Source organism: Lissotriton helveticus, chromosome 2_1, assembly GCF_964261635.1.
Source record: "Lissotriton helveticus chromosome 2_1, aLisHel1.1, whole genome shotgun sequence".
Taxonomy (NCBI): Eukaryota; Metazoa; Chordata; class Amphibia; order Caudata; family Salamandridae; genus Lissotriton; species Lissotriton helveticus.
Genome location: NC_136059.1, coordinates 2,068,410,796 through 2,068,482,884, shown reverse-complemented (window position 1 = coordinate 2,068,482,884; position 72,089 = coordinate 2,068,410,796).

Here is a 72,089-nt window from a genome sequence, read left to right as displayed (position 1 = left end):
ATGTCTCATGATGATGCTGAGTTGCTTGTTGATGGCCTTCCCAATCACTTTGGCTGGATAGGGCATCAGGGAGATGGATCAAAAGTTGCTCAGTTGATTCGGGTCAGCTGTGAGCTTCTTGAGGAGGGCGTTGATTTCTGCAAGTTTCCATTCACTTGAGAAAGTTGCGGAGGTGATGCAGGCATTGATGATGTGAGTGAGGTTGGTGCTGATTGCTGATGTTCCAAGGTTGTAGATGTGGTGGGGGCACGGGTCCGTTGAGGCCACTGGGTGCGTTGTCCTCATGATTGCAGCTGTGTTGTTTCTTTAGAGGGTTGTTCATTTGGTGAAGTGTCCATCTTGGTTGGTAGTGGGCAGGTTACTTTAGTTCTCTGGGGTTAGGTTGGTGTGCAAAGCTGCTGTATATGTTAGCGATTTTGCTGTGGCAGAAGTTGGATACGTTGCTGCAGAGTTGTTGGGAGGCAGCAATGTTTTTGAGAGTGGCTGAGGGCGTGTTGAAATCCAGGCTGATCCAGAATATCTATATGCAGCTGTTGGAGATTCCTTTGATGCAGTGCACTGCTGTTTTTTTCTTGGTGTCACTAATTTGCTGGTGATAGCAGCTAAGTGCAACCTTGCAGGTAGTTTTGTCAGTAATGTTGCGACTGCCTTTCCATTTCCTTTCTAGCTATTTGGAGTATTGTTTGTTCTCTCGGAGCACCTGCTAACCTGCCTGTTTGATCTACTATGCTTGTTGGGTTTGATGGGTGCCAGGGAGTCCCTACAGTTGTTGATCCAGTTGTTGAAGTTGTTGATGTCCTTGCTAAGGTTGTATGTGGGGCAAGATTGATCCTTGCTGAGGACGCTAAGACAGTCTCCTGCTGTGATATTGCCCAGGCTGCAGTTAGGAATGCTAAACCTGGTGGTGTGTTGACTTGAGGGGTGTTGATTTGGAGGTGGATGATGGGGTGGGCAGTCCATGTGAGTGGTGCGTTGGAGTTGTATTTGATGCTGTCACTTGAGGTGAAGGTAGGGTCCAGTGTGTGTCCTGTGGAGTGTGTTGATTCTGAAATAAGCTGGGTGAGTCCGATGTTGCTCAGGGTTTCTAGAAGAGCATTGGAACAGTGGTCGTTTCAGTCTTCCAGGTGAAAGTTGGGGTCTCTGAGGAGAATTTTGGCTCTGGATTCAATGGTGAGCTGAGCATCAAAGTCGGTGATGAGGTTGGTAAAGGTGGTTCCTGGTCCGGGTAGTGAGTACACATGTGTTCTATTCATTGTGAAATTTTGGAGGTTTGCAGTAATGTCATGCTTCATTAAAGTAGAAAGGCTTATTAAATTCAAATCTATCTCTGTGTGAACTCTTAATCGCTTCAAAATTTGACAGAAAAAAGATGTGTGCAAAATGCACAAAGAAACAGATGTCCAATTACTTCTGTGCCCAGTCACAATACGGCTGAATCGTTCCACATCTGGAGATGAAAGCCACATGAGCTTTCCACTGCAAATATATTCAATCCTTGCACAGCAGTGATTGCAGCTGCAGTGCGAATATTAAATGACCCTGCGGGTTTGGTGATGGTGGTGTCATCCAGATTGACTAGGAGGCAAATCAGAATAGCACACTTATCAATCATACAATAACGGTAATCACAAAGGACTGCTTTGGAAAAGAATTAGCAGGAACTACAGAAAACCAATAATTTGTTACCTCCAGAGGCCAGGTGTGATGGCTTAAAAATTCAGCGATGTTAAGGTGAGTTTATGGATTTAGTAGCTCATCAGAGAATCTTGAAGTTTAGTTTATGCCATATTTGTTTTAGCTTTTTCCCAAATGTTGACGAAAGACAAAGTACCCTTTATGAGAACATACCATGAATCGTCGTTAGCCCATATGCTACATTTGTGTCCAGCGTTTGTTGACATCTTTGGACCTATCCTCAAGGTTAAATTATACATTTTCAACTCTAATTTTACAATGAAAAATGTGGTCTATGGCAGATGGCATGCACATTTCTTAATGTTAGAGTCCTTAGTAAGTGCTGTGGTACATTGTCTAAATATCGGCATATTATTTTTAAACGTTTGACTCAAGTAAACTTAATTAGTTTTAGGAAACTGAAATTAACTGTATTTGTATATTTTAGAATTTAACTGCACAATGAAGTTTGTTAGCCACCAATAAAGTCTTTCAGGTTTCGTATTCAGAGCATAACGCCTTCTGCTATGACGTTTTGGTTTTAGCATTTTTTTTTTGTAATAGTATCTTGATTGCTTTTAAAGACAATACTTAGATGCATTTCTAAAAACAGAAAAGAGGAATTGAATTGAACTAAGTTGTGGCCAATGCAAGCAAGGGGAGAGCACCAATAGTTTCTGGGTGGCAGGCAAGAGATATATCAAGTTACACAAGTGAAGTTTTATTACCAATAGGCTAAAGTAGGCCAGTAACTGGAAAACAACATGTGTGCATAATTCTTTTCTTCTTACATATTTTTTTATAGGTATACAAAAGGCATAACAAGCAAAGATCGCAAAAAACGGAACACAGCAGTGAGCTACAATAACATAAGTTGTTAGCTCCGTCCCAGGCCATGATATAAACACTGAAACATTACAGATTTAAATGTCCTCGCAGGATTCACTTCCACAGGCCGCATAACATGCCAGTCAGAGCATCACAGAAACATGGCGTCAGAGATAGAATTCAAATCTACATAACTAGGGGCCTATTATGATGGAGGTCGGAAAGACTATGGAAGGCTTTCCAACCCCCATTGTTGGTTTCAATTCCTCATGGCAGATTATGTATCAGCCGGTCGAAATTTAAACCAGCTTCCGATGGGCTCACGGAGCCCGTTGACCAGTCGGAACCGGCTCGTAATCCCAAAGGCCAGGCCTTTTCGCTCATGGGATTACCATGCATGGTTTCCACGCTGGCCTGTTCCACATTGAAACCATGTCTGAAAGTGTGTCTGGGGCCCCCAGCAGGGCCCCATTGTGTGAGCAGCCTCCGGTTGGGGGCACTTATGGTGCCCCCTATTCATCCCCGCACCCCGTGGCAGGCACCTTAAGAGATGAACAACTCTTCCCATTTCCCTATTGGAGCATGTATTACGATCGGTTTACCTCCATAATGCATGCTCCCATAGGGAAATGTAGACATTATAATCGGTCCCTTAGTCAGGAAACTGCATGTAGCAATTAAACGTATAGACAATATAAATGCCAAATAAACAAATCTGTGCAAGTATTGGCCCCCTTTAACTCTTGTGCAGGCGAACAATTCCAATAACACATTCTACAGCTCTCTGTTGTGTTCCATGTGTTATACTCGGCAAACAAATTGACGTAAATATAGACAAAGACCACACTGGTTGGACAATCAGCTGTAGTGACCTTCAATTGGCACAACTTATCCATCCTTCAATTCCCAAGGCATAGCACAGTGAATGTATGTAATATTTAGATGTGTGGCACTAGAACAGGACCTACTGTTAAAGTTCTCTATATCATTACATGAGTTCAAGTGACCAGATCTGGGGTTTTCTGGTTAGGAGTTCACCTGACACCCAAGTCTTCAAAACAGATGTGACATGTTCTCCACATCGACTTGACAACTTGATGACTTTAGATGGTAAAATAAGTCGTGACACTGCAATATTTCCTGACTCACAGTGTAAAGAAACTATATTTATTTCTAAGGGATTGAAGAGTGTTCTATAAAAAAGGAATAAGACTATGCTGCACTCTAGGACATCTAAGAGTAGGTAGCTAGGCACAAAAATTGAAAGAAAAAATAGGCATGCCTAGAGTCAGAATAGTCCAAGAAGAAAAGACCAGAGATCTTCATTTACATGCCCATGCAGGGATATAAATATTAAAACATAGGAGAGAATATATACAGGCCTTAACATACGCTGGTATATGTGAATATTTACTTGAATGGCAGCAAAAGGTGCAAAAGGTATCAGGATGCAGTGGTGTTCTTAAAAGTCTACAAGTGAACAAACAGGTACAGAAACATTTTCACACCATGAAGTGATTACAAGAAGTTATCATGGTTTTAAGGGATAGCAACAGATAATGTTCACCATGGATGTTTTCAGTACTTGAAAATTAGGTGGTGGCTTCGCTAGAAGAGTGGAAAGCACTTAGGAAGCATAGGAGGGTAATTCAGGTTGAGGCGAAGGTCACTTGTGCAGCACAATGAGTAACATGCAATTGCCAGTCTTGAAATACTATTGAAAGTGGTTCTTAACCTAAGAAGACTTTGAGCAGCTTTTTCAAGCACCTCGAATCGACATATTACTCTATACATATAAAGGGCAAAAATTGAGAAATGCCTGCGTTCTTAAAACCCAGCTCAGTCTGTACCAACAATGGCGAACATTTTGATACTTATGAAAAAGGTAAATATATCATTATTATGTACTGTCTTTAACATATCTTACTTCCACTGAAGACCTCACCTCCCACTATAACACAAAAATGGCACAATGTCTCCACACTTTTGCCCCACTAAAACTCAGGAAATTAGGAATTATCCCATCCTGGTTCTAAAATGACCTTAATAGGAGAGACAGCAACTTAGGCTGGCTGCCCCGTTTCGCCCTCCTCCGAGCTGAACACCAAAATACAAAAAATATATCTACAGAGAGAAATCCTTCTTCTTCTGAGCCCAACTTGACCACTCCAGAAACAGATCTAAAGAACTTTTCAACATCACCAAACAGCAAACCTCCTCTTTCCCACAACATTCCATTCTGCTAAGCTCTGTGAAGAGTTCGGCAAATTCTTCTCAGAAAAAATTAACAAACATCAAACTCTCTCTGGTTCCCATCATCATCTCTTTCCAAAGATGGCCATTTTACCAAAGATGAGGCTCCCACTGCTACACTGCCAATTAATGCTGATCCCCCCAAACATACCCCCACAGTGAGGCAGAATACCAACCACAATCTCATACAACTGAAAAACAATGCAACCTGGACCCAGTTTGAAAATATCACTGAAGATGAATCATTAAAATAATACTTGCAAGAATGGAGCTGACATGTCACCTCTCTGACCTTCCCTCTTCTCTTGTTAAACATCTCAGACATGTACCCTTCCCAACGTGGGCTAATATCATTACCTCCTTATTACCAGTGGCTCTATCCCAGTGTTAGAAATGGGATTTCTGGTTGGCTAGGGCATGCGCCTAAGCCAGGCAGAAACCACCACTCTAGTCAGGGCACAGAAGTTACACACTGAAGATAGCCCATGCTCACCTCCTTGGTAGCTTGGCAGAGCAGTCAGGCTTATCCCAGGGGCAATATGTAAAGCATTTGCGCAACATAATCACACATCGGTGACACACTAGGCACACAACAAAAGTAACTCCACACAAGGTTACATAAAAATAGCCTTTTCTATTATCCATAAAACACATTAGAATATATCACATACATACACTGCGCCACAAGGCACTTGTCATATATTTGCATTAATCACCAGGCCAATTGGGCCACTGTCAGAAACATTTAGCATCACCAGTAAATACTGGCAGGATTATACTTAGCACAACACCTTATGCCATAGCATTTTAAATCCACCAACCTGTGAAAAGGAAATCACCTAGTAATATGAGAACACATTAGGCCAACATCACATAAGGGAATCATATCCTAAATATTATCATGACCAAGTTGGGTACAGTATCCCTGCACTCCCTTGGTTGCTTGCCATCTCGACGGGCAAGACATCACCTCAGCAAAACCGCCGCGGCTGGGGCCCTCCTCGGACCTCTGTCTGCCTCTCTTGAGGTCCTGCAAATCACTGCATCTTCTGTTGGATCCCTCACGCTCTGCCAACAAACAGGGCTCTCTGATTCCTGGATGAAGGCCCCGCCACAACCAGGCAACCTCCGCCTGACTTCCGTGTTGTCAAATGAGGTAGTGCTGCTGCCCGCAGGGTTCCTCAAGCCTGCTCATGGCACTGCAGCTTCTCGGGGCACAACGCGCAGGGAGAGTTTCAGATTTTCCCACTGAAAAAACAGGAGTTCCGTCTGCTCTACCGAGCACTCCTGTTGTACTTGCATTGTTAAAACAACTCCCCCTTTTAAAAATGGGCAGCGGAGCCAAGTCTCCATTGGTGTTGGACACACAAAGGCAGAGTGCCCACCACGCTGGGTAGAAGGTGCACTGACAAGTGCACCAGCCGCCTCCCTCTCCTCTTTTAGAAACACGCCACTCACCACATGCTTTTGCTAATCAGCGATGGCAAGCCACTAAGCCCTGGTGGATCTTTAGAAGGCAGGGACCAGGCTGACCAGCACACCGGGGCTCTTCAGCAGGGCAGCAGCTTCACTCCCATGAAGTGGGAGCCCTAGATGGTGGTTCCTCCTTGGGCCCAGCAGTTCCACACTTTCAAGAAGGTCCAACTTTTCACATGGGGTCAGAGCCGCAATATTTATATACCAAGTCTTTGTTCTGCTCTGGTACACGCCCCTGGACCCAGTCCGAACCAGTTCTGTGGGGCACTTGTCAGGTGCACAACACTCCCCATTGTAAGTGTAGGGCCTGGCCCAAGATACACCACAGGGGGGTGGAGACGACATTGTGGAAGGCAGGTACAGTCCTATTTAGATACATGTGCTACTCCTCCCACCACTTCGAATGCAGATCAGGCCTATTCAGTCTAGCGCTGACTCACCCAGACTCCGTGGAGCCACTGCACCTCCCCAGCCCATGTCACTCCAAGGCCAGGCAGTCAATACAGAACAGGCAGGCACAAAGATACATAGCACAGAGAAATGCCAACATCTAAAAGCGGCATTTCTAAAATAGTGATAATAAATCTGCAAACAGCATTGTGCAGCATTTATTATTAATATTCCAAACATACCAAACTTGACAACACTGCTCCTCTCATATCAGGAATTACCCCAATGCATTCCTATGAGAGGGCAGCCTCACAGCAGTGAGAAACAAAAATGGCTGTTTGTCACTACTAGGTAATGAACGGGTAGAAAGCGCCTTCAAGGGATCTATTTGGAATACTCTGTTCTATTGCGTTTGATATATATTTTTAACTGCAATAATTATTGATAAACTCGCTAGAGAGATATTATTCAAATCTCTTTTATCTAAGAAATATTGTTGTTCCTTCTGAGGACATAAGAACCAATGAACCAATCACAAAACGATAAATATTCAAAACACAGGTATATAAAGAAAAAAAGTTTTATCTTTTGAAATGTATCAAGGGTACTACACAGTTATACAAACAATGTAACAAGAGGAACATAAATACAATTGTATAATCCTTCAATGTCACTATTGTAAACACTTCTTCTCATTGTACATTATTTTCCAGAGGAGAATAAATGGAGAAACTGTGAAAACGGCTAATAAATGCTGTAGACATTTACAGAAAGAAATAAAAAGACAACATCTTATGCAAACAAAATTATAATGTAAAGATTTCCTATTAAGTAAATAAATAGATAGATTAGGTGTTATTCAAGGTGGTTTATTTACTTCATCTGAGACAATAGTATTTTCTATTAATTGATGGAGCACAATACGATAGAAGTTCACAAATTCCAGCAAAAGATCTTTATCCTAAAATGAGTGTTCCCTGGATTATTTTGTAAGGATTCAATTCTGGTTTTATCTCTCCTGATTTTCTAAATAGTTTGCAAGCAATTTTCTCATTTTATTTTGACCTCCATAACAAAGTGCACTACTCTGCATTTGTGGTTATTCTGTTAAAGGTAAGCTTGGCATCTATATGATTTTGTAGGGAATACTCAGTTGTTTTTTTGTTGTTGTTTTTTTGGTTAAACACTTTTATTAAGCAGCAGAAATCACGTTTACAAACACGGGCCTACAACCACACGGGCTGGCCGCTAACAATCAAGGCATGGTACAGTACAAAAATCAGTGGTCAAAACCCTGCGGTCAGGCAAGAACAGGATACAGAATGCCGCACACAGTGTTAAACAGGATAAAAAACTTTTCGTATTTTAGAAAAACTAAAAGAAACGAACAGAAAAACAAGGCGAATAGCATAACTGTCCGAGTCAGCTCTTGAGGGGGAAGCTCACTGACGAGAAATACAACAGAGCAATCGATAGGGCAAGTCAGGGTGGGGGGACAGAGGGGAGGTCAAACAAGCCATATGATTAAAGAACGGACATATGGAAATGCCAGTTCAGGGGGACAGAGGGACATCAGGCGTCCCTACCAGGGGAGGAGTACAGATGTTCCCGCGATAGGCGTTCCACTGACACCAAATCTTCGTCCATGCCCTCGGTCTGCCCCTAGCCATGTACACCGTTTTTTCCCTGAACATAGACCAGTCCATATTTTCTTCCCAAACGGACACGGAGGGGGGTCTTTGCGAGCCCCAAAGCTGCGCTATATCTCGTTTTGCAACCATATACCCCAGGGTCGCCCATCTCGTCTGGGCCACTGTGTAATCGTTGGGCTCCCACACGTTCAACAAACACCTTCGGGCCTCAGGCGCCAGGGCAATCCCAGTAACATCAGCCATCACCGCAAGCACTCTAGTCCAATAGTCAGCCACCTCCGAACATTGCCAAATAATATGGAGAAACGTAGCACTCATCCCGCACCCACGCTTACAGAGCCCATCCGGGGAGAAACCCATCGCAACCAAACGAGGACCGGTAACATACACCCGGTGCAATATCTTAAGCTGGACGAGACGGAGATGGGCGGGAATGGCGACCTCTTTCGGGGAAGACAGAGCCGATTGCCAGTCTTCGTCGTCCAATTCCAGCCCGTCCCCGGCCCACACCGCTCTAAGCCGGTCGAGCAGATCCGCTCGATTGTTGATCAACTTCTTGTAGACCAAAGAGATAGTGCTATCAGGGAGATGGCCGTCAAGTATACGGTCCTCCAGGGGGGAGGATTCAGGAACGGCGGTACCAGACACCAGAACCGAAGTCAGGGCATGACGGACCTGCAAATATCTGAAAAACTCTCTGTCACTCAATTCATATTCATTCCGAAGGGCCTCGAAGGACTTCACTTCTCCTTTCACCCACAGGTCACCCACTCTGCAGATACCAATCATGTCCCAGCGTTCAAACCCCTTCGTCGTCCAAAGACATCCCAAACGCTCAGACGCATAAAGCGGAGTAGCCAACGTAACTCGATAATTCCAGCCCATGCTCACATTCGCAGCCCGCCACACACTAACAGCAATCCTAGTCGGTCCAGTAAGGTGACGCCCAGCTGCCCTCGAATAAAGCACTCTATTGAAATCTCCACCCGGCAGTTGGAATTTGTCCATTTCAAAAGCCGGATTTGGGCCGGGTGAGTATACCGAATGGTTGATGGCGGACAACTGGGAGGCCCAATAATATCTTCTGATGTCAGGAAGTGCCATGCCCCCATCATACCAGGGGATGGTGAGCTTCGCAAGGGCAATGCGTGGACGCCCGTCCCAAATCAGCTGTCTCTGCAAACCCTCTATCTCCCGGAAGTAAGTAGCAGGGACGTCGTCAAAAGAGTTCTGGAGTGCATAAAGAAATCGCGGTAAGGACATCATCTTAAAAAGAGCGGCCCTGCCCAGCGGCGACAAAGGTAGTTTACGCCACCGGGCCACGTCCAGCCTCAATCTACGAAGTGGGGGAAGGAGATTGCGCTCGAAACGGAGCGAAGAGTCCAGTGTAACAAAAATCCCCAAGTATTTAAAGCCCGAGCAAGCGACTTGGATGGGAAATCTACGCGGCAGCGGAGGCAAGCCGCCAGAAATAACATATACACAGGACTTAGCCCAGTTTATAATCAAGCCAGAGTTCTTGCCGAACGAGGTAAGGACGTCGAAGAGGACATTTAAAGATTTACGCGGGGAGGTAATATAAAGAAGAATGTCATCGGCATAAAGCGAAACACGATCCTCAAAGTCGGGGGACCACCGTATGCCCTTGATAGACGGCTCCCATCGGAGCCACGCAGCTAGCGGCTCCAATGCCAGAGCAAAAAGTAGCGGAGACAAGGGGCATCCCTGTCTGGTCCCCCTACCAAGGGAGAAGGGCACCGACACTCGACCGTTAACAACGACCTGCGCCAGGGGGTTGGTATACAACAGTTTCACCCATCCAATGAATTCCGGGCCGAAACCAAACTTCACCAGAGCAGCCCAAAGGTAGGGCCATTCTATCGTGTCGAAGGCCATCGAGGCGTCCAGGGAAGCCAAAATGGCCGGTTCCGTCAGAGACCCCGCCCTAGCGAGGACTCCATGAAGGCGCCGCAAGTTAAGGGCTGTGTTCCGGTGCGGGATAAATCCGGATTGGTCCGGATGAATCAGGTCACCAATAACCGCTAGGAGACGAGTGGCAAGAACCTTGGCAAGAACCTTAGGTTCAGCGTTCAACAAGGAAATGGGTCTATACGACGAACAAAGATCTCGGGGTTTACCGTCCTTAGGAATAACTACTATTGTAGCCAGGCGCTGGTCATAGGGAAGGGTACCTAAATCACGGGATTCTCGAAACATCGCTCGAAGATAGGGCGCAATCATATCGGGCCGCAGTTTGTATAACTCAATCGGCAGGCCGTTCGGGCCCATAGCCTTGCCCGAACGGAGAGATCGAATTGCCGCCGCTATTTCGTCCGTAGAGAACGGGGCCTCCATAGATACCCGCTCCACTTCGGAAAGGCAAGGCAAATCAATGTCACGCAACAAGAAGTGAGAGTCCTCCTCGTCCCTGTCAGACACCGGGGAGTAAACCGTACGGAAATAATCCGCAAAACATTCCAAAATTTCAACCGGGTCAGTCACACTCACACCATCCGGAGTCTGAATCACAGGCACAACACGATTCGCTCTTTCCTTCTTGTCCAACCAAGCGAGCAATTTACCCGCCTTATCCCTAACATCATAAAGTCGGCCCTGTTGCTCCCTGTACATCATCTTGGCAGCGTCCGTGACCAGGGATTTATAGTCAAATTGTTTCAGACCAAGGGCATGGAGTTTGCTACGAGTAACACCCGACTCCAGGTCAGCTTCCAACCCAAGTATGTCAGTCTCCAGATCCACCACCTCCCGATTCCGCGTCTCCTGGGTTGCAGCGATAAGAGACAGGGCCTGCCCACGAATCACTGTCTTAAAGGCCTCCCATAGGGACACTGCAGAGGAGACTGACCCTTCGTTATCCAGAAAGTAGTGGTCTAAGGACTGAATCAGTCGATCACGGGTCCCAGGGGAGCTCAAATACCAGAGATTAATAGGTGCCACCCGCCCCACTGCTTCTATGCCCATTTCAAAACAGAGCCAGAGGGGAGAGTGGTCAGAGATGCCCCGAGCGAGATGTCTGATCTCCCGGACCGCAGAAGACTGCGCGGCCGGCATGAGGAAATAATCAAGTCGGGACAAACTCCCATGAGCCCCGGAGTGGAAAGTATATTGGAGCTGGGTGGGATGCAGAAGTCTCCAACAGTCCACCAGACCAAAGGTATCCAGGAAGCCACCCAGCCAGGCTTGTGCCACAGGAGTATCCCTGGGGGGATGACGATCAAGCAAACCTGAAAGAACAGAGTTAAAATCACCAGCCATGAAAAGAGCACCATCAGGGAGTCCCAAAAGCACTCGGCCAATGTCAGAAAAGGTGGAGGTCTGCAGGCCAGGGGGAACATACACGGTAAACAGGGAAAGTGTCCTGCCCTCATACCGTCCCACGAGGGCGGCATAGCGCCCCCTATCATCCAGGAGTATCTCATCTATCTCAAGGGGAAGGGAAGACCGGACAAGGATGCCCACCCCTCTGGAACCCGTAGTGAACCCCGAGTGCGCAACAAGACGATAGCCCCACCTGTTCATCGCATGACAAGTATTACCCACAAGGTGTGTCTCTTGCAAGAACACAACATCAGGAGACAGTCGTCGCAGATATCTCAACACCATCCCCCGTTTTATACGATCCCCCAAACCATTGACATTCCACGAAACAAACCTCAACCCCCTACCCCCCATCCAAAGATGTGACGCAGGAGCCACCCCACAGAGAGCAAGACATTGAAGAGAAAATCGCAAACAGTACATCGCCTTGGAAAAAACAAAACACAACCACAAACACCCCATCCACCCACCCCCCAACACCCAACGTAACACCCCCCACCCTGCACCCCTGCAATAGACTAAAAAGCCACCCCAACATGCAGTGTGCCTGTCGCCCAAACAACCCCATTCTACAGAAAGACCCCGGAGGAGGAAAGGGCCCTGTCCCACCCGCCACCCCGAGGGAGGAAAAAGGGGGGGGGGAAGACACACACGACATAATTACGGAATCAAGGCAGAAAGTGTCTTGTGACGGAGGCAGGGGCCGCGATACCGCTTTCAGCTCTCCACGCCACCCTCGGCACCACCCGGGTGCTCGGTGGGATCAGTTAAGTTAGTCCGGTCCGGCAAGGAGTCTAGCCAGTCACTTACAACTTCAGGTCGATCAAAAAAGAATGTTCGCTCATTGTACTCAACTCGCAGCCTGGTGGGAAAAAGCATGGCGTACTTCAGTCCCAGTTCTCGGAGACGCTTCTTGACTCCACGGAAGCCCATTCGCTGTCTCTGCACAAGCTGAGAAAAGTCCGGGTAGAAATTCACAGTGGCGTTTTCGAAGGCCACCGGGCCCTTCACTCTCGAGGCCTGCAGGATAGCGTCTCTGTCCCTATAGTGAAAAAGCTTAGCAACGATGGGCCTCGGCGGAGCGCCCGGCTTCGCCTTTCCACCCGGAACACGATGGGCACGTTCCACCGCAAAGAATTTACTCAACCCAGATGGAGAAAGATAGTTCTGAACCAGGTCCTCAACAAGGAGATCAACGGAGTGAGCATCAGGATTTTCCGGAACGCCAATCACACGCACGTTACAGCGTCGTGACCTGTTCTCAAAATCCTCCAGACGATGGGACATAAAATCATTCGCCGTCCTGAGGTTGCCATACTCCGTTTGAAGCTCCGAGACGTCGGTCGTGAGACTAGCCGTCTTGAGGTCCAATGACTGCACCCTCTCGTTGGTTTTGGACAAATCGGCCCGAATCAAGTTCACATCAAAGGCCACAGTGTCAATTTTATGGGCCAAAGCTTCGTACTGTTGGCCGATAGTTTCCTTCATGTTAGAGATGGCGCCCATGACGTCCTGTAGGGATAACTCCGCTGAAGCAGCCATCGGGTCCCCCGTCGCACTCGGGCTATGTATGATGGCACCGGGGACACTTTAGACTGGGTATACCGGTCCATGATGTTAGACTGGACCGGGCCCCCACGAATGGGTGTCTTGGTCTTCCGTCTCTCTTGGTCCCCTCTGCCAGACATAGTGGGGAACGAGCCCCCGAGGGACCCTCGCGACCTGGTGAAAATGGCCGCTGGAAGACAGGGCGCCACCGTCAGATATGCACCAGCGGGGGCAAATCAGGGAAGGAGACTGCAGAGACAGGACCAAATCGAGCAAAAAGCCTCCTTAAACTCCTTCGTCGCTGGGACAGCCACCAGCCAGACACATCCATAGAGAGACGCAGTCAAAGTCGGAATCGAAACCGAAAGTTAAGAGGGGGACTCCAAAGTCGAATCCCACTGCCGTTGTTGTTCAACTCAGACACGGCATCAGAGCCTCACCAAGTCCCGGGCGTGCAACCAAGGCGGATCTCAAAAGTCCAATTCGATGTATCTTTGGTGCCCCTGGTCCAAATCGAAATCCGGAAACAGTATTGAAGTCAGCCCAGATTCCTCTTCAATAATCCCTTTAAGAATCCAGGATATTTTCAGGATATTACGCCGGGAGTGGCGGGGGTCCGGAGAGCTCTGTGCTCACGCGGCCATCACGGATGCCCGCTAAGCTCCTCCTGAGTACTCAGTTTTTGAGTGATTTTAAATTATATCAAGCAATTGGTTTGAATGAGCTTCCATAGATGTTTTCTTCAGGAAACAACATTTATTATAAAGCTCCTTGCTGCAGCTTTAAAAGAATCCCAAACCATTTCAAAAGAAGAATGAGGTGTTCTGTTAATCATAAAAACAGCAAAAGCTTCAAATTAGGATGTGAAGTTGGTTTCTAAAAGTAGTGAATTAATAAAACACCATCTACCTGTGTGTGATGCATTGTCATATGATAATATGGAACCTATATCAGATTGAAGGTCTTGTTGGGCCAATAATTTACTTAGAGAAATATCATCTTTGCAAAATTGTGAATGGTGAGAGGCAAATAGGAAGTTATATCCCAGAGATCCAGGTAATATAATCTCAAATTATCAACTAATGACTTACGTTTGAGGGCTGATTTACATTGCAAATGCATTTTAGTATGGGCAAACTTGACTGCTGAATTTCCTTTCCTATATAGAATATGATTTTGATTATAGTCACCATCAAATATAATATAATAGTCATCACATAAAATCCATTTATCGGAAAATGTAGTCCAAAAAGTATTCTCAACCGAAACAGGACCATATACTTTAAAAATATATTATCAACTATAAGTTTAACAACAACTCATTGACCTTCAGGGTCAGACTCTTGGCTAAACACTGTAACATGTAACGTTTTATGGCAAAGAATCAGTACTACATTCTTCTTCCCCAAAGCAGGAGAAGTAAGCACATTGTCTACCCAACATCTTTTTAATTTAGCAAAATCTATGTCATGAAGATGAGATTCTTGTAATAAGGCTACATCGGTTTAGAGTTTTACTAAATAGGATAACACCCCCAGTCAGCTAAATAAGATAACACCCTCAGTTGTTTAAATGGGTTACTTAACCCTTTGATGTTCCAAGTATATACTCAGAATGAAATACAGTAACTATAGTATGCACAATAAATACATCTACAGAAATAAAGTTAGCTAAGAAATGAGACCAATATTGGAGAGAATATGAATTTAGTTTAAAGAGGAGAGAGAGGGAGAGAGGGATCATAGGACAGGAGACAGAAAAGAAGAAAGAACAATATACAAACCTAGCATGAAATATCACTGAAGGGCAAGTAATAAAAATTAACATACAGACAGTACAAGTCACACAAATGACAACTAAATAACACACCTACAAAACACAAAACAAAAGGGAGAGTGGTAACACTGGAAGACAAGAGCAACAACATCTAAACTCCACAGGATATCAGGCCAGCCATGACTTGGATGAAAACATCACACGACGCACAACCTTGCGGAAACAAGAGGCAAAGACATAAACCATTACCATGAAAAAGAAACATTACAGAATTAAACTGTATTATAATGAGAAAGACACATCATAATTAATTAGTCATAGGAGAAATCAAAATTGAATTAACGAGGATAGTCAAGAACAAAAAATAACATTCAAGTGATATTCGAAGTGTCCATACCTTCTCCTCTATGCAATTGAAGAAATCTTTTAGGTGCAGCAGGCTCCTTATAAGTAGTTGTTTTATCCTTATACGTCACCTTAAACTGGCAGGGATAATTTAGGCCAAATCTAGCGAGCATTGCTCTCAGTTGAGGGTGCATATCCAAGGAAAGTTTCAGAGGATCTGCAGTAACGTGAGCTACATCCTGAGAGAAAAAACAGTATGTGACCAGGCCAAATAATTAGCTTTTCCGTTTTAACAGCAGACATAACCTATAAGAGGTCCATGTATTGCAAGGAAAATAGAATAACACCTCAAGAGTTTTCTAGAAACTCTAGGGCCAAGCCTGTGTGACATTTGTATGTTGAGAAGAGTAGTTGTAGAGATATGTGCAAATTATTCCTGTGATTTTGATTTTCTTTTTCTTTTAATTTTAATATTGATTTAAGCAGGTATAAAAAACATAGGTTTAATCAAACAAATAGGGTACAGTTTGTCTTATCCCACACCATAGGGAAATAAATAATTTTACATTAACAAGCAACAAAGGTACAACATTTCCCCTTTTCAAACAAACCTTCCAATCAATACATCACTTAATTTACCTATGGTAAAAAAACACAGGTCAGATGCAACTCATCTTGCCCCTACACCTGCCGATAATATTTTTAAATAATTGTATAGAAAAGATAAGATCTTTCTCCCTTTTCAAGTATACAACTATAGAATATTTCATTTAATTAACCCAGGAGTAAAATACACCATGTTGTATTCTCACATATTATTTCATAAAATATTAAAAACATCCTAATTCATATCACAAGGTTAACTAATTACCTAGTAAAGGAGGACAAGGAACAGTCAACAAAAATCTATTAATATCCCTAAAAATCCCTATTAGATCATTCATTAGACTATAATCAATCATTATTATCCTACAGGTGTTGGACGCCCTCCTACTGACATTAAACCATGGGACCTACACTATCTTCTTTTCCCCAACAGATATTTTCTGAAATGTGTACACCGCCCCAATAAACAAGGCATAGAGCTCTTACTTTGCTTTAACCTGCTGCACTTTTTATACCTATTACTTTTAAGATGGAGCTTCTTTCGACTTCCATTTTTGAAGAAGCAATGATTTGCCACTAGAGTCTAAATAAAATAAAGCTGCTTCAGATGAATCATCAGGCTCGCAAGACTGCATATACCAAAGGAGACCCCCATTGGCTCTGTTAATAATGTGGTTTGGAGCATAGCCCCCAACCACTGAAAGACTTTGCTCCAAAACATAAATAATATTGGGCAAGTAAAGCCTATATGGAGCCCATCTCCCTTATCTGCCTCACATCTAAAACATAATCCCGATAAGGTTGGAAATATCATCTGGAGTTTAGCTGGTGTATAATATAGTAGCCATTTCAAAACAAACACCATCCTCTTCTGATTAACACCCCTGATGGCCTTATGGCCCAATTGGTTATAAGCATTCCAAGTTGAAGGTTCCATCTTACAGCCTGTGGTGGATGCAGTTTTCACTATTGCATCTGGCCCTACCTTGGTATATAATCGTTTCAGCAAATTATCCTACCATTTACCATTTCCCACTCGTCCTGAGACATAAAATTCAAAACCTAATGCCGAAGTTGAAACATCAGCCTGGAGTTTATTGCTATAAATGAAATGCTGTATTTGGGAATATAATATAAACAGCCCATCAGAGATTCTAGGATTAAACTCCTTAAATTGTCTCCATGGAATCATGGTCCCTGCTACCAGAAAATTCCTGAGCCTGTGCAACTCATCAATTTTCTACTTCTGAAGGCAGCCTCGTCCTAACTGCAGACCTAGCGACTCACACTCTTTCAATAGGATATCCAGATGAAATTGAGGAAAGTGATAGACTTCCTTAAGCTTATTAAATCTCGAGACTAACACCAAGGGAAATTTGTATCTGAAGCGTTTTGGAATATTGGGAATTTTAATGAAGTGGAAACACTTGATATCTGCTTCTCTTAACATAAAATTGAAATAAAAATTCTTCGTGGGATTTCGAGAAGTTGCTGCCCAGACAAACCAATCTATAAATGCAGCTTGAAAATATTTCTTAAAATGCGGAGTTGCTAAACCACCATCCTCAATTGATAGCTGTAGAGTTTCTAGCTTTGCCAGAGGCTTTTTACCTAACCAAATAAAATGCAGCATCATTTGATCTATCTCGATCAGGAATTTCTGGGGAATTTCTATGATACCATTGGAAAAATTTAAAATCATCATTTTAATTAAAGCAATACGCACAATGATAGTGATGGATAGAGTTGCCATTGTGATAGCAATGACTGAGCTCTTGACAGTCTAGGTATATGATAAAGTTGATAGAGATCCATGAAATCGTGAGAGATAAAAACACCTAAATATCTAATAGGATGTAAAGTTGAACCTGCAGTTGCATTTTGCTAGGTAGTACCAAGATGGGGATGTTAAATCGTACAATTTCTGATTTCGACTGATTAACTCTGTATCCCTCCAGTTCGGACAAGGCTTGAATCCTATCAAAAGTTTTCTTAATATTGTATCCCTCAGCATTCAGATAGAGAATCATGTCATCTGCAAACAATTTAAGTTTTGGATCGCTGAGAGCAGGAGGTTGAATTTGCGGGTCTTGATGAAGAGAAAGAGCTAGCGGTTCACTGAATAGCGCAAAAAGAACCAGGGAAATCTGACACCCCTGGAGGGTCCCCCGGCTGATTGTAATGCTTCCTGTTGAATGTGAATTTACCATAACCTTAGCTTGGGCTTGATTGTACAGATTTACGAAGTACCAATTTCGAAGGAAAGCCAAATCTATCCATGATAGAAAAGAGAATCTCCCACTGCATTAAATCAAAAGCTTTTTCAGCGTCTCTCATAATAATAGATGCCTCGATGTTATTATTAGAGAAAACATCTATGGCTTGAAGGAGAAAGTTGGTATTCGCTGGGATGGTTTTCCTGGGAGTAATACAGAGTGGTCTACATGGACTACTTATTGTTCCAGCGGTGTTAGACAAGTGCAATTATTCTGGCCTCGATCTTGTAATCGCATTTAAGAGGTTAATGGGGAGATAATCGTCTGGCTGAACCACAGGCTTGCCTTTTTTTAAAAAGCTAATGATTACCAACTCTGAAAGGCTAGATGGAATTTTGAAACCTTCCAAAATCTCATTAAATAAGATAACGAGAACGGGAGCTAGTCGAAGGCCAAGATCTTATACATGTCAGCTGGTAAATCATAATTTCTACATTCTTTCCCATTTGGGAAGTTCTTAATCCTCCTTGAATCTCTTTGAGAGTGAGAGGAACACCTACACTCTGCTGCTGTTTTTGACTAAGAATTGGCAGGTCAATGCCATCCAGTAATTTCTTAATTGCTTCTGTCCTAGTCACCTATAGGGGCGTATTTAAATAAGTGCAGTAGGAACAAAATGCTTTTTCTATCTCCTCTGGCTGATATACTAGATGGCCACTAGTTTTCTCATAAATACATTTAATTATAGACTTGTTTTGCCTCCTTTTAGCTTAGATTTACAATTGTCTCGACAGAATAGTGATCTTTCAGGGCTTGTCTAGTTTCACTTAGTCTTAGTCTTAGCCCAGCAGAGCCCAGCAGAACCTCCCTAAGAAAGGCCTGAGTGGCCTGATTAAGCTCTACCTGTAGCTCTTCCCTTTTAAGTTTGTGTACTTGGCCATTATAGAAATTACCTCATCCCATATAAAGGCCTGACAGGCTTCCCAAATCACAAGAGAAGAAGCCAACCCAATAATCCTCTCAAAGAATTCTTCCAGTTTTAAGTTCATGCTTGCCACCCAGCCTTTATTCTTAAGCAGTGATTTGTCCAGAGACCTCCTCGGTCTTTCTAGCTGTTTGAATTTAAAATTCAGTTCAATGAATGGGACTGAGTGGTTCCTTCTGGGTTATTGAATTGAGACCAAAAAAAAGTCAATCCTCAATGTCGTATTATATCTTTTGGGAAATCAGCTAAATTCCTGATTGTGAGGGTTATCTGACCCCCAAGAACCAAATAATGCTAGGTCTTTGACTGTTTTGGCTAAAAACTCTGGGGGAGATTTACAAAAAAGATGTGCAAAGCATCACAGCCCTACCGTGAGGCTGCGCTGCGCAACAGGGAGGGAACAGGAGAGAGCCATATTTTTAAAGATTGGCTCTCTCCTCCCCTTTCCCTTGTGCAGCTGCGGATGTCAACTGCCGTATGCCATGCACGCACCTTAGCACCGTAGGCTAGGGTGTGTGCATGAGTGTAGCATAGGTTTTGTACAGGAATGGTACACTTCCAGTACAAAATTCTATGCTAGGCACGATGGTAAGCATTTCCCACTTTGCATACATGCTGTACAGTGCAGCACACATGCAAAGTCAGAAAAGGAAGGAGAAATTAAAGCTTTTCTCATTACTTGCACCTAGTTTAAAAGGGCGCAGTTTTCTCACGCTAAACTCAATCTACTGTTTTCAGTAAATTGGGTTTAGCGTGAGAAGCCTTGGGTGGTTGCATGGGAATGGCCATGCACCACCCTTGGCACGCCCCTGGCGCAAAGTAATGCGAAGTTGCACAATGTGGTGCTTCGCATTACTTTCCCAATATTTCCACTGCTTTAGCGCTGGAAAAGTAAATAGGAAAAAAAAATTGTGCCATTTTGCGTCACTTTTGTGATGCAAACATGGCGCAAAATCTCGGTAAATCTTCCCCTCAATGCCTTAGGTTTTTTCTGAGACTTATTAATGTGGAATGAGTCCAGTCTAGCATCCTGTAGGATAATAAAATCTCTTCAAACACGAGTAAACAAGAGCAGACCCTTAATGTTTCATATAGCACTTTTAATGCTGCTACATCATCTTGAATCAGGCCATAGAAAGTACTCGGTAAACAGAGATGCTGAGTTCCTAATATCATTTTAGGAATAATCCATTTGGCCTTTGCATCTCTACAAACCTCTAAAATGTCTCGTTCAAATGTTTGTGCTACCAAAATTGCCCCAGCAGAAGCGTAAATAGCTTGGGAGATTGGCTTTTATGGCAGTTTACATTAGACTTAGAGACACATTTCTTGTAAAAGAATAATCTGCACGAGGACTGCTATGAGCCATTCTATAGTAGATTTAAATTTGACCTGATTCTTAGTGCCTTTGATATTACATGAAGCTTATTTTAAAAGCGCTAAACCCCATCATAGCACAAAAAAACCTAAATATTATGTATACGGTAACCTCTTGACCCTTGGAAGTTGGGTCTCTCATTTTGTACCTCCTGTCCACTGTATAATATCTTGTGAATACCAACCTTGGCAGCAGGATAAAAAGACCCGGCTATATACTTTATGCCTGCTCTTTCATCCCTGCCCACCTCTTGTGCCCCCCTTCCTCCCTCTTCCCCTCCCGCCCCTCCTACTCATGAGGCCACACCCATCCTAGGCCTCCCGCCCAGAGCAAGCAACCCCTCCTCCCCCTCCTGACCACCACAAAACCTACCTGAGTGCTTTGACGTGGCACTCTTTACTCTCCACTGGGAAAGACACACGATAGATGGTTGCTATCTGACCGCCCCTTTTTTCAATAAGCACACCACAACAGAGTTGATATACAAGCCTATACCGGTATAAGTGGAGCAAGTTTGATAGAACTAGAACAATGCAATGCACAGAAAAAAAACTCTTAATGTTATCTACATATTACTGTTTAGATTTCTTAGAGAACCCACCACCTGAGAGGTCCCAAACTGAAAAGGTCCCATGTACCCAACCCTTATTTAGTGCTCACATAGTAAGAAGGAACCTCATAAAATAGCAAGAAATCTGCTATGGCATGAAATTTTAAATAGCCAAATATCCTAGGAACTGCCATTTCTTGACCCGGTTTCTCCTGGGTTTTGTTTAAAAAAATACATAAGAGTTCTTGCCCCTTCTACAGAGTCAAAAATATGGGCATGCCCTTAATAAAAACCATGCGTTTTTAAAGCTGGAAAAGCCAGCCGGAGCTCCATGTCATTTTAAAGCAATACATTATTTGCAACAATGAGTAGCTAAGACAGAAATGTTGGAAAAATGTGAAACAAAAAATTATCAGATGTAGTAAATGATGTCTGTCTTATTGCACTAGAAAAGATTCTTTCTTTTATACAGAAGTCTCCAAAGTTAGCTAGAAATGTTCTGGGGTATTTAGAATTGGCAGGGTGATTTGCAGGATCTCTATGGGCCGCAGTGATGGTTAAATCTTGTAAGTAGAAATCAGCCCTGAAAAAAGCACCACAGCAGGTTGACCAGCCTCTGTATCCTTTGGAATACCTATGAATCTTAGGTGTGCCCACCTGGATCTATTCTCGACATCATCCAGCTTAAATTGCAGTTCTTCTAGATTGGATTGTACTTTTAGGATGGTTTCCACATGATTATTGCTTACGTCTTCCAAAATAGCTATTCTGCTCCACCTGTGTCATACAGGAGGTGAGTGGTTTGTAGACTGTCCAAAATGTGGCTCAACTGTTTGTTATTTTTCTTGCTAGCATCTTCCTCCAAAAGCGTCATCTCATGAATTTCAATTAAGATGAGATTCCAGGTTTTTTCCAAGATGATGAATACACTAGAGAGGGTACTGCATCATGGAAGTTCGAAGAAAAGTGAGAGGTTGCATCCACCTGAATGGAGCTTTCATTTGGTGAAAGAGTGACCTCTGCAATATCAGTACTATGTCCTCCTTGGATTGCTCCTAGTGTTTGATTGTCCTGTTCTTTCTGAGTCACATTGGACCCAGCCATAGAAAACAGGGGGTAAGAGGGTTTCAACTATTTTGCAGCAGTTTCTTTCTTGATTTTTTCATTGTTTGTTTTTGGGGGACATCTGCAAGCTGAACAGGCAAAGGAGAGGACAGTGCATCGTTTCTCGACTTACACAGCTCCCTACCATCAGGACTTATGATCGACTCATTGGAAGAATTTAGTAGTAAGGATGTAGATTGGAACAGCTCTTCCGGTATCGTAGATTGCTGCATGTCTGATGAGGCAGAACCGCTCTTTCTTGTCCTTGAAGCAAGCGACCCCATAGCTGGACTGCTTTGGAGCTCTTTGCAGCACGTTTTCATGGACGGATGTTTTGAAATTCAGTTAAATGAGCTTTCTAATAAATCTACCTTTTCTTTTTTTTGTTACCTTCCTTTTTATTTTTTTAATAAATTACCCCTTATACTTTTCTTGTTTGTTTTACTAGCTTATGCAGAAAATTCTAAGTTGCTAGATATTTGCAGGAAAGACCACAAGCAGCATATGTAATGTACACTTCCACAATCTTGCCAGCTACTATCCTCCACCGCAAAGAGATCTAATGTGTCTCCATAGGTAGCACTTTCTTGCCTGGTAAACCAAAGCAACTAGAAGTGCTGGTAGTGACGGTAGAGCTGGAAGAACTGGTAGAAAAATGCAATCCGGATGTCGGGTCATTTGCTGAGATTCGAGTTTAAAATCACAAATTAGCGCCGACCACCTTCCCCTCTAACGGCCAGATTCATCAAGTCGAAAACGGCTCGCAAAGGGCCGGATTCTGCGAATCTGGCCCTTTGCAAGCGCTATTTTTGTATTTGGGATTCATCATCCCAAATGCAAAAATCGTATTTGTAAAAATTGCAAATTTACGAGTAATTGCATTTAAGGAATCTCAATTAGAGATTCCTTAAATGCAATTCATAAACCATTAAAAAATTGCGATTTCGCAATCTGGGGCCGCTATTTACCGCGAAGTCTGACTTCGTGGAAAATAGCGAAAACTTAGAAAAATGCACTTTTGTGAATTTTTTTAAGTTGTATGTTACACACACACACATGTCCTTTGGACATGTGTGTGCGCAACACCAGTGTACAAGAGCATTTCAGGGGTGCTAGAGGGCTCATCTAAAAGGGTAGACAACCATGCATCTCCTCCTTAGTATTTGTTGAGTTGCTAGAGCCATTTTGTGTGCTTCTGCTTGCTTCTTTCTGCTGCATCCGGCACGGGGGATAATGCCCCGTAATGAGAGCCTCCCATTATGTCAGTAGAGGGCGCGTTTTCTCACAAAACAAGTACCGCTGCTTGTGGAGATTGCACTCCTTCATCCAATTGAAATAATTGAACATCAAGTCTGGCACCCTTGAAATCGCTTCCTTATTTGTGATTCGCTAATTGCTAATCGCAAATAAGGGATGAATGGGAATGCCATTCCTTATTTGCGATTAGCAATTAGCGAATCGCAAATAAGGAGGCAGTAGAAATTCCTATAATTATTGCGATTTCTACATGAATCCCGTTTTGCGAGTCCTTAATAGCGATTCCTTAATAATCACTATTAAGGACTCGCAAAATGGGACTTTGATGAATCTGGGGGTAAGAGTCAGCAAAGAATAAGCTTTTATTATCCAACACTGCAGAGCACAACACAGTGCTACAGCCCACCAACCTCAGGCCCAAGATTTTCACTGAGTAGTATGCTATCCTTAAGAAAGAACAAAGGGGAGGGGGAGCACTAACTGCAAAAAATCGGCTGGCCTCACACCACATACCCCTTACGCGGTGCCGTGGGTCACTGCAGAATCAATCCATCAACTCTAGAATGGACGGCTCGGTGGCAGCATGACCATCCTGGCGTGCATCCCTACGGAAGCAGATTTAGCTGTGGAGCTTGTCGGGAGCTCCCACATGGCTCCACTCAGCAACACAATTTTGATTTTTATGGTCCTCCATATGCTTTTTAAGTTATAAGTTGCGCACTATCAGTTTATTGTTCTACCATGGAAGCATGTGACTCAAGAGATGACCATTTCTCATTCGAGGGCCTTATTGAGTGTTTAGCGGTGTGGGAGTGGGACTGCCCAGCTCCTGCACCACCAAATACATGAGTTTCGGCAGTCTGGCGGGTGGCTCATTGGCATTCCCAGGGCGGTGCCTATGAAATAGTCACTGTAATGGGAATATCAAAGACAGTACTTGCCTGGAGATTCTGGTCTGGATCCACATTGTGTGTGGCATGGGGGGCACTGTAGGGCCCCCTTTTTTCCTCCTGCCACACTTTTCATGGTGGTCACATGGCCATGAAAAGTGCGGCAGTGAGGAAACTCATAGTATGAATAGTCATATTGTGGACTCGGGGCAGTCATGTATTTGCCAGGGAATGGCAATTCCCTTGCAGTTGTGGCAGATGTGGTGGTTCTAGGGCAGCCCGGCCACACCGGTCATAATAGGGTAGTTGGGAGACATCCACTGTCAGTCTGGCGGTCCGTGGACCACCAGACTTATAATAAGCCCCTATATATTGCAATATCTTGGTAGTATCTTCCATGAAGGGTTTGAACTAGCGAATTTCTCCAAGAATCACATCAATAGAAGCTGGAGTTGGTTTCACCGGAGATGGAGGGTCATTTTTAGGTCTTCTATTTGGTCTTAACAACATCTTATTTAACGAAGAAGGTTTCAGAATGGCACCTGAATAAATTCATATTTCTGAGAGATAATGTCTTCCATATCATTGTGAGCAGAATCTGAGTCAGACAGAGTAACTTTAGTAAAGGCACTAGAAAGTTTCAGATTTCTTATTTTCCACATATGTGAAAAAAGGACCAGCAAAAACAAAGAAGTTGTTAGCAAATTGATAGGTTTGAGAAATGGGCACAGCAACTCAATTTGGCAGGATTGCGCAATCAATTACAATGTCAAATAAACTTCCTATGGTAGGGACAGGACTCTCATTAAAATAAAGTCAATGGGCCCAGGAGATGAAAAGCACAGGAGACATGAAAAACATTTAGTAGAAATTCACACCAGAAATTAATAGCCATATTAAATGCGCACAAACCAACAGAGTACAATAAATGAAAGCGCTATGATGAGGAAACATCTTGGTGCATAAAAGGAACTTAAAAAGTGTTTGCCAAACATTCTTTGAGGAATAACAAGAAAAAAGAAGACTATGAGCTGCAGGTACCAGACTTGATGTTCAATTATTTCAATTGGATGAAGGAGTGCAATCTCCACAAGCAGCGGTACTTGTTTTGTGAGAAAACGCGCCCTCTACTGACATAATGGGAGGCTCTCATTACGGGGCATTATCCCCCCGTGCCGGATGCAGCAGAAAGAAGCAAGCAGAAGCACACAAAATGGCTCTAGCAACTCAACAAATACTAAGGAGGAGATGCATGGTTGTCTACCCTTTTAGATGAGCCCTGGAGCAGACCTGAAGCAGCTGTAGGCTCTCGTGTCCGGCGGAGCTCAGCATGCCACTTACCATCTTGTTTGCCACCAAAACCACATCAGACATTCTCATGTTGATCTCTGGAAACCGCCCTGGTAAAAGTGTGGTAGAAGCAAACCAAATTTAAAAAAAATCCTAAAGCTAAAGTACTGTCCATGGTTCGTTATGCTAATCTATGTCAACAACAAGAGAGAAAGGGTTCAAAGGACACTCCTCCACCCCAGTCTGAATATAACCAACAACAAAGGAGTGGCTATCAAAACAAAACAATATAAAAGTGCCTAAAGTGAAGTGGAACGTGAAAAAAATTAACAAACATTTTTTGTATTACCCTCACTCACCCAACTATTGGGTGACATGCTTCATCATTGGGTATTTTTCACCAGGTAGGTAAAGGACCTATCTGGTGTGCTACGACACCTGCTGTTGCAGTGGAGCTGGATACGAGTAAAAACAGTGAAAATAGTGCTTGTGATAGAATTAAAAAGGTGCGGACACTGATCCAAACCAAACTTTAATGAAGATCAATGTGAGCGCCTAACTAAAAAGATGAGAAGGACAATATAGACTATAAATTTGAGACAGATTATCCTAATCATAAGGTCAAATGGTCGACATGTTTCTGCTCTTGAAGGCCAATTAGGCCGAGCTTTCATCAGGACCAAACAAAATTCAAACACTTGGCGGTGTGCGCACATATGGCATACCCCCAATTCCCACAAAACATGTACCAACAGCCTTTTTTAGGACAGGGCAGACGGAACAGGGGCAGAAGAAGAGGGGGCAACCAGGTCCACTGGACCACCAACGAGGCAGTGGGAGACAACACCCGCAGGAAGACGACCGAACAACGTCCAGGCCCAAGCAACCTTAGAGCCTAATTGTAAATCAATCAACAGTGATCCTCAACCCTGATGAAACGGCAGTATTAGAGAAAGGTCTAGGATTTATTCCCACTGCACGTTTGGACCGCTTCAAATTACATTGTGAGCTGTCGGAATTGTTTCGAAAATTACGGCTAAAAATTTTTGGGGAGAACAGAATGGTAGAAGAATCTCAGGTTGTTAAAGATGACACTGGGTTCCGCTCAAAATCTACCTGAACTCCACCCTCCTACACTGTACCACCAGAACTACTAGCCTTTGAACAGGCAGTATTTAATGAGGTCGAACAGCTACAGGAACCTACCCTCTTCAAAAATATGAAAGCCAGTGAATATCAGGCTTTACAACATTTGCAACAAAACCCAAACATCGTAATAAAACCTGCGGACAAGGGGGGAGGTATTGTGATACTTGATGCCACGGCATACGATTCGGAATGTAGACGACTTTTAAGTGAGAGAACCAACTACATTCTCTTAGATGCGGACCCCACAGAGGCCCTACGGGATGAGATCATCGAATTGGTGTCTGAAGCTGAACATAATGATTACATCTCCAAACATGAGGCAAACTTCCTAACTAGGTCCGGAGGGGTAATTCCTTATTTTTATGTTTTACCGAAGACCCACAAAAATAAATTACCACCACCCGGACGACCTATCGTCTCCGGGATTGGATCTTTGTTGGAGCCCCTGTCCCAATATTGTGATTTCTTTCTGAAACCACTTGTTCAACAGACTAACACCTATCTGAGGGACACGAAAAGTTTACTAGCCATGCTGAATGAAATAGTCCTACCAGAAGGTCCTGTATTTTTGATCTCTCTAGACATAGAGAGTTTATACACATCCATCCGGCAGGATGACACCATCAGGGTCATCAGAGACTCTCTTACCAACTCGGGATGGATGTATAAAACTCCACCCTCTTTTGTAGTTGACTGTGCGACCTTAGCCCTTAAGAAAAAAAAATTCAAATACCAAACTGACCTGTACCTTCAAGCCACCAGAACTTCAATGGGCAGCACTTTTGCCCCCAGTGTGGCTGGACTTTATGTCCATGATTTTGAGAGCAAACATATCCTCCATGCCTCTAATCCATTCACTGTCAATATAACGTTTTGGCGCCGTTACATTTATGACGTGCTTGTTATCTGGAGTGGCCCTGTATCAAAGCTGAAGGAGTTCCTTACTTGGATCAACACCTGCAATGAACACCTAAGATTCACTCATATTTACAACCCCAGTGAAATGGTGTTCCTTGACATTACTTTCACTAGACAAGATAACCGGTTACAAACCAGGAATTACCAAAAACATACGTCAAAAAATTATCTCCTACATTTCACCAGTTTTCACCCCCGTACATTAAGAGAGAATCTACCATACGGGCAATATTTACGTCTTAGACGTAATTGTAGTGAGATGGGAGATTTCAAAAATCAGTCAGTTGAATTGACCCAAAAACTAGAAAAACGTGGCTACCCCAAACAGATTCTGGCTAGAAGCTGTAAACGGGCAAAAAATCAGCCTAGGGATGTACTGATAGAAGACATCCCTAGAGGTCCTGAGGAGGAAATTCCCCTCACTTGTGTAACAACTTATAACTGTCTATCGACCAGAGTCAGTAAATGTATAAACAGACATTGGACGATTCTCACTAGCAATAAACACAATTGTAATAAACCTCTCTTCTCTTACCCGAGAGCGAGTAGTGTAAGAGACACGCTAGTACATACCCGACCAACTACAAACTCAGGACAGATGCAGAACACCATACTCAATGTATGGGGACTTCCCCCGGTACTAGGACACCATCCCTGTGGCGGATGTAGTGTCTGTCATCTCACGTCCTCAACAAAAACTCTGATCCTGGAACCAGGCAAAACTTGGCACTTGCGCCAACACACAAACTGTAATTCCTGTAACGTTATTAATTTAATAACATGCCCTTGTGGCTTACGTTACATTGGAATGACGACACGGCGCATTAAGTTGAGGATCTGCGAGCATCGCAGTAATATCAGATGCAAGAAGAGTACCACCAAACTGACCACACATTTCATTGAGGCTAACCACAATCCTAATGATATTAGGTGGACAGTGGTAGAGCAGATACACGCTGGCACTAGATTACACGAATCCCTGTTTGAAAAAGAACAGCGGTGGGTATATCGATTATTAACCCACCTACGAGGCCTAAATGATAACATTCCATGGGGAACGGTAATGCACCACTGATACAACATCGTGATTCTGTTCCACCTAAATATCTTTCTTTTTAAATTCTGCTATATACCGAATAACAGACCTTTCTAGTAATTTGATTCTGCTTGGGAATGACTGTTGAGTCGTCTATAGTCGGTCCTCTATTAAGGCTTTTATTCTCTCGGTGTACTACCTCTGGTACTAATGATATAACACACGCGTTTGATCTGTGACTTTTTCGCGTGTAACTAGAGGTGCATTAACATTTGTGCATTGCCTGAGGATTGATAAAGTTACGTTCTGATTCAATCGTAACTGTCTCTTTAAAACCTGTATACCATCCACGAGTGCTCTACTAAGAGACTTGTGCTGTGATTGGCTGTCCTTTGACACGTGACCAATGTGATTCCATATCCCCGTTTCGGCAATACACATTGGTTAACATTCGGGCGGTGGTTGTGTACTGTGTAGGTCACAACGCGGGGAGCCATCGGAGTAGAAGTGAGTATTACTTGCCATAATCTAAGATCACGCCGACAAACTACTCTTGATGCCTTCCTTTCTGAATTAACAAGGGGTTATGGTGGTCGATGTGTATTGTGATGGCATTTTTTATTCACCTACAGATCCCTCCGATGTGAAGTAACCCCCACCACTTTGCCCATGACGTGAGACAGACACTGGTTTCACGTAATTATATTTAATTTCCTTTTGATGTGCTAGCGCTATTGGGTCCACATTGTCGGGCTTTTCGGTTACTGCAAGTACCGGCTGGGTACTTTAACGCTAAATTTTCCTGCACTTGGTTTTAGGCTACAGTCGTGGTTTTTTAACAGTGGCGATTTATTAAATAATAACACGCTACATTGTCCAAGTATTTCTGGACCCGGAGGGGGTTGATAGTAATAACTTATTGAGTTTAACATATCTCCCCATACAATTGTTCATTACGAATGTAATACCAATTTTTGTCAGAATCTGTTTACTCATCAATGCATGGCATTGACAGTGGCATATTCATGAGGCATGGTAAAGTGGAATATACGTTGATACAGTGGTATGAGAAAAAACGCTTTTCATACATAATACTGGCGGTAAAATGTTGTAATAAATAAGACACTTAATATACAGAGTCGTTTTGTTAACTCCATTCTTGTGACGTACTGATTGATCATTTCACAGTTCCCCAGCTCTTTTTCCAGACAGGTGATGTGGATGCACTATTGAGGATTCAGAACTGATTTTGGGTGTTTCTCTTTCAAAATATAATTTTCTGGGTGTCACTCAGACACAGCCTTTGTGCTAGGTGATGGATGTATTTTGCACCAGATCTCATATTTATTTAATTATTTATACATTTTATATAACGCTACCTAGAACCTAAGGTATCAGAGTGCTTTACATGATTGTGCAGAATACAGTAAATCAAGAACGCAATAATATATGAAGTGAGATTCAATAGATAATAGTACACACCGAAACTAAGAAAAAATTGAGAGGATCTAAAAGACAACATAAAGAAACAAACAACCGACTATGACAGGGCTTCTAATCCTGTACGAGAGATAATTAACCAAGTTCAGTAAGCTAAGAGTTAAATCAGTTGTTCAGGAGGAGGAGTTTCAGGTCTCTTTTGAAGCAAGAGAAGGAGGGGTTGCATCGTAGATCGCTAGGTAGAGAGTTCCATATGCTTGGTGCATTTCCAGAAACAGAGTGAGTCTTGGTTGATGTATTTTTTTAGTTTGGGAGGTAAGAGCCAAAGTGCGTACGAGCTTCTCAAAGATCTAGTACACCCAGCTTTAGTAAGCTTGTAGTTGGGGGTATGTGAGCGAAAAGCTTTAAGGGTGCTGCAGGCAATATTGTAGGTACATCTTCCCTTGATGGTGATAGAGAGCGCAGGACACCCAATTATAATTTTATCAATGCACACTTGGGCCCATATTTCAATTTATCATATTTACTCAGTCGGGTAAAACCTACACTCTACTACCAGTACATGAAATACTACCAATTCCTATACCATTGACTTACCAATCCTTGTCACTGGTACGTAGGATCACAATGGATCAGGGAGTTAGATGTAAAGATAGACAAAACAGCCAAAAATACCAATACGTTTGCACTCATTTATAATAACCACAGACTCGAGAAGTTTTGAAAACCTTTATCTAATCTTCATCAAGAGTTGAGAGCAAAAGGTTTACAGCAAGCAAGCTACCAATAACCAGAATCATGAAAAGTGTATAACTATGCAAAAGATATATTATGCCAACCATTTAGAATTCTAAAGGAAAGATAAGAACAGGGAACATACTGTAATGAACTCACAGAAATGAGACTTGAAATGGTGTTTCTAAAGGACGGGGTAAATAAGGGACATACTAGAAGTCACAGTTTAATCGATAATAAAAGGTGAGTAAGAAAAGGGAACACCAATTACTTATGACGACCCTGATTTAACCATGAAACTATAGGGAAGGTAAGAAATTGGAACACACTAAGAAGTTAGGTTAACCACTTCAGGTTTTCTAAGGGAGGGTAAAGAAAAGGAACATCTATATTTTCATGAACAGTTCTTATCTTTACTTCTAAAGGATAGGCGAAAATTGGGTCATGCTAAATTAACAATAATAACGATTTAATAATGTCTCACAGGAGGGGTAGAGAAAAAGGAACATATGCACTTATGACTTTAGCAAGATTCAGGGAGGGTAAGAAAAAAAACGCAAATGTACTATTTGTTTCCCACACAGATTTATATATACCTAGAACGGTGTGAAGACCAACCCCGGCCATGGGTCAGTTACAAGGACAGAAGAAAAACCCCAAGGAATGTAGTTGCCAGTAGGCCAGCAGGTGCAGTATGGAAATCAGGACAGGGTAGACCAGATTAGGATCAGGACAGGACCACCGAAAGTTGAGACCAGCACCCGCAGTTCAGTTGCAACGCCTGCGCTACTTCCTCTCTGCAGCTATCAGTCAGAAACCCCGATTGGGTTATCAATTTCCCCAGCAAAGTGCTTCACCAAGCACTTAAAGTCCCAGAACCCCGATTGGGTCAGCCAGTCTGTCTGACAGAGTGCTCCGCAGCACCTCTGTTCCCGATCAGTTATTGAGTGCTTTGGGTCATTGACAGGTCAGCTATTCGGATAAGTCGGACAACTTCTCTAGCTAAACCTATGCTAGTTATACTATTTTCCAGGTCAGTGTACCACCCCCCCAAATGTTACAAGTGTAAGGATCCCCAATTTCGATTGGACAAGAGAGGAGGAGAGGTCGACACACCACCTAAAATTATGTTACTTCAGCAAATGAATATTAATTTGTATGTTCCCGCCCATCATTTTCAGGTTCCCATTACATCTGTATTTCACTTCACAATGGTCGCTTTATTAATAAATACATTGTAATTCAACAGGTACACTCTGGCTTCTTCGACTGAGGGGAGAGGTCAGCTTCCCAGGTGCATCTTCATTTCTTCGGTTCCCGCCCCACTAATCCTGCTCACCCCATCGCAACTGATTAGGCGCTGCCGGGGTCTCGAGCGTAAGCCATCATCTTAGGTGAGGAGCAGGCAAGCGGCACAACGCTCGGCTCCTCCCACCTCTACGGCCACAAATGAACCCCCCACCTAGGAAGCGCAGCGGACGAGCGCAGCGGGCGCGTCGACGGCACGCCGAAGACGCGCCCAAGACAAGCCCGTCTGCACCCGTCCGCGACCAACCGGGACTAGGGGCAGACTACGCCGCTCGTCCTATCCACTATCCTAGGGCCGACCTGATGGAGTACAAAAATAATGCCCATGGCCTTCTACCGATGGATACACTCAGTCGGCTCTGCAAGTACGGCATCCTGAGCCAGGGATGTCATCTGACTACCCCTTCAATCAATCAGGACAGGCGATTTACTTTCCCCCTCGCTTACCATTCTGTATCTCAACACCCGCTCCCTTGTAAAACACCAGTTGGATATTTTCCTTCTGTTGGACATGGAGAAACCGGACATTCTCCTTCTTACGGAAACGTGGCTAACTCCTGACTCTGCCCCCGATATAATTGCGGCCCTTCCACCTAACTACTACATTATCCATGCAGACCGCACCATGGGGAAAGGGAGGGGGAGGAGTGGCGGCAATTATCCGCTCAAAACTAGTCGTCACCACTTTGACCTGTCTCATGTTAGAAAACACAGACAACCTAGTGTTAAAGATTGCCACTTCTTACACGACGATAGCATGTGTCCTCTTGTATAGACCCCCCAACTCGATGCCATCGTTCCCTATGTCCATGAGCGACCAAGTTGCTAACTTAGCACTCGACCATGCCAGGATCTTCCTAGTAGGTGACTTTAACTACTGGTACAAAGATCCCTTGGAGGGCCCCCAATCGGCCGAACTGACTGATCTTTTATCTAACCTAAATTTTACTCAATTAGTGCCCTCCCCTACTGACCGCAAGGGTCATATCCTGGATCAGGTGTGGTCTAACACCACTTGTGTAACAACCCCGACTACTCTGCCATGCCTCTGGTCTGACCACCTTATCCTTAAATTCAAATTATGTATTGTCCCCGCTAGAATTGCCGCACCAGCCGTTGGCGGGTTAGCCAGGAATTGGAACGCAATGAACAAAACTGCTTTTTTACAGTCACTAGCTAATACCACCCCCCTCCCTCAGAGTGAGATCAATTCCTCGGTATCCACTCTCACAGACTGGCTACAAGCGGCCAGCGATCTCCACGCCCCTTACAAAAAAATCAGACTGTCACGGTGAGCCGATGCCAACAGGTGGTTCTCCTCCAATTTAAAAGCTAGGAAATCGGCCCTACGGCAGTTAGAACGCCAATGGCGCCGTCAATACGACCCTGAGCTAAAAATTAATTATACTAAGGCCAGGAAGGACAACATGACTGCCATTTCCGCTGCAAAGGCGGCTTATTTCTCATCCCGAATCCTAGAATCCTCAAACAGATCTAAGGATATTTTTTCTATCCTTAATGAACTGACGTACCTGGACAATGTCCGCCCTAAGATAACTCCCACCCAGTCATTTTGCGACTCACTTAACACCTACTTTAGCGACAAAATAATAGATATTAAAACCCGCATTCCTCAACCGGCGTTCCCACTCACTACTGGTATGGCTATCAAATCAAGCCCCAGCACCCTCAGTAGGTTCTCGCCTATAACTCAGGATCAGTTTTGGGAACTACTGACAAGAGTAAAATCCGGCGCCCCCTCAGACTGCTGCCCCCCCCTATATCTTGAAAGAATGTTTCTTCACCTACCCGGCACCCGCCCTCACACTCCTAAATGACTCCCTGACTTCCGGCATAGTTCCTTCAGCGTTTAAAGAAGCCACGGTCATACCGCTTCTGAAAAAATCCGGGGCCGACCCAGCCTGTAAGGCTAATTTATTTATTTATTAATAATATTTAATAAAGCGCGAACAATTGCCCGTGGGCGTCTCGGCGCTATTACTACTGCAAACTTCTCCACTACTGGGCTTCTGGCAATTACTGATTAAACAACCACGTTTTCAGATTTTTTTTTTGACATAAGAGAGGGGCTGGTCCTAATGAACTGGGGGAGTGTATTCCATAGTTTTGGGGCCACAACCAAAAAGTGGCGATCTCCCCAAGTGACCGACTTGGTACGTGGCACCACCAGTTCATTAAGATTGGAGGAGCGGAGTGGTCTTGAGGGGCAGTATGGTATTAACTGATCTCTCAGAAATTGAGGTGCTTGATGATGCAGTGATTTGTAGACTATGCATAGTGTATTGAATTTAATACGGTTTCCAATGTGAAGCCAGTGATAACTTCTGATTGTATCGGCTATGGGTTTATACCTAGGGGTTCCCGAGAGAAGTCTAGCCGCCGCATTCTGTACGGTCTGCATTTTCTTAATGACCCTGATCTGGGCATTGGTAAATAAACCATTGCAGTAATCTAACGAGGATAAGACTAAGGAACTTACCAAAGTTTTGCCTACACTCTTCGGAAGAAAGGGAAGAATTTTTTTCACCAATCGTAATTTATGGAGCGCTGTGGCAGCAGTCTGATTGGCATGGGCAACAAAATTAAGGTCGTTATCAAAGACAACTCCCAGGTTCCTCACCTTGGAAGTTGGTTTCGGCATAGTTCCAAAAGATGTTGGCCACCAGGCGGGGGACCAACTTGGAGATAGATGTCCAAAGGTTACCACTTTCATTTTTTCGGAGTTAAGTTTTAAACAGTTTACGGACATCCACTGTCCAATTGCCAACATGCCTGTTTTGAAACACGCGGCCACTTTTTCTCCATCATTTTTGATAGCCAGAACCAGCTGTGTGTCGTCTGCGTATGAGGTAAGGTTCATCCCGTGTGCTTTGATGGTTTTAGCTAGGTCCGACACATAGATGTTAAATAGTGTCGGACTGAGGGATGAACCTTGAGGTACCCCACACGGCAGAGACAAGTTAGCCGATTGGTACGCTCCCAGTGTCACCGCCTGAGATCTATCATTCAGAAAAGAGGCCAGTAGGTTCTTGGCTGTGCCTTGAATACCCATTTTTTCGACACGGTCAACCAAGATCTGATGGTCTACCGTCTCGAAGGCCGCAGAGAGGTCCAGTAATACCAGTAGTGCTGAGCCTCCTTGGTCTCGGATGACTCTGATGTCATCAGCCGCCTTAATCAGAGCGGTTTCTGTTCCATGGAACTTGCGGAACCCAAATTGGGTCTCGTCAAGTTGGTGATGTTCCTCAATAAACGCTGCTAACTGGGTATTCATTGCCTTTTCTACAACCTTTGCCAGAAATGGAAGGTTGGCAATAGGCCTGTAGTTTTTCAACTCTGTTTTGTCTAGGCCTGTTTTTTTTAAAAGGGGCTTCAGGAGTGTTTTTTTTTAACAGGCTAGGATAAATTCCTGTGCTGAACATGGAGTTACAGATTTGTGTATTAGCCGGAATCAAAGAATCCATGATCGAGGAAAGGGTTTTCGAATGACATGGATCCGAAGCTGATCCAGATTTAATAGTGCTAACAATATCTCTGGTTTGGGTCTCTGTGATGTCAACAAACTGAGTAAGTGAACTGCTAGGGGAAAAAAAGGTGTGCAGTATTTGTACAGTGACTAGCATTAGAGGAAAAGGCTGAGTAAATGTCATTCACCTTTGTGAAAAAGAATGATGCTAATGCATCACAAAAAAGTTGTGAGGAGGGGCATTGAGGTCGGGGGCGTTTCCTACTAACTGCTTAGTGATGTCGTATAGCTTCTTATTGGAATTTATTGCACTCTCTATTTGTTCACTAAAATATTTCTTTTTGGCATCTATATTCATGGATATATAATGAGCTAACATCTCTTTATAATGATTTTTACTTTCTTCATCATATTTTTTCCTCCAGCGCCTTTCCCTATTTCTGCAAAGTTGTTTCTGCTTCCTTAATTCCTCAGAAAACCATGGGGCCGAGGTGGCCCTCCTGTTTCTGGTTATCGATTTAAGCGGAACCAGTTCGTTAGTAGCCTGACCTAACCAGTCCTGGTATTGCCTAGTGGCGATATCAGGATCCTTAGACAGAATCGGCTTAGTACTATCAAGTAGAAGTTTAAGGCTTGGAATGTTAATATCCTTCCAAGCCTTAAATCGTTCATGACTGAGAGGTGGTGTCCTAGTGATGGAAGCCTCATTAGTTATAATTGAGGCTAGGACTACATGACCAGGGTAGCGGGAGGATATTGGTTATGTGGATATCTTGTAGGTTGGTGAAGATACCGTCCAGCGTATGCCCTGCATCATGAGTGGACCGGCCCATTTCCTTATTGCCCTATTTGGCTAAAATCCTGGAGGCCCACATGGCCAAATGCCTCTCTAATTTCCTTGAGGATTCCTCCTGTTTCGATCCCCACCAGGCTGGTTTTCGGCCGGCACACTCCACAGAGGCAGTAGTCACTACAATCCTGGATACGCTGCGAGATTGCGCTGACAAACGCTCTCCACAGGCCTTGGTGCTCCTGGACCTGTCGGTCGCGTTTGACACGGTCGACCACAACATCTTGATCGACCGTGTCGGACAGGCCGGCATACGGAGCACGGCGGCTTGTTGGCTGAGGTCCTTCCTGGACAACCGCACGCAGGCAGTAGGTCTTGGAGATCTAACTGGCACTAAACAGTCCATCACATGCGGAGTGCCACAGGGCTCTTCTCTGTCACCCCACCTGTTCAATCTATACATACTCCCTTTGATCCAGACCCTTAGAGACGAACAGGTGAGGGTCTACAATTACGCCGATGACTTACAGCTACTCTTCACTATCGACAACACTGAAAACTCTATCCTGCACTTCCAGTCAACCATGAGGTTCATCAAATCTTGGATGGACCAAAAACAGCTGAAATTGAACCCAGGAAAAACCGAGCTGGTCCTTACTGGGGACAGCGCCAAGCACTGGGGCCCCCAATACTGGCCTCCCGATTTAGGTCAAGCCCCGACACCCTCCCCATCGGCCAAAACACTCGGAGTCATCGTGGACTGTGACCTTTCATTAAAGGCTCAAGTGGGCCAGGTGGTCTCCAAACACTGCTTCCAGTTAAAAAAAATCCAGAAGGTTCGGCGTCTACTCACGCCTGAGGCAATCACCCAGGTCGTGATCGCCACCGTTCTGTCCCATCTGGACTACGCAAACGCCATCTATCTAGGTCTTCCCAACTACCTATCTAAACGTCTCCAGATGGTACAGAACTATGCCGCGAGGCTAATCCTGAATCAACCGAGGCGACATGCAGCTACTCCCCTACTCAGGAAACTGCATTGGCTTCCAGTCACCCAGCGCTGTGCATTCAAAACAGGGTGTATGATATTTAAGTCTTTGCATTGCAAAAGCCCCAAATTCATTGACCTACTAATCACCAGATACATACCACCCCGCAACCTACGCTCACTGCACCAGGGCCTCCTCCAGACGCCTTCTTTTAAACTTAAGCGCGCTGGAGGTCGTAGATTTGCAACACTTGCCCCCTGCTTATGGAATACCTTCCCTCTGGAGATTCGGAACTGCCAAGACCCCCTCTCTTTTCGGAAAGCCTTGAAGACCTGGCTCTTCAGACAAGCACCTCAATATTCTTCCATCTCTCATCTACGTTTATGTTACTGTTGATCTCAGCGCCAAGAAACCAATCGGTGATAGCGCGCTTAACAAATTCCTTAATAACATAACATCTTGGCTGTCTCTTGTCTTGGCTTGGTTTCAATGACAGATGACTTCAGCCCTCCTCTTGTGGAGTGCCGTGTGCAAAAGGATTTTCAAAATGGAGTATTCCCGTCCCTCCGGCCCAAAGATTATGATACATGAAAAGTAAAAGGAAACAGTTTTAGAGCACAGAATAAGTGATTTCACTGTATACCATGAACTTCTACTCTATACCCATTACTTTATAATGAACTATAGCATTAGGATTAAGCAGAACGAACAGCTTTGCAAAAGCAGCAGTGCAAGCTTCTTGCATGAGAGAACAAAAAGCAGCCATCTTAGCTTTAGTGCGCAGATGCGACAGATTCCATCCAAAGCTGCGAGTACGTCACGTCACATGGGTATGACCGACGCATGCACAGTAGAATTTCCCGCGTAGCAGCAGCCATTTTACTTTGCAAGCGTATTAGGATTAGAAAACACATAAGCAAGCTTCACTCGGATACCCCGTGTAAAGGGAGAATATGCAAAATTAGTAAAACGAACATGTTGGTTACATTATTAAGGTTATTCGAGGTTCATGAGAATGAGCAAGTCGCTCTACGTCCGAATCCTTGCACCATCAATGGGAAGCCAGTTGCGGATCTGGAGTGCAGGAGTGATGTGTTCAAACCATTTAACATCTGTTATGAGCTGGGCTGCCATGTTTAGAATGGCTCTAAGGGGGTAAGGTGAGTTTTCAGTATTCCTGTGGGGATGGCCTTACCATAGTCCAGTTTGGAGATGACCAGAGATTGCACAACAATCTTGAAGTCATCAGAGGGAATGAATGGTTTAATTTTCTTAAGGTGTTTAATGAGTAAAGCGCTCCTTTGGCTGAATTTTTGATGTGCTCATTCATTGACATATTGTTGACCAGGAAAAAGTCAAGGGACTTTGTGGAATTGGATAGAATGAGAGAACAATTTAATGCACTCAGGTCGCTGAGCCATTCGCGGATTGGTAGGTGGTTGCTTTTGGGGTAAAATAGAATTATTTCTGTTTTTTGGGGGTTTAGCTTTAAGTGGTTAGAGTTAAACCAAGATGTGGCGCTGAGATGTTGAATGTCACTTTGTGATTTGATTTTTAAATAGATTTGAGTGTCAACGGCATTAAGGTGATATTTGATCCCTGCCTGCGTCTGGATGACCATAAGGGCTGCAATGAAGAGATTGAAAAGGAACGGGGAGTGAATTGAGCCCTGTGGCACGCGAAGAGTGACACGTGGTGGTTTCGATAGACATGAGTTGATTTTGATTTGTTTCGATCAGTGTTGTAGGTAAGATGTGAGCCATTTTAAGACAGTGCCATTGATACCAAAGCAAAACTTCAGTGACTCAAGTAGGGCTGGGGGATTAACAGTATTAAAAGGCTCAGATAAGTTGCGTAGGACACATTTACCCATAGTTTTGGCTAGGAACAGGAGGTTGGAGATAGGTGTGATGTTGCTGAGATCATTAGGGATAGCCGTGGGGCTTTTGAGTACAGGTCTGATTTGTCCTTGTTGAAGAGAGTTTGGCACCTAGCCCGAGGTGAGAGATGTATTGAGGAATAGAGTCACAATGGGGCAATGATGTTGTTGAGATTTTGTACAATCTTGGATTGGAGGGGAACCTTAGTGTGGACCGATGGCTTTAATTTCGTGATTATATTGAAGACTTCTAATTCAGTCAAGGGTTTGAAGTCAGACCAGTTGGCATTGTTTTTCAGTGAGAAGTGATTAAGTTAGCCCTAAGTGCCTTAAGGGGCCATTTTGTCAATAATGGATTGTCAGTGAAGCTGCCAAGTGGGGAGGTGAGTCGTGGAGGGTGGTAAGGATGGACGGAAGAGTAGAGACTTTTAAGAAGGATTGCTCAATTTTCACGGCTTTGTCAGTGAAAAAAGCTAGCAATTTATTCACATCCTTCATTAGTGGCGATTATATCATGAGGTTGGTGAAGACATGGTTTGTCGTTTGACAATGGTAAAGAGCTCCCGGGGTCTATTCTTTGTATGGTCCAACTGGTTACAGAAGAAGGAGGGTTTTTCTCTAAAAATGTGTTTCTTGTACGATAGCCTTGTAGTCCTAAGTAGTGCTAGGTGCTTTGCCAAGGGGTTTTGTCTCCATATACTTTCTGCTTGTGTGAGTTGTCTTCTTTTCCCTTTGAGATCTGAATTAAACTATGATTTTAATTTGGTTGATCTCAGTTGTTTTATTTTAGGCGGTGCCAATTGGTCGAGAACATCTCAAATTGCTTGTGTCATAGTGTGTAGTGAGATCATCAGCAGCCTAAGTGAGGGGGTGATGCTGTTGTTCACGAATCTTGGACTCTAGTTCAGGTATTAGGACTTGCTTGAGATTTCTAGTCAACTGCTTAGGTTTCTTTGTAACGTCTAGGTGGGGTCTGACTGGGGTATTATATTGAAAATAATTAGATGATGGCCTGACCAATCAATAGGTGAAATGAAGCTGAGGGAGACTAGTTCATTTTTAGTGATAATCACATCTAGAGTGGAGCCGTTGGGTCATTGCAGAGTTGATTAAGGTTGTTCTCATAAATAAGGTTTTTATCGGTTTATTTTGACAGGTCGAATTGCAGTGTTTAAACTGCTACAATCGGGCTTCAATGGTAGACCTGAAACCATGTTGCCCTGTCACTGTATTGGATGGCACAATGGCTGAAGCAGCCCAGTAGTGACTTTTAACATCCAGGCCCTGGGTACAATTTGTACCATATACTAGGGACTATATGGAAGTTAATATGCTAATTAGGAATATGCCAGTTCCACCATGTTTAAAGGTTGAGTAGAGGCACTTTTCTACTGATTAGCCAGGGTAAAGTGCACAGAGTTCCAAAGCAAGCACAAATATAGGGCCCAGCAAAAGGAGAAAATCCTAGGATGACAACTCAGAAAAGGTGTATTTCCTGCAATGTCAATATTATGTCATAGATGCGATTAGGGAACTCTTCCAATAGGTAAAGATAGGGGGGAATATAGAGTTCCATAGTCTTTTCTGCCAATCCCAACACACCCGGGGATATACATATATTGGCACAAAGTATATGGCTAGTTTGCTCCTCAATTACCTGTTGTCAGTACCCCTCAACCCTTTTTTAGGGAAAGGCCCGGGAAGAGGAAAAGGTCAAAATAAAGATCTCAATGTCCAGAAGGCAGAAGATAACCAGAAAGTGACTTGGATTATGGCACAGGAAACTCAGTGAGGACAGAAAAAAACAACAATCTAGTGCTAAATCTATCCAGTTCAAACCCTACAGATACGCAACTTCAACTACTGAATAAAGGTCTCCATTTAATTCCAACGTCTAAGGCAGACATGTTTACCCTGAGATGTGAGCTTAGAGAGTTTTCTTTAAAATATACAATTAATTTTCTTTTTTCCTAAGCAGATAAATTTCATGAAGAAATTATCAATAAGTCTAGCTTCCATCCGCCACCTTATAGCATTCCACCAGAAATCACAACATTTGAATAGGCAGTAATAAAGGAGGTTGAAACCTTTGATTTGAGAGTAATTTACAGTTTTAATAACTCATCAAAAGAAGAACATAAGGCCTTGGGTGAACTATATCAATGATTAAATAATTATTAAGCCAGCAAATATACGTGGATCTCTAGTTATCTAAATATCAGATAATTATAGAGCGGAAAGCTTGAGGCTATTGAATGGCACGAGAAGCTATTGAATTATGGAAATTGATCCAACTGATCGCTGCACAGTGTAATCAAGACCATTGGTAGTGGGAGCCGAGGTGCGGATAACTAAAACAAGCATTTGCAATGCAATCAGTTGCGCATTTGGTTGAGTAAGAGCTATTGGATTTGTAAATGACAATGGGGCACATGCATCAACAGAAGGAATTGTGATTCCTTAATAGCGATTATTAAGGAATCGTTATTTCAGGATCGCAATTCTTTATGCATTTAGAAATGCAGTAGAATGCAGTAGAGGTCATGTACTAGCACCCCGTGGCTGCAATGGTCAGTCTCCTCAGGATTTGCTGCATTTTATGCTTATGTTTATATGTAAGTTTTATGTAAGTTTTATGTAAGTTTTAGTAAGTTTTATGTAAGTTTTATGTAAGTCCCGAAGGCACTTTTTGGTTCCAATTTTAAAGAAGATGGATTTACTCAGGCTCACCCTGCCCTTTTGTACTTGCAATTGCTGATAGAGGACTGTTTACACTTCATTATGGGATATTTAAAAAACACTGTGAGAACTAGGGCTTGTTTGAATGTATAGTTAATCTATGCATCAATGGGATTTTATTAAGTTGTGAAGGCTCAGACTACATTAGTAGGTTAAATCCTCAAAGGAGTGATGATTTTTATGGCACATTGCACTTTGTGATTAAGATTAAATTGGGAGGCTGTGTGAGCTATTTTATTTTTAACTTGTATTTTTAATGAATTATGTTTTTTATGTAATTGTATGTTTGTAACTTTTATGGTTCTCCTCTGTGAAACCGAATAAAGTTTACTTAATTTGATTTGATACCCTAGATCAAAGAATTCCAGTAAAGAGGCTGAAAAATAGAGATAAACCTTCCGCCCCTTGGTACAGCGAGGACCTGAGGTTACAGCGGAAGGAATGCAAACTAGCTGAAAGAAAATGGAAGCAGATATATGTTAAAAAAGATTTTAAAGACTTACAAAACTCAATTGCATAAGTATAAGGAGGCAATTGCCAGATCTAAGGCTGAATACTTTGCAAATACCATCTTGCAATCAGCGAGTAAGTCTATAACTATTTTTAATATAGTAAAGGATCTTTCAAAGCCAATTTGCGAATGTAATAAAATAGTAGCCACACAAAAGCTATGTGATGATTTGGCAAACTATTTTAATGAAAAGATAAATAAAATTAATAACGGCCATAATTCAAAGAAGCAGACTAGAGTGGGCGGTGATAACAGTGCACCCACAATGGCGGAGAATGATTTACTGGGGCCAACTGTGCTGGAGACACAGACTGAGAGCCTAGATAGTAACCATCAGCCTACCCTGGAGTGGTTCCAACTGCCTTTGGAGGAAACATTTAATAATATAGTGCTGACCATTTCCTAAGGCTCACCACTGGATCCCCTCCCCCAGAGAGGGTAGAAGGAATTTAAGGTGGAACTTTTCCCTCGGTTGCGTCAGATATGCTGCCAATCATTACAGGAAGGAGAGGTCCCAGAATGATGGAAACAGGCTGTAGTGATCCCGCTACTTAAAAAACCAACACTTGACCCCTCTGATACGTCTAGTTATAGACCTATCTCCTTACTACCTAATCCCGTAAAAATCCTTGAGCGAATACTGAGCAAGTCTCTGTCCCACTACCTAGAGGCTAATCATTTACTAGATGAACTGCAATTTGGATTCCGTCCGGAGCACGGAAGAGAAACAGCCCTAGTAACTATGTTTGACGACATGAGAATGCGAGCTGATAATGGACAATCTGTCGTTTTGGTGCTGCTGGATATCTCAGCAGCATTTGACACGGTGAACCATAGTATCCTGCTAGAAAGACTTGGAAATATTGGAGTTAAAAGTCAAGCATTAAAATGGCTTCAGTCCTATTTAATGAACAGGACGCAGGTAGTGAGCATCTAGCGTTTTACATCATTAAGGACTGTTGTTCCTCATGGGGTCCTGCAGGGCTCTGCTATCAGTCCAATTTTATTCAACATCTACCTGCGCCCACTGATCCCCATCATTAAATTCTTTGGAGTGGAACTCATCAACTATGCTGATACACAGCTTATGTTCTCACTGGAAGGAGAAAAAACTATTTCCATGGATATATTCCATCAGTGCATGGAAAGCACTACAAACTGGCTTAGAAATATCTTTCTCCAATTTCATGGAGACAAAGCAGAAGTTGTCTTCTGCACCACAAGCAAAATAGCCCATCTCCTTCCTGTTGATTTCCGGCTTACCCCTACAGATAGCGTGTCAATTCCAACTAAATACGCAATCTGGGGGTGCTGATGGAGAACAGTCTCCAATTGGATTCACAAAACAGTCTGCACCTGTTTCTCCTTGATTAGAGCTCTACGTAAGATTCTCCCGCCATTACCAGTCTCAGCCAGAATACAAGTGGTGAGGAGTGTTATCTTGAACAGGCTGGACTATTGCAACCCCCTGTGTCTTGGAGCCCCTAAATCCACGATGCTGAAGCTGCAAAGAATCCAAATAATAGCAGCAAAGGTGGTCTTAAATCGAAAGCGCAGATATTCTGCATCACTAGCTGTACAAGACTACCGATACAGCAGAAGATTTATTTTAAATCTCTCTGCATTGTCTTTAAGGCAGTACATGGCCTGGTCCCTAGCCCACTGCAGAGAAAATTTACGTTGTATACTCCTACAAGAAACCGCCGCTCGTCAACAGAAAATCTGGTCAAAATCCCAAGATTTAAAAGAGCTAGGACAGGAGGAAGTGCTTTTAGCTCAGTGGCCTCACGACTATGGAATGAGCATTCTGCCAACATTAGGCAGAGTGAGAATGTAATGCAATTTAGGAAGATAGTGAAGACATGGCTGCTCCCGAGGGTAAAATAATACACAGATGCAATGTCACTGATCCATCTTCTGACTCTGTCTGGTTCCCCACCCTCCTCACTCTAACCAAGTTCCTGTATTTATTTTTAAGTTGACTGATCAAGCATGCTTATAACAACAAGGTATTCTCTCAGTGCCAAGATACTAGTAGGGTGGTAGTGCGATATAGAAATGTATTTTACATTACATTTTACATTACATTTCCTCAGGGTATGAAGAAACTGTTCAAAACTCTTCATGAATGCAGCAAACCTTCTCTTCAAATTGTTCCAGTGTGGATACCCAAAAAAACTATTCAAGTGTGCCATGAAGAGGGCCTGGTATACACCGAGGGAAAACTTACTTCAACCCCGAAACAAACCCTTGAGTGAAATGATGGTATGCGAAACAACATTTTCGGGGTTACAAATTTGAAGGAATACATCAGGAAGAACTAGAGAATTGTCAGTGGCCTAGAAGACTTCAAGGAACAGCCCATATTTGCTCTTACATGGAATAAAAGCACCCAAGACAACCTCATCAGATCGAATTTTACTTTGGGGACCATGACTCTGACTTTAAGCATCATGTTGAGTCTACCACCGGTGTTAGTACATCACAAATGTGGTAACTGTTCTACTTGTGAAAGTACGATCAAGCAGGAAGAGTTCACTTATAGACAAAAAAGGATTCAAAAGAAGGAATTTACTAATTGTAATTCCAAGAACATTGTATACTGTAATACTAGTCCTTTTGAAAAGGCCTACGTTGGAAAAATGGACCAAGAGATACTTAAACATATCGTACAGCACAAGTCACGCATCCAGAGCAAGATTTTGAATACACCCATGACGCAACATTATATGAGATGAACCACTCCCGGTCAGATGTAAAATGGACAGTACTAAGACACGTGAGAGTCAAAAATGCAGAACCAATATTGCTAATATTAGAAGCACAAATGATGCTCTATTTAAAAAAATGAAACGACACAGAATGGCTTAAATGAAGTGTAGGAAATAGGAGGTTTTTTTGCAAAATAAACATTTTCGAACAAACATTATGAGTGCACAAACTACACAGCAGAAGAAGCAACAATGCACCCACAAATCAGATAAGATACATTCTTACCAGTCCAGCTGATGGGGAGATAGTCTAGAACTGGCTAAAACCAAGCAAGCCACTCAACGGACATGTATAATGTGAGAAAATGTGTTTTCCTCACAAAAAGAATATGATGTATCATTTATGATATGTTATATATTAGTCAAGTAAATGAACCATGTGTAAAACCAGTAGAGTTAGTACCCATTCACCCAGCATTCACATGATTCAGAGAATGCAAAAATCAGGACTAAATTGTACATAATAGTCCCTTAATGAAGTATCAACATTGTAATGCAGACGAACATAGTGCTGCGATATACAAAGTGAATTCCTACACACCTAGTTAGTGGTAAATACCTAAATTATACAATATGGAGCACAGAAAAATAATTTTTAAAACTGCCTCTGCTGTCAGTCAATTTTAATTTCAAACAAGCAAGTGGAAAAAAGCAAATAAGTGCACAGACTAATATTGTTCAAATGCAAGACAATACAAATGGAATAGCGTTCATATATAAAGAGTCAAGCAAGCTTATAGTGTCGTTGAAGTGTAGTATTCACGTTGATGCAGACAGCCAACATGTTTCGTCGAGTAGATGACTTTTTTAAGGCTCGAACCCGGACTTAGAAGACACGAATAAAGTCTGTAGTCCTTTAATCATTTCGAAGCGAAATGCTTGAGGATTTCTCTTACCGGAGTGGGACAATACCTACGGATTGTGGTGCCTCCCGTTTGGAGCATTCACTGGCCACTGATGCTAACATACATTGGTGAGCCTTTGGATTTTTTGAACGAGTCTTCCGACTCAAACTACGCTTAAGATTGTTCCTGTTTCTACTCTGACATATAAGATCATCAATAACTTACAAATACTTATTGTGCCCCCATGCTACATACCTTCAATCTCCTGTACCATACGAAGCATGTTCCTCCCAAGGGTTTTTAAGTATTATTTCATATTTGACGCTTGACACCGATTATTTTCATTGTTTATTTCTACTTCTCTACGAAATGAATAGAGGACTACGGACTTTATTCGTGTCTACTAAATCCGCGTTCGAGTCTTGAAGAAGTTGTCTACACAATGCAACAGGTGTCAGCTGTCTACATCAACGTGATTACTACACTTCAACGACACAATAACTGCTTGACACTTTATATATGGACACTTTTCCATTTGTATTTTCTTGTATTTAGACCATATTAGTCTGTGCACTTAGTTGTTTTTTCCACTTGCTTGATTAAAATTAAAATTGACTGACAGCAGAGTCAGTCTTACATATATTGGAAGAATCTCCACACCTTGATGCTGCCGAAACCAACACAGCACCTGCATCCGTTGCAAGAACCAATGCATCGAGGGATCATGCCTAAAGAAACGAAACAGCTCCGCTCGATGTCACTGCATCGATCGCCGATACATCCGGGATTTTCACACATCATACCTGTTTGGCAAGTTTTCCCCATGCATCACCCGTGGACCAGAACCGTCTCGGAATCGAAGCATTACTTCTCCCTACAGACCAGATTTGATGCACCACTTCTCCTGTGTGAAGCTGAACTGTTGCATCGGCTCTCCTTGGTCTCAGGAACTGACGCATCCCTTTGTTTTTTGATGCTTCCCATCTCTACGGCTGTTTGACCTTGTGAATTTTGTCTCAACTACAGCTACTTTGAGAAAAATCACGCGTCCATAGTTTTCTATGGGAAAAGTTGTTTGAACCCTTTTCAAAGTCATATTCTTATTATATGTATGTTCGATTTTTGTCATTTTGGTCTTGTTGAGTTTAGATAAAGACACTTTCTTTTTCTAAACTGGTGTGGTGTCCATTTGTGGTGTTAATTCTGTATTACTCTGTGATTTGAGTACAAATACTTTACACATTGCCTTTGGGGTAAGTCTGTCTGCTCCTGCCAAGCTACCCAGGGGGTGAACATGGGCTATCTAAAGTGCGTATCTCCCTTACCCTGACTAGAAGCAAGGGTCCCTATTTGGATAAAGGAACCTACCTCTACCAACTAGAGATCTCCATTTCTAACACCTTCCAATGAGTTATTTTTCCTTCAAATATTAAGAAGGGAAGCACTGTATATGTTGAACACTTATTTGTGTATGTCATTTTTGTTAAATAACTTAAGAAAAAGTATCTATATTATGTACAGAAAATGTATGTCATTTAGAGAGGTCTTGTGTTTATTTTTGTGGTCTCAAGTTATTATTTATATTCATGTCATTTATGTGTTTTCTTGTGTTTGTTAAATAATACTTAATCGGGATGGAGAAGTCCACAAGAAAAAGCACTGTTGTGTTTTTGAGTGTATAGTTTTCTTTTCTTTTTCATTCAATTTGAGTATTTAATGTATTTTTTTAATGTTGGCATTTATAAGTCATATTAGCATGTGTGGTATAATAATGAGAAGACGTGTGAAAAAGAAGTGGAATACGATTTCCAATATACGTTGGTATTGGGAGGTGCAAAATAATCACGCAGCCTTAGAAATCAGTTGATGAATCCATGGTGTAAGGGGTCCCTAGTGTATAGTTTACTCTTAGAAAGTTGGCATTTCCTTGCCTTAGACATTTGGTTCCTGTAGGCTGTCTGTGGTCATATGACTGGGTGTAGTTGGCAGTTGGGATTTGTGTATTACATCTGGACAGCCACACACAATAGGAGCTTAGGTGTGAATGGAGGGGCCATCACTGACAGGATGCGAGGGGGACGGGGCCCAGCCTCACTTACACCTGAATAGGATGTGCCCTGTCTCCACACAAAGGGCCTAACGACCCTGCATTGTCACTTCAGCCAGCTTGGAGCCACGACCAGTAAGGCTGGGTAGCTGTGTACTTCAAGGTCATGTCTCTAGAAGCTTCTCCCTACTTTAAAGACACAAATGTGTAAAAAAGAAGGACCTCAGACACTACCACTTCAGTACACTTCTGGACCTGTGGTTACTCTGCCAGGAAAAAGGGCTACTGTGCTCCTACAAGGACTGCAACTCTGCTGAACTGCTGCTATAAAAGAACTGCTGCCCTGCTGGGCTGACCTGCTGCGTTCTTGCCTGGGGAAGAAGAATTGGACCTGCAACCTTCATCTTGGACCCGGGGCAACAGAGTTACTCAAAGGACAAGTCTGCTGGCCTCTTGATCTGAACCTCAAGAACATAACAGGCTCTCCCACAGCTCTTGGACCTGTCTTGAGTGAGTTCCTAGCCCTCAAGGGTTGCCCCTTGTGTCTTGAACCCATGATGTAGCTCAGCCGGCTCCTAATTCATTTTTTGTGCCAGTTAACACTGGCACAAGAAAGTTCAACGCAAGGGCCACCTCCATCCTGTCTCCCCACACAGCAAGCTCCAGCCCACCAATCTGTGATGCTTGGCCTTCTCTTCGCACCACACATACTGCCACCCACAATGATCTCCTTGCTCCAGGCGACCCTCTCCGACATAAACAGGACTCTTGGCACAAAACTTGAGAAGGTAAACCTTCAGCGGGGCTAATCTGGGACTATTTCCGACCCAGTTTATCTTTAAAAATTAATAACTCCGGTTCTACTGATTAGATTTTTGTCATTTTGGTTGGTTTATGTATTACATTCTGCTCTATTTTTCTAACCTGTGTGGGATCTTATTATGTGGTGTTTTCACTTTTTTTCCTGTTTGAAGTGTTGAACAAATACTTTACACATTGCCTCTAAGTTAACCCTTTATGATCTTTGCCAACATACCAGGGGGTGAGAACAGGCTAATTTGGGGTTTGCTTGTGCCTTACTCTGACTAAGATGTTGCTGTTTGACCAGGGCTCACACCCCAGTCAACCAGTAACCCAATTTCTAGCAAGGACACACATCTGACATAGCATGATATAGTGGCCTAGCAATGCTGCATCCATTGTGGCGTACTGCAGAATGGAAGTGTGAGCTGCTGCAGTAAACCTTTGAGAGCTTCACCTATCCATGAATGTTTAACTAGTTCTGATCCTGTGAGCATGTCTGAATGAGATTATAGTTAACAATCACATAGTGCGTGCCCTGTATTTTTTTTTTGTTGCATAGCTGTGATGGTCTTGTTTTTTGTATTGTTTTATAGCTTGTATTTTATTCTCCACATGTTATATCTGGGGGTCTCTAGTTGGCAATGGTATTCACATTTGTCCAAATAGGGACCCTTACTTCAAAGTCAGGATAAGGGGATTACACTCCTTAATAACCCCTGCTCACCCCCTTGGTAGCTTGACACGAGCAGACAGGCTTATCTCGGAGGCAGTGTGTTAAGCATTTGTGAATATACATAGTAATACAGTGAAAACACTACAGATGGAAACAACACAGGTTTTATAAAAATAAGTATTCTTTATATAGACTTAAACACAAGACCACAAACGACAAAAATCCACAAGATTGCTTTAAAGATGATCAAACATTGCTTAGTTCAAGTGGATGATAAATGCGACAAGATTCTCAACAAAGTGCCTGAATGCGTAACGCAAAGTAAACAAAAGGTTCGCAAAAGGGGAGATGCTCGGTTCCGTGATCCGGGGGAGATGATGCGTTGTGCCTCAATGCTTGCGCAGAGTAGGGGATGCGCCGTTATCCTTACCGGTGCGGAGGTGATGCGTAGATTCTCGGCCTGTGGGCCCGTTGCGGTGTGCGAGATGGCGCCTTGATGCGATGTGATGATCCGGTTGTGATGCGAGAAGATGGCGCCCTTGATGCGGCGATACGATGATGATGTGAAGACGCCCTGGCAGCCTTGCGACGACTCTGTACTTTTGACCGTGACAGGCCCTACGACAGGCTTCTCTGGTGATGCGATGGCAACTTTCTCAATGGCGTCACGCTTCTCCGGTGATGCAACGGCAGGCAGTTTCGATGAACATACGCTTCCAGGGAGATGCGGCGTAGGCTCGCTTCTCCAGCGATGCGACGATTTCAGCTGCGGCGGCGACACGCTTCTTCTCGATGCATCGCGCTGCCAGCTCCCAGCGACACGCAAATGTCTGTAGTTGAGAATTCCCAGCAAGGAAATTCAGAGGGGAGCTGGAGATGAAGTCTTTTATCCCTGAGACTTCAGCAGGAGGCAAGCAATGTTCAAGCCCTTGGAGAATATTCTGTAAATGATGAAAGTCCTTAAAAAGTTCCTTCTCCTTTCCTTGGCAATGAAGCAACCACTGCAGGCCAACCCAGCAAACAGCACACTGGCAGAGGGGTAGTAAAACTCCTGCAGCTTCCTTGGTTCTTCTCCTTGGCAAAAGGTTTCTTGTTCCAGAATTGATCTGATTTCTTGGGATCAGGGTCCCAATATTTATACCCCAAAATGATTTGTTCTCTGAAGGCAGAGAGGCCTCTGCCTAGTCCAAACCAGTTCCTGAGCACCCTGTTTACATGACTCTCTCCCTCCTTTCACTGTGCAGTACGGAGAAATCAGCCGCCCCACAAGAGGTGAAGCCAGCTCAGAGGAGGGAAGATACAGCTCTGGAGCACTTTGTTGACAATATTCCTTCTCTCCTTTCACAGTGCAGGGCAGAGACATCAGACAAGCCACAGGAGGTGGAGCCAGCATTGTAGAGGGAAGGCCCAGCCCCATTCAGGTCCCAGGTGCAACTCTTCCCTCCCATCTAGATGCAAATCTCTCTATTCACCACTGGGCTGCCCCAGCCTGTCTCCTCAGAAACCCTGTCACTCACAAACCCAGACAAGGAATACACAACCTAGCAGAGGCAGGCCTGGACAGTTAGGCAAGAAAATACCTACTTTCTAAAAGTGGTATTTTCGAATGCAGAATATTAAAACCAATTTTACCAAAAGATGTATTTTATTATTCTGATTTCAGGCATACTAAATTTGGATTTCTACCATGTTTCAAGTGGATGCACTTGCCAAGTCGACATGGCAGTACTAGACTGCACACAGGCCTTGCAATGGCAGGCCTGAGACACACTTTACAAGCTGCTTCTGTGAGTGGAAGGTGCCGGGTTCATGAGATAGATGCCCCGTTCTGTGCTGTGCTTTTAATGCGATCTAAACGCTTTTAATCTTTGAAACTGAAATTGTATCGCTTTGTGCTGCATGAATGCTATGTCGCTCTGATACACTTTAATGTTTAAAAACATTGAATGCAATATTTTCACTCTATGTAATAGCGCGCTTCTTACCGCATCCACGTCCCCGCGGCCACGGGGTGCTGTTGTGGAGGGCGCAGGCAAATATTGAGCACCCCTGCCTGAATGGATGCACAGGATCACGTGGGCCCTGCTCTGTAGCTGCACTGCTACTTAACCCGGAAGTCTAGAATCGGGCCGGTTGATTCGAAGGTGCCGGGTGCATGAGATAAATACCCCATTCTGTGCTGTGCTTTAAATGCGATCTAAACGCTTTTAATCTTTGAAACTGAAATTGTATAGCTTTGTGATGCATGAATGCTATGTCGCACGGATACACTTTAATTTTTAAAAACATTGAATGCAATATTTTGACTCTGTGTAATATCGCGCTTCTTACCGCATCCACGTCCCCCTGGCCAGCGCCCCGGTCCACCACGGGATATCCCGCTTGTTGTGGAGGGCGCAGGCAAATATTGAGCACCCCTGCCTGATTGGATGCACAGGATCACGTGGGCCCTGCTCTGTAGCTGCACCGTTACTTAACCCGGAAGTCTAGAATCGGGCCGGTTGATTCGAAGGTGCCGGGTGCATGAGATTAAGTATGGGCGAATTTTGCGAATTCGCAATCCGCGAAATTGGGTATTTACGGATTCGCAATCCGCAAAATTTGCGAACTCTCGCAAATTTTGCGGATTTTTTTTTTTGGGTGTTTGCAAGTGTTTCTGCCATTTCGCGAGGGTTTTTCACCAGTTCGCAAACGCGAACTTACTTGTCGGGTAGCAACGGTCGCGACCATGTTGTTTCTACGTCTGGTTCATCACAGCACCCTCTTTTTCACCACTGCCACACTCTTCTGTTTCACCACTGCCACCCTCTGGCTCACCCATGCCACCCTCTGTTTCATCACTGTAGATTATGGGGGGAAAAGCACACCTGCCCTGCCTCAACTGACATGAATGAATTAGGGGCTGATTAATGTGTCACTGAATTTGAACTTCCAGTCTGGCACCTGCTTCCTTATCTGTAATTGCTTTCTGTTGCAGTGTAATTTTTTTTAACAGGACCTTTGTGGCATACTTTAGCTATTCTCTGAGCCTGCTGTGAGGGTCAGAGCAGGGTCATAGAATAGTTGCAAGTAGGCAACTGAACTCTGGAGGGGCCCCTCAGGAAGCACTACAGGGAATGGTGACTAATGATAAGATTGAACTTTTGCACCTGCTGAGTGCTTTCAGTTTTGCAAAAATCGTTTTTCTGCAATTTCGCACGATTCGAGGGGCGCAAATTCACGCGAGATCGATTTCGGAAGCCGCGAATTCGTGCGAATATACGATTTTTTGCGGCGTGTTAGTTTGTGTGATTTTTTGCGTTTTCGCAAGCCGCTTGTAGCGCAACATTGCGAATTTACCCTAGCGGTCGTACATGGCGCGCCCATCTTGTATGCGTGACGTATTTCCGTTTCCAGGCGCTACGTGTAATCTCGCAAAGTGTGCGGCTCGCTAGTACAAGTTCGCGTGTGATCGCAGGGGAAATCTCACGCGAACGTACCCACGCGGTCGTGAACGGGCGCGGCCATCTTGTTTTTCATTCATTGCTATAGTTCTGGGCATGCTTTCTGTATCCTCTGTCAATCTCTGCCATCCTTTGCTTGTTTGAAGTTTTTTTTAATCTGTTTTACTTATTATCTATCCCTCTATTTTTCTAGCTCTATATTTTTGTGTTTTCTGCTACTTTTGGTTAATTTTAAACTACTTTTTCATACTCTTTTCTTTTATTCTTCCCTATTCTATTTCTTATTTATTATTTACCTTCCTTTCTGCCCAGACCATGGTAAAGGGAGCCGGGAAGCAGCCCGAGAAGGGGAAGGGTCCCGCACCCCGTGCCCGGCTCCCGTGCGGGCGTTTTGAGGGGGGAGCTAGTGATGCCACGGGAGATCTTTAGCGCGGAGGAGGTGGCCGCACTAGTGTTTTATGTCCAGCGCCGCCTCCCCAGGACCATCATGGCAGGCAGCAAGATCGCTAGCGGCTACGGGCTCCGGGAGCGCCGGAAGCGGTGGGAGAAGGTGTGCCGGGCCATGTTTCAACACTCTCGGGTCCGGCGCACCTACAACCAGGCCACCCACCGTTGGATGGATCTCCTGGACCGGGAACGCGACTTGCTCGACCTCCTCAGCATCGAGATCCCCGGGCTTGGTGAGTAGTAGTAGCTAGCTATTTCATCACTACTCTGTTTTCTTCTGCTCTGTGTGTTTTTATATTGCAAATTTTTTACCAAGAGCAATAATGCTGCAGATTACATTGTAGGTAAATTATATTTCAAAATCTTCTGTGCATTTCAGGTGCACTGCTCTCCTTCTCAGTAGCGTTGCTACTATGCTTATTTGTTTTCGATTTTGTGTTCATTTCATTGGCCTGAGAAATTATGTATGAGTGTAGTTTAAAGAACTGCGTAATGCTAGACACTAAGGGTCAGATTTTCAATTACCGGCGCATCCCTGAAAAGTAGCAGGGATGCGCCAGTAATTGTGCGCCACGCCACCACCACCACCCATGGTGCTCCGTATTTACAATGCGGCGCACCATGGGCCCAAAACGTCACCGAAGCGTTACGCATCTGTGCCGTAAAGGCGGTGCATTGCTGGAGTTGCGTCGCAACAATGGCGCAGCTCCAGCAATGCTCTGGGGTGCCCTATCTCCCCAATGCTGCGTGAAGCCGTACGTCTGCTTCAAGCAGGCGCAGGGTTTGAGTGACGCATCATTGTCCTAAAAGTGACTGATTGAAATCTTGTAGATTTCCCTTGCGCCGGAACGCCCCCTGATGGCGCAGGGCTTTACAACGTGATGCATCTCCCATATGCGTCACATTGTTAATATACGCCGCACCATGGCGCCTCTTTTGTTCTGCCGCTGCGTCACAAAAGTCACGCAACTATGGAGCAAAAGAGCCGCAAGGGGCTTGTAAATCTGCCCCTACAGACTCAAGTCCAGTCCTTCCTTTGTACACCTGGCAATAAGAAGAAATAGAGGTGGTGGATTGATAGTTTGAGTATTTTAATGACTGGTTAATGTAGTAGGAAACTTTTTAGTGTTGTCGCTGATCTGCAATCACGATGGAGTTTGTCTGTCACTTCGCGTGCTGCGGACTGCTGCCTGCAAGTCCTAGGTGAAACTTTTTAGTAGTTTGTTTATTGAGTTACATAGCTTTCCAAGTCGACGGTCCGCAAATCAAGCAATACTAATATCGTAGTAGATCACATGAGATAGGTCAATATATCCCGTGGAATAGTTGTCTATTTGCTATTTCGCCAAAATATTTTGTTATTGTTCTTTTGAAATGTTTGATTTGGTTGACAACAATGATCCATCTTTTCGGGTCTTTCTTTCTTTTATGTTGTACATCAGCTCCCCCCAGGGGCAAGAGGACAGAGGAGGAGGGGTTATCGGCTGCTGCTGCTGTTCAAGGCCAGGATCGGTCAGGCGAGGGCTCCTTTGCTGGCCCCGGTAAGTTTTAATTTTAATATAGAGTACCTATTTTTTCCTAGCGTTCCTCATTCGGTTTTTTCTAAATCGTCTTTGATCTTCTTGTAGACTGTATCTAAATTCTTATCCTGCCTCTACTATGACTCCCTGTGGTATTACTAGATTATTCTTATTAGTCTGTCTGTGTAGCTAGCTAAGATTGCACATTTGGCAAAAGGTGTTAAACGAAACTCCCATTCTAGTCAGCAATAGCTCTATGCACTGAGTGCAGTCCTCTGGGATTGTCCATAATGTCTTTTCAAGTCTTCTAAATGTTTATGCTTTGACAATTATCAACAATAAAAAGGTGAATGACCACCAAGAAAGAATAAGATACTACTTTACTTATGGTTTGGATAGGAGGACAATCCATACTACTACTGTTGCAGGGACAAATCTGCACAAACAGAACTATGGACACTAAATAGTGCATTGTTTATCAATTATAATAGGCGCAGGTAGACTTTCCCCATACCTCAGTGATATCAGACTTTGAAGAACCCCCAATCTCCTTACTGACTAGATAGTGTGGCAGAGTCATTTAGCTCCCGAATTCATCGATGATTGATCCCCAATGATGAGTATCCAACGCAGGACAAGAGTACGAAGTCAGAGTCCAGAAGTGTCAGAGGCACGGACTCATGCTTGGAAATTGCAAAACCTTTTGCTCATTCACTCTTGACCAAAAACCACAGAGTCTATTTAAGTTTTAAAGCTTTATTAAAAGTAAAAATATTTATTAAAATCAAGCTTGTCATAAAACATAAACGGTTGATTAAAAATGGGAAAGTGCTCAGTCATTTATTTCACACATTTATTGTGGGCGAGCCGAGCCCTCACCTGGTTTGAACTTTAAATTTTCTTTTTGGTGCTGAATCGTTGGTCACTCCGTCCTAGTGATGATGATTTGTTCTTAGAAGTGAAGCTTCCGTCTGTTATGAGAAAAATGGGGCATGTTAAAAAGCAAGCATTCATCAGTTGTGCCAAAAAGTGCAGCAAGACAACTCCCTTCCCTGGAAAAAGGGACATTTTTACTTTAGAGTAGACAGTCACAAATTATTAGATTGTTTTCTGTATTCACATTTCTTCATTCCTAGACAAAATACTAGTGAGTGGTGTATGTCTATGACATCTAACATTCTTAAATGTACTTTGTAGGTGGAACATCTGGTGCTGGGCCCAGCGCGGAGGTGGAGGTCGGACACTTCTGGGGAGGAGGCGGTGCAAGTGCCGGACGAAACTGCTGTGCGGGTTGCGACGGTAGTGGCGGGCAGTGGTAAGCTCTTATATTACTTACTTATTGAGATTGCAGACTGCATAGTGTGCTCTCTGCACGGGTGTAGTATATATGTTCTACAGTTAAGTTACTATACTGTTGAAATGGCCGACTCTGTGAGGTGGACGCTTGACCGAGGGTCGAGGGCGGTGTTAGTGCTGCTGGATCTTTCAGCAGCATTCAACACCGTCTCTCATAAGATCTTGCTGGGAAGGCTGGAGGACTTAGGGCTGGGCGGCTCTGTGCTGAAATGGCTGTCATCCTATCTGTCCGACCGCACACAACAAGTTTTCACCCCTCCCTTCACTTCCTCAGCCAGACCACTCAAATGGGGAGTCCCACAAGGCTCCTCCCTAAGCCCGCTTTTGTTTAATGTTTATTTCACCCCCCTGGCCAAGCTGATTGCTCAGACTGAGATCAAATCCACATCCTACGCCGATGACATTCAGCTACTTTTTACGTTCGATACCCCCTCCGCCTCTGCTTTCGATCCGCTGAAATTCTGCCTTAGAGCTATCTCTCACTGGATGGATGCTAACTCCCTCCGTCTCAATGCAGGTAAAACGGAGATCCTGTTTTTTAACTCACCTTCTCCCCTGGACTCTAGCCTTTGGTGGCCAGAGGACCTGTGCCAAGCCCCGGTGAGAAATCTGGGAGTACGCTGGGACAACCATCTCAGTTTCAGCACCCAGGAACAAACAGTCACAGCCTCCTGCTTCGCTAAAATCAGAACAATCAAACGGCTCATTAATTATCTGCCGGAGGACTGCCATAAGACTGTGATCCAGGCATTAATCATATTCCATCTTGATTATGCCAATGCCCTCTGTCTTGGCATCACGGCTGGCCTGTGTCACAAACTACAGACAGTCCAAAACGCCGCCGCTCGGCTGGTGGAGAGAATCCCTGCCAGACATCATATCTCTCCTCACCTCCGTAAACTGCACTGGCTACCCATCGCGAAGAGATGCATTTTCAAAGCAATGACGCTGGCTTTCCGTGCATCTAAAGGCAACGGATCGGCCCATCTGAAAAACACCCTACGTCCATACGTTAAATCCAGGGCACTACGCTCCAACTCCCTACTTTTCCTAGAAACTCCCCGATTTAAGCGATCCCGTGCAGGCGGAAAAACCTTTGAGGTCTGTGCCACTCAACACTGGAACAAGCTCCCGTTAGCTCTACGCAACTGCCAAGCAGAACCAGCATTTCGCAAATCCCTGAAAACCCATCTCTTTTCCTCCTAGTCTGCTACCCCGATCCTGTTCCTCCTGTTGTCAGAGTTTTCAGCGCCGGGATGCCCCGTTGGGGCCGCTGCGCACTTTATAAAACACACAAATAAATAAATAAATAAATAAGCAGACTTTCAAATTTAGAACAAAGTTTTTATCAACCAGGTAGTAGCCTCCTTTAAATTTACTTCAACTCAGCGGTGATTTTTTTTTCGAGAATCCAAATCAGATCTGAGATGAACTTGATGGATGGGATGAACGAAAAGCGAAAGAAGGGTGTAAGTAAGTGTGGAAGGACGAGCAAGTTAAAAGTAATGATGACTGACAAAGAAGAATGATACGTGTTTGATTGGTGCCCGAGGTGGCTGGGAAGGAATATGATGCATGGCTGGGTGAAGGATGAAGCAAGGATGGGTGAAAGGAGAACAGCCTGGGTGGGTGAAACAGAAACTGTATGTTTCGCGCAATATATGCTTTGGTTGAAATTGAAATGCAAGCCAAGCATGGATGTATGGCTTGCGGTTTCCCAAATAAAAGGAAAAAGGTTGTTTTCCCATGAGAAAACGTAAGGTTTGTCCAGATGAGAGACATGAAGAAGAATGATTGACATATAGTTTGAATGGATGGATGCCTGGATCATGGTACTATCTGACTCTTAGATAGCATATGTGTATCTAGAGAGAGTAGACGGTCACTGGATGAACTAAGTGTTACTTTGAAGAGCATGTAACACCGCACCCGCACGTCAGTCACAGTGTAGGAAAGGCAAGGAAAAGAAGTTGTAATTTTGTCCGAATACTACCATGAACAGTAGCAGTAGTTTGTATTGCAAGCACAGCATATATCCGGCTATTATGATGGCCACTCACTACCTCTGTTAATAAGTTTAGTAGAACTCAGTCATTCATGTGTGGATGTATCACTGTTCACTCAATAAAAAGCAAAGCACCTAAAGTCATCCTATATGTAAGCAAATACATACCATGTGCAGTGATAGATAATCAGATTATTTATCTTCTTCATTTTCCTTTTCTACTATTCATTGGCACTGTAGGGTGAAAGTTAAATTAATTAAGCAGTAGCCCTTGTAACAGAGTATTCTCAGTGCCACCCGTAATAGAAAAGTAAGGGCATCACCACCTGCATGTACTGGACTGGTACAGTAACGCAAGTCTGTCTCACTCATCATGGCGGGCGTCTGTTTTTCTAGGGTGCAAGTTGACTGCGCTGGCATTATGCCGGCTTGCAGAAGTTAACGTACCAATTTTGCTAAACAAGAGAGAAGAATAAGAATAAGACTGGTGTACTGTCATAGTTGACTCTAATGGAGTGAGTCCATAGTACTCGTAGAATTGATTCCTTAAACTCCCACTAATGTTAGAGCAAGGATGAAGAAGTGGGAGGTTAGATAGATACTGGCCACAATAGTTATGTACTGCGCTTGCAAGTTGCTAGTTCTACTGTGACACAACTTTCTGCTGAATCATTTTGTGTTAATCTTAAAGAGCATTGGTTACAGACTATGTCTTTCTTTCTTCATATAGATGCTCTTTCCAAACCAACACGGAAGGAGCTGGCTAAAAGGGCCCGGCAACGGAGGCTGGAGGCCCAGGAGGAGGGGGACACGCAAACTACGTCGACAACATCCACGGCGACACCTGCATCCTCCTCCGTGCTCCCTGGGTCAGCCAGTCAGCGCAGCAGGTCTCCAGCGGTACGGAGCCGGGGTACCGCAGCCACCCGCCACCGCCGAGCAGCAAAGAAATCAGCTGCCCCCCACAGCAGGTGCAAGGCAAGCGTGCACCGCCTTTCACTGAGGGTGTCCTACCTCGAGCAGGAGCTCTTCAACACCAAAACCCTGCTTGAGACCCTCCGCAAGGAGCATGCCGACCTGGCCCGAAAAGTCAACAGCAGCCAGCAGTAGGAGGAGACTGTCCCTTGCCCCTTTTTTAAAGACTTCTGGGGGGTGGGAATTGGGAGTTGGGTTTTCTACTTTTTTGGAATTAGTTTTCACGGACATTCGTTGGGGTTTGGGAGGGGGGGTGGGTTGGGTCTTGCGGGAGATTATTTATGTTAGGGATATATAAATATACTTTAAACTTTATCTTAGCATACGTGTTTTTTACTGCTTTTGAGGCTGGTGGGTGGGGGTTTAACAGTAAGTTTGTTTTCCTGAAACTTAAGTGGCATCTTGATTCAAGTTGTGTAAGTACTAGTAATTGCCCAAATGTTTTCAAAACTAAGTGCCTGTCACAGAGTAAGTGAATTCAATAGTCCTAGGACGTCAGTCTCTCGTCTCTCCTAATACTCCATTATACTACCTCCCCCCAAACTCTTATCTTACCTGTAATTTGTGTTTGGAAATAGGGCTAGGCACAGGGCTGGCTGCACGGGAAATGGCGATTAAGGTTGGCAATCCTGGGCGGATGAAATGTCATCATTGCGGTGGTACTTGTGGTGTTACACAGTGGCAGTTGCAGCATCTGAAAAAAAAGAAAATGAAACCTTGTTTGTCCTTACCGTAGCATTAGAACGGTACGATAGAGAATATAGCAGGTGACAGTACACTAGAACAGTGCCACAATGTAGCCGAACAAATGGTAAAGTATTGAAAGTATAACTAGTACTTGCGTTGAATTTCTTTGACATTGGCTACTACTACAAGAAATAGTACTGAAGGTGAAGGACACAGCAGCGTAATAATTTGCCACGTCTAGGAGGAGGATGTTCTTGATGACCAATCAAGTTGATGGCACACATGAAAATCTGCTTTCATTTGCCAATAGTGACTCAGTGTCAAGCTGAGTAAGAATATATCCTCGGATTCCTTCACCAGCCTGTTGCGATCACATTATCCTCCCCAGCAAGTGTGTGGAATTATTGCTGTCATTTAGTCACACATCAATCAAAACCACACAGCCCGGGGGAAGAGGGTTAGGGTTTGGAAAATGGTTGGGAATGGGGGTTTTTGGGAAAGTTTTGTTGAGAGAAGAAAAAAAAAGCACAGCATGGACAAACAATAATTGAAGATAAACAAATCTTTGGGTACAAAGCTATCCATAAATCTTGTAAGTGACATAAAGGAAGTGCATGCACTACTGCATGCATGGTTACTGAAAAGTAAGTAGTACTTTCGACAACCGTGAATGAAAGAATGCGACTGTACAGGGCTGCAGTAATAATTATGCGTTTTCACTTGCCTATCTCTGCACTCAGAGAAACACTTCTTACATTAAATTAGGTTTAAAAAATAGCAGAAGTAAAACCTATAGAATGGCTGTAGGGATGAATTTAGAAGCAGAGATCAAAGAAATGCAGAGTCACACTCATAGAAGTTCACAGCAATAACATTACTTAAAAGATAATTAGAAAAGAACGGATACTGTATCTGTATGTTTTTGTAGTTGTCCTGTTGAATTTGGTAAGGTGCATGCATTCAACCATTCCTCTTATTAGCGGGACTCCTCCATTCCATCTGACCCTCCGTCCATCAATGTTGCTGCCCATAAGACACCCTGTCCACTGCCTACCTGGCGGATGCTGAATTGCGGATCGCTAATGTGAAGCCTGACTTCATCCTTTTTTTCCCATTGCACAGGCTGAAACCCGGCCTGTAATTATTGATGGCAAAACAGGAAGTGATATTAGAACACCACTGACAAATAAATATAAGGTATGTACGCTGTGTAGTGCAAAAAGTCACACTTTGAGTTTCCTAATAGACAGTACAATAATTTTGAAAGTGCCTACTCTATCTGAGTCTCCTTTTGAAGGATAAATAAGTATGGGCGAATTAATTTAGAGGATCTTTCCCCTCAAGCTAGGTGTACTGTAAACTGTGTTTTAGAACAAAATTAGACCTTCCCAGCAGTGCTCCCAGACCCTTACTAAACCCAGTCGCAAAAATGTAGAAGACCCCCAATCAGATCTCCAAAAACGAGGCCTAGTAGAAAATGGTGACAAAACGTACTTTGAAAGTAAAGTAGGCCCAAATCCCCCCTTACCCACCATGGATTGTATTCAAACCACTTGCAAGCAAGCAAAAGTATCCATACCCAGCATTGCTCCAAGACTCGCAAACCCCCCCACAAACACCAGGAACCGCCCCAAACAGCCCCCCGAAAATGGTAGAGTGAGCAAAATCTTAGAAAACGCAAAAACTTTTTCCCCAGGGATTGTCTCCAAAACACTTTCTTTCGGGTATTAGAAATTTCCAGCAATGGCCCCAGAACTGTCAACCTGGGCGAAAACAAGTTTAACCCCCCCAACAAGCCAAAAGGAAAAATCCTGGAAAAGCCACACTTAAAAAACTGTGGGCCTACCTGGAATTCAGTCCAAATGCGCTCTGCAGCTAGGCCCTAACTCCCCTTTTCCACCATGGATTTCCTGAAAAACAAATACAATCAACATTAGACTGTGCCAGCAGTGCTCCCAGACCCCAAAACCCACCCACAAACACCCGGAACCCCCCCAAACAGCACCTCAAAGACAAGCAAGTCAGCAAAAACGCAAAAAAAAATGTTCTCCTCCGATTTTGTCCAAGCCACTTTTATCCGGTATAAGACATTCCCAGCAATTGCCCCAGACCCCTGCAGCCACCCGCAAAAAAGCAGAACACCCCCAAACAGGCAAAAAGCAAAAATGGGCCTACTACCTTCAATTCTGTCCAAATACGCTGTGCAGCTAGGCCCTAACTCCCCTTTTCCACCATGGATTTCATGAAAAATAAATGCAATCAACATTAGACTGTGCCAGCGGTGCTCCCAGACCCCAAAACCCACCCACAACAACCTAAAAATCCACCAAACAGCACCCCAAAGACAGGCAGGTGATCAAAAGCGCAAAATCTTTTTCTGCTCCGATTTTGTCCAAACCACTTCTATCCAGTATTAGACCTTCCCAGCAATGGCCCCAGACCCGTCAACCCAGGCAGAAAGAAGTAGAAGACCCCCAAACAGCCAAAAAACAAAACTACAAAAATGGGAACAGAAATTTTCAGGTAAATTTCCAAATTCACTCCACGCGCGCTCTGCAGCTAGACCCTAACTCCCCTTTGCCACCATGGATTTGCTTCAAACCTCTTGCAATCAAAACTATCCATACCCAGCAGTGCTCCCAGACCCTAAAACCCACCCACAAACACCCGGAACCCCCCCCAAACAGCACCTCAAAGACAAGCAAGTCAGCAAGAACGCAAAAAAAAATTCTCCCCCGATTTTGTCCAAACCACTTTTAGCCGGTATTAGACATTCCCAGCAATGGCCCCAGACCCCTGCAGCCACCCGCAAAAAAGCAGAACACCCCCAAACAGGCAAAAAGCAAAAATGGGCCTACTACCTTCAATTCTGTCCAAATACGCTGTGCAGCTAGGCCCTAACTCCCCTTTTCCACCATGGATTTCCTGAGAAACAAATGCAATCAACATTAGACTGTGCCAGCAGTGCTCCCAGACCCCAAAACCCACCCACAACAACCTAAAAGCCCGCCAAACAGCACTCCAAAGACAGGCAAGTGATCAAAAGCGCAAAATCTTTTTCTGCTCCGATTTTGTCCAAACCACTTCTATCCAGTATTAGACCTTCCCAGCAATGGCCCCAGACCCATCAACCCAGGCAGAAAGAAGTAGAAGACCCCCAAACAGCCAAAAAACAAAACTACAAAAATGGGAACAGAAATTTTCAGGCAAATTTCCAAATTCACTCCACGCGCGCTCTGCAGCTAGGCCCTAACTCCCCTTTGCCACCATGGATTTGCTTCAAACCTCTTGCAATCAAAACTATCCATACCCAGCAGTGCTCCCAGACCCTAAAACCCACCCACAAACACCCGGAACCCCCCCAAACAGCACCTCAAAGACAAGCAAGTCAGCAAAAACACAAAAAGAATTTCTCATCCGATTTTGTCCAAACTACTTTTATCCGGTATTAGACATTCCCAGCAATGGCCCCAGACCCCTGCAGCCACCCGCAAAAAAGCAGAACACCCCAAAACAGGCAAAAAGCAAAAATGGGCCTACTACCTTCAATTCTGTCCAAATACGCTGTGCAGCTAGGCCCTAACTCCCCTTTTCCACCATGGATTTCCTGAGAAACAAATGCAATCAACATTAGACTGTGCCAGCAGTGCTCCCAGACCCCAAAACCCACCCACAACAACCTAAAAGCCCGCCAAACAGCACCCCAAAGACAGGCAAGTGATCAAAAGCGCAAAATCTTTTTCTGCTCCGATTTTGTCCAAACCACTTTTATCCAGTATTAGACCTTCCCAGCAATGGCCCCAGACCCGTCAACCCATGCAGAAAGAAGTAGAAGACCCCCAAACAGCCAAAAAACAAAACTACAAAAATGGGGACAGAAATTTTCAGGCAAATTTGAAAATTCACTCCACGCGCGCTCTGCAGCTAGGCCCTAACTCCCCTTTGCCACCATGGATTTGCTTCAAACCTCTTGCAATCAAAACTAACCATACCCAGCAGTGCTCCCAGACCCCAAAATCCACCCACAAACACCCGGAACCCCCCCCAAAACAGCACCTCAAAGACAAGCACGTCAGCAAGAACGCAAAAAAAAATTCTCCTCCGATTTTGTCCAAACTACTTTTATCCGGCATTAGACATTCCCAGCAATGGCCCCAGACCCCTGCAGCCACCCACAAAAAAGCAGAACACCCCCAAACAGGCAAAAAGCAAAAATGGGCCTACTACCTTCAATTCCGTCCAAATAGGCTCTGCAGCTAGGCCCTAACTCCCCTTTTCCACCATGGATTTCCTGAAAAACAAATGCAATCAACATTAGACTGTGCCAGCAGTGCTCCCAGACCCCAAAACCCACCCACAACAACCTAAAAGCCTGCCAAACAGCACCCCGAAGATAGGCAAGTGATCAAAAGCGCAAAATCTTTTTCTGCTCCGATTTTGTCCAAACCACTTTTATCCGGTATTAGACCTTCACAGCAATGCCCCAGACCCGTCAACTCACCCACAAAGAAGTAGAGCACCCCCACAATTGCAGAGTCTTTCTTCATTGGGCGTAATCCAGCCATCTGCTTTGAGGGAAATAGGAGTCTGGAGGAGGAGTAGGATAGAGGAGCATGTTCTTGTGAACTTGTGAACCTGAGGAATGCAGACTGCAGCACCTTCAAATCAATAGGCAAATAAGTGAAGACAGTTCTGCTGATGGGCTTGTTTTTGTGATTAGGTGATAAAAGTTTTTATATAGATTTTGCAAAACAAAGAAAGACAGACACACAGGAATAAAAGTGAATAAGGACGAAAAAGAAAGTTAGTGATTCATTGACTCATTTTCAGGGCTCGGTGTCAGGGAAGAAGAAATCGTCCTCAAACTCTGCTAATTCAGACGGGAGTAGGTCAGTTAACAGGGAAGAACTTCCCTCATCTAAGTTGGTATCCTCCTCGTCTTCTTCCTGTGTGCATTCTCGTAATTTGTAATCTGGTGGTATGAAGTGCTGATTCATCTTGATCATTGTTAACCTCTCCACATTTTTGGGCGAGAGGCGGGTCCTTTTGGAAGTTACAATGCCACCAGCAGCACTGAAAACACGTTCAGAAGACACGCTTGCGAGTGGGCAAGACAAGTAATTTATAGCCAGGTTGGTGATCTCTGGCCACACATCTGTTTTCCCATGCCAATACGCCAATGGGTCATGAGAAAGATGGACCTCTGTTGAGTCATTCAGATAGGCCTGCACCATCAACTCAAGGTTCTCCAGGGTTCCTCCACTTTGCTTACTTTTTTCTGGGACCATTTCAGAAGCAAACCCAAGCTGAGTTAGCCAATCCTCTTCTTCACACAATATTACTGTTGTGTCTGGTGCAGATGATACGGTTGCTAGTGTCGTTAACGGCTGAGAGGGTAAATCACTCACTTCTGCCACAGCCACAAATGCAGAAGTGGATTTTTTTGACTGCGGACAGCCTGCTGGTGCTGATGTACTGCCTTTTCCTTCAATTTCCTGCCGTTCTCTTTCCAACCGAGTGGCTGACACAGCTAGCCAATGTTTGTACTTTGTAACATCTGCGTCATCAAAGGGAAAGAATACTCTGCCTGCCACTGCCTTTTTGTACCGTGGATCCAGAATAGTAGCACAAATGTAATGCTGTTCTGTGTTGATCATTTCAAGACGATCATCGCCAAGTAGGCAGTGTAATAACTTCTCCGCCAACTCAAATGCTTCTTCCTTTCCATCTTTTTCAAACTTAGAACACACCGCCTTCAGTCGGTGCTCTAGCATGCTCAACAATGGGATAGCTTTTCCCAAATTACAGTCCTCCCTGCTGACTGCATGCGTGAAGACCTCAAATGGATGAAGCATGTCTGTCAGGCTTTTAACTAGGTCCCATTGCTCCACCTGTATCCTCATGTCTATCATAGGTGTACCCAGTTTAAAGAAATACTGATCAACTACCGCATACTGCTCATACAGACGCTCAAGCATGTAGAAGGTTGAGTTCCAACGTGTTGCCACCTCCTGGATGAGTGCTTTCACTGGCAATTTACGTTCATGTTGCAGGCACCTCAGCTGCTTCCGGGCCTTAAAAGAATGGTTGAAATGTGTGCACATTCTTCGGCAGGTGGTCAGTAACTCGGAGACTGGACTTTCTTCACTCAAGAATTTTTTAACAACCAGGTTTATACAGTGCGCCAGACACGGCACTCTGAAATAGTTACCCATATCCATGGCCTTAACTATATTGGCGCCATTATCCGTGGAAACATAACCAATCATGCGTTTTCTTGGGGACAGCCATTCAAAGACCTTTGTGTTAAACTCATGCAAAATGTTTTCTCCTGTATGACTTTTCTCCATGGCAAACATGGCTATTGTTGCATGTTTCTGAGCAGCTTTATAAACTTTGTCCGAGTCAACACCTGCGTTTATCTTTGCTTTAACCCCTGAAAAAGAGACCCAGCGTGCAGTGATGCACATGTAATCAGTGGCTGTGCAACTGGTCCACATGTCTGTTGTCAGATGTATAGTGTGAACAGCACTCTTCTGCAAAGCTGCCCCAATCACCTCCAGCACATCTTCATGTAGTGCTGGAACCACAACTCTGGCAAAATAGAACCGGCTAGGAACCTTCCATTTAGGGCAGAGCGTTGCCACCATTTCAAGAAAACCCACCCCTTCCACAAAAGAAAAAGGGAGAAGGTCCAGCGCTAGCATTTTAGCCAGCTTAGTGTTATACAGACGCGCCATTAGGTGGTTGCCTTCATATGGTGCTTCTGAAAACAACATGCTTCTAATGGTGGGCTGGACCATTTTACAGGATGATGATGACTTCTGCGACCCAGTTACGCTCAGTGATGATGAACTTTTTTGCATTGGTGTCTCACTCTCTCCCACACTCTTAGTGTGGCTCATATATCTTGCAGGGGGTGTGCTGCTGAGAGGGGTACTGGGTGTAACTGAAGAAATGTTTGACGCTTCTTCCTCCTCGTCATCAGCAGATGAAACATCAACGGATACAATTTGTTGACTTGCAATTCGGGCATCCTTGATCTCCCTTAGGTGCGCATGCCATTTGCCAGTGTGCTGTCTCTCAAGATGACCTCTCTGGCGTCCGGTACCATAGTTGGTACCAAGCTTACCACGACTAACTCGAACCTTACAAATGGTACAAATGGCTATGTTTTCCCTTGTTGGGCTAACACTAAAGAAGTCCCAAACTGCGGACTTCAAATGTCTGTGGGGGGCGGAGGAGGTGATACTGAGAATGCTGCTAATGCCAGATGAACTGGAGGATGTGTGTTGCTGAAATTTAGTACGTTGTGCACTTACAGCACCACTAATTGAGGAAATGGAGGTCGAGGTGGATGGAGGTCCCTTCTGGTGAGAAAATATGGAAGCTGTAGGTGGTGGTGTACTAGTTAACTGCATTTGTGGTGGTCCCATTCCCACGTCGCCATCATCATCATCACGCTCAGCCGCATTTCGGGCCAGGGTTAAAATGTCTCTGTGCTGCATGCCCGCTGAGGCTGGAGTGACGTCTATGATGACTGCGTCGTCGTCGTGAGAGTCGTCATCAGCAGGAGTATACGCCACTTCTTGTTCAGCGTCATCATCACACTCCATAACTCGGGGACCTTCCTTTTACGCTTAGCTACCTTTGTCAGATCATGGTGTGCCTCACTCTCAGACGGCCGTGGTGGTTCCCAAGTTTCATCCATATCATCAGAAGGAAGGGGGCTTGAAGAAGAAGTAGACACCATCCTTTATCTTTTCCTTGCTGGGGATCTGGAAGACAATGAATCATCAGGAGGAGTGGCTTCCTCATGTGATACCTCGGCTTGAATGTCGATTTCCTGATGTGCCCCTACTTCGGGAGGAACAACTATTGTGGGCACTTGTGCCGCTCCATGCACCTCTGCTTGCGCCTCTCCTTGCACCGCCTCTCCTTCCACATGTACTTGGGCTTGTACTTGCACATGTGGTTGTTGTTGCGGCTGTGGTTGTTGAACACTCGTCAGATGAGTTACAACAACCTGTGTTGATTGAGGGATGCTGCTACTTTCTGGCGATGAGCCAACATCACTGGTCGATGGTGATTGAACAACTATACTGGCTGCCTCTGCAGCACTCATGGGCTTGGACCTAAGTTGGCATGGTGGTGGTGGCACTGAGCCCAATGGAGCGGAGGTGCTGCTCCCAGCTTGGTCCCCAGCAGACCCCGCTGCTACTGTAGGCGTACTTTTTTTCCCCAAAAAATGCGGCGGTCGGCACACTAGTCTCCTTGGTAAGTGGCGCCACTTGCTTCTTCTGCTCCTTACTGGCAACTTTCTTGCTAGAGGAGCTACGAGCAACTTTTTTTGGGGCCATCTTCTTCAGATGTCAGAACAGCAGGCCGCAGTTGCACAAGTTGCAGAGTTGTCTGTGGCCACACGTGACGTTGTGCTGTACACACACCGCAGCAGGACTTCTTCCTGGCACTGATGAGGAACGATGAGGCTGATGATTCGTCTTTCTGCACCTAAAAGCAAACGAAGCCAGAGGAACATCAATTAAATAAATGTTGCATATGTAGCGCTTCAATTAATAGTTTGCAAGTAAGCATTTTTATTATACCCACCCCCCAAAATGGAAAGACCAATAAAATGCACCACTGACAGAGTACCCCTGGGCATAATGGACGAAAGCATGGCAGACTGGGTGCAGGCCTATGACACAACAAAGCACACTGCCTGGCTTCAAAATTGCCCCTAGACCCCCACCCACATGGCCAGGCCTCAAAATGGCCCCCACCCACATGACCATGCCCCATCAACACCCCAAAAAATCGAAAAACACACAAAAATCACCTCAATCCAATGCCATCCATGCCCTCCATGATGTTTACATTAAAGAGACCCCACAGAAAGACTAGGCCCATACACCACTGGGTACCCTGGGCATAATAGATGAAAGCAAGGCACATTGGATGCAGGCCTATGGCACAAAGCACACTGCCTGGATTCAAAATGGCCCCTTCACCCCCACCACATGGCCCTGGACCAGGCCTCAAAATGGCCCCATCCATATGGCCATGCCTCATCAACACCCCAAAGAATCGAAAAACACACAAAAATCACCACAATCCAATGCCATCCATGCCCTCCATGATGTTTACAATAAAGAGACCACACAGAAAGACTAGGCCCATGCACCACTGGGAACCCCTGGGCATAATGGATGAAAGCAAGGCACATTGGATGCAGGCCTATGGCACAAAGCACACTGCCTGGATTCAAAATGGCCCCTTCACCCCCACCACATGGCCCTGGACCAGGCCTCAAAATGGCCCCCACCCACATGGCCATGCCCCATCAACACCCCAAAAAATAGAAAAACACACAAAAATCACCACAATCCAATGCCATCCATGCCCTCCATGATGTTTACATTAAAGATACCACACAGAAAGACTAGGGCTATGCACCACTGGGTACCCCTGGGCATAATGGATGAAAGCAAGGCACATTGGATGCAGGCCTATGGCACAAAGCACACTGCCTGGATTCAAAATGGCCTCTTCACCCCCACCACATGGCCCTGGACCAGGCCTCAAAATGGCCCCCAACCACATGGCCATGCCCCATCAACACCCCAAAAAATCGAAAAACACACAAAAATCACCACAATCCAATGTCATCCATGCCCTCCATGATGTTTACATTCAAGACACCCCACAGAAAGACTAGGCCCATGCACCACTGAGTGAGTACCCCTGGGCAAAAGGCCCCAACAACAGCCAAAAAAATCGAAAAACACACAAAAATCACCACAATCCAATGCAATCCATGCCCTCCATGATGTTTACATTAAAGAGACCACACAGAAAGACTAGGCCCATGCACCACTGAGTGAGTACCCCTGGGCAAAAGGCCCCAACAACACCCCAGAAAATCAAAAAACACACAAAAATCACCACAATCCAATGCCATCCATGCCCTAAATGATGTTGAAATTCAACAAAACAGTTGCATCATGCACCCATAACTAACCCTGGTCCTACTGGACACTGTGGCTACCCACAATAAATTTTATTTAATACTGAAAAAGTTCCTAAATTGTAGTTGCAGCAACTGTAATGCCCCAAACAAACTTACTTGTGAAATTTCTAATCCAAAAGTGATCCAAAGAAAGTCAAAAAGGCCTCAAATCCAAAAAGTGCAGGCAAATGTCAACCTGAGGAGTTATTCTGATAAAAATCATAATTTTCAAGGTTTATGCTGCCTGCTGGTGGATTTCTTGTGCGAAATTGCAAATTTTGCAATCTCGCAATTGCGAGATTGTCGCTGCCCGCCACATCTACGTGTTCGCAAGTGTTTACTCCCGCGATGCGTGATCACGGGCCTTTATGACGTACTCGCATTGCCAAACTCTCGCTGTGCAAGGTGGCAAGCCGCGATGATGTAATCGCGGTCGACAAACTCCCGCGGGATCCTGCAGCAAGATCTAAAATGGCGCAGCACACGCAAAAATGGAGAAAATCAACTCTTCAAACGCTGAATGACGGTAAGTGAACGCTGCGCGCCGCAAAATTGTATAGTATTCTATTTGGCAGGTGCGACCAAGCAAAAAAAAACGCTTCGCGCAAATTATTGCGAACTCGCCGAAAATCCGCAAAATCCGCGAGCGGAACGGATTTTACGCCCACGCTGCCCCGTTCTGTGCTGTGCTTTTAAAGCGATCTAAACTCTTTTAATCTTTGTAACTGAAATTGTATAGCTTTGTGCTGCATGAATGCTATGTCGCACTGATACACTTTAATTTTTAAAAACATTGAATGCAACATTTTCACTCTGTGTAATATCGTGCTTCTTACCGCATCCACGTCCCCCAGGCCAGCGCCCCGGTCCACCACGGGATATCCCGCTTGTTGTGGAGGGCGCAGGCAAATATTGAGCACCCCTGCCTGATTGGATGCACAGGATCACGTGGGCCCTGCTCTGTAGCTGCACCGCTACTTAACCCGGAAGTCTAGAATCGGGCCGGTTGATTCGAAGGTGCCGGGTGCATGAGATAGATGCCCCGTTCTGTGCTGTGCTTTTAATGCGATCTAAACGCTTTTCATCTCTGAAACTGAAATTGTATAGCTTTGTGCTGCATGAATGCTATGTCGCACTGTTACACTTTAATTTTTCACTCTGTGTAATATTGCGCTTCTTACCGCATCCACGTCCCCCCGGCCAGCGCCCCGGTCCACCACGGGATATCCCGCTTGTTGTGGAGGGCTCAGGCAAGTATTGAGCACCCCTGCCTGATTGGATGCACAGGATCACGTGGGCCCTGCTCTGTAGCTGCACCGCTACTTAATCCAGATGTCTTTCTCCGGGACCAGCGGATGCGCCCAGCGGTTACGCGCTGAAGTCGCGGCAAAGTCCAGCCCGTCTGCGCCCGTCCACGCTAAGGACGTGCTAGGGGACGGGGCAGGCGAGCGGGAAGATAGAGCTTTCGGTGCCCATCGAGTAAGCTATATCTACTCCCATCATGACATTGCTTAACTTAAACCCCCCTGTTTGTTCTGTCAAACACACTCTCCCTCCTGAAGCTTTCTTGGGGTCTCCCGGCTGCTGCTTCTATTATAGAAAAAATGTTTCCACAACAGCTGATAACCTGAGTATGCGGCCCTCTGTCAAATCGTCTCCTACACCGACGGCCATTACAGAAAGTGGTTTCCTTAACAACGCTAGGTCGCTGGTAAAGAATAACATCGCCTTTAATGATTTTGTTTCTGTCAGGAAGCCCTCTTGGGTCTTCATCACAGAAACATGGGCCTCGGACTCCTCTGGACTGAACAGGTGAACGCTATCCCTGATGGATATGCGCTAGCCCGGACGGACCGAGTGGGACGTAGGGGAGGAGGGCTGGAGATCCTGTACAAAGTATACTCCACATGTCGCATCAACACCCTTTCCTCTCCCTCTGACCCTTTCCAGGCCCTATACTTTTACATAA